The sequence below is a fragment of the Urtica dioica genome, chromosome 11, assembly GCF_054948205.1.
Source record: "Urtica dioica subsp. dioica isolate 48M chromosome 11, U.dioica_male_clone48M_v1_H2, whole genome shotgun sequence".
Taxonomy (NCBI): domain Eukaryota; kingdom Viridiplantae; phylum Streptophyta; class Magnoliopsida; order Rosales; family Urticaceae; genus Urtica; species Urtica dioica.
Window position 1 is genome coordinate 4,387,532 of NC_142766.1, and position 71,923 is coordinate 4,459,454.

The following is a 71,923-nucleotide window of genomic DNA, read 5'->3' on the forward strand; positions in this document are numbered from 1 at the left end:
GTCTCTTCACAGTTCTAGAGGCGGAGGCTTCTTGCTCAGTAGCATGTGCCTCTCCTTGATTCCTCTTTTTCTTAGTGAGACCTACAGCAGTGTGAAGTTCCTCCATAAGCTTGGTAACAGTGTACTCTAGCTTGTTTATGGAGTAGTTCATCTTGGAGGTATCAAGAGATCCGGGGAGAGTTTCTAAGATCATATCTATGATATTCTTCCCATCAATCTCAGATCCTAGGATTTCCATCTTATTTAGAAAACTAATGATCAGTATCATAGAGTCTCTAACAGGAGTCCTAGCCTTCATTCGACAGTTCATAAACTGTCGGACTGCTTGTAGCCTTGCTTGACGCCTTTGCCCTCCAAATATCTCAAGGAGATTGTAGAGCATTTCGGCGGCAGTCTCGATGTCACGATGTTGCTCTTTCAGCATATTGTTCATAGATGCCAAGATACAGCACCTCACAATCTCATCGGATCGAAGCCAGGCCGCTAAGGCGTCATTGTCCTCTTGAGTTGAATCATCATTCGACAGAGGAGGACACGGGGTGGTGAGTACCCATTTGTGCTTGTTAACGGAAGGTATTATGTCGAGGTTATGTTTCGAATCTACGTAGTTTTCGTTTTCGAGTTTGTTCGAGGAAAGAAAGATTGAGAGAGGGTTGAGAGACATATTGCCTATATAAGTTGAAACAAGTTTATGATTAGTCTTTGGTTTAGGATTTAAGTTTTATTAAGACTTTTATAAAATCCAAAGGTGTTATAAACTAAACGATAATTTACTCCCTCAAGAGAAGGCCGCAAAAAATCTCCATTTATAAGTAAATGACACATCATTAATGCTAAGCCAAGATGTCAATACATCTATTTTGACTAGCCACCTTTTAAATTGGTTTGATCACTCACATCCTTTCGCAGAGCCTCAAGGGAGGATACTAGGGATTGAGCCTAAGCGTGTAACCAATCACTTAGTCCAAAAGATCAGCTTTGAAAAACAATCCCCCAAGGGGAGGCCTTGCCATCATTGCATCACTCTCGGACGTAGCTCATTGAGCAATGATCGAAGCAATAACGCCTTGGAGTACTCACATTTAAGTGAGGGTCGCAAGAGCGGCTCTTAGTCCCACGTTATTGCATCTTTCACTAGTGTTGGGGATCGCGGGTTACAAACAACGAATATAACCCTCCCACTTAGTTTTTGGAGTTGGTTCATCGACTCTTATAAGTTCGGAAACAAATTTCCTAGTTAGAGAGCGACAGAGCGGACAACTAGAAGAGAATCCTAGATCGACATGTTCAGAGCAGTATTAGTGCATAAAGGCACAAGGGACATACTCGATCTTTTCCTATTTTCTATTTCGGGAAAGTGCGTGAGGGAAGTGTGAACTTCAACTCAATCGAACACTTGAAAGTTTGAGATTACACATCTTTTTATTTTTCGGTTTTGTCTACAAAGAGACCTCCCACTCAAAATTTCAAGAGCATATAGATTTTGAACATATGTGATATAGATATAGTTTTGAAAACATTTTGAAAACTTATTTGATTTGGATGACAAAATATTTTCAAGTTTGAAAGTGAAAACGGTTTTTCAAAATTCAAACTAGTTTTGTAAAAATTCAATTTCAATTAAACTTTCAAAAATCAAAACATTTTAATCTTATACATCATGTTTATAATCATATGAAAAACATTTTTGCTCAAGAAAGTTTTCTCATTAGAGTTCTATAACTCATGGTAGTGGGGTTTGAAAATCCGGATTTCTAAAAAACTGGAGTTTCAGACAGCCGCGCACCTCGGAGTAAAATCGCCATATCTGGTGGCTCCGATGTCCTTTTCAGCCGAAACCGGTGGCATTGGACAGAGGACAGACAGAGCTTTAATTTGATTCAAGAATCATTAAATTTCGATTTCTGAGCAGAGAGTTATGCCGCTTTTAATGCGGGTTTACATTCCAGCTCGAAGAAAAAGAAATAAATTAAAGCTTGGTCCTACTTAGGTGCGAAAAAGAATCGAGTGTAACGGAACGTTTTAAGATGTTGTTTAAAGCTTTTATATGTGTTTTATTAGCAGGGTAATAACATAGAATAAAAGAAATAACAACATGCATAAAACGATTCAAGTAAATAAACGAAACTAGCAAGAAAATAAAACTAGTCACAAAATTTACTCGAAAATTCTCAAACCTTTAAAACACGTTTTTCAATATAAAAAATTAAAAACTTTTAGAACTGATTCTAATGTGTTTTAACATCATCCCAAACTCATAGAAAATCAACATGGTTTTTAATTTAGAGACAAGAGCAATAAATTAAAAAAAATCTAAGATTACAATTCTAACTTGTCACAAAATTAGTAAACTTTCGAAAACGATTTTCAAGCTCATAATTTAAAAACATGCACATGCATTCCTTTGACCATAGCTATGATACCATTTGTTGGAATCGATCTAGGGTTTGAGAAAAAGTTTAACGCTTCGTTAAGCGGCGGAATTTTAAAAATTTTCTTTTAAGTAAAACTAGTTTTTACTAACCTAGACAAGAGCATATGCATGTAAATAAAAACTAATATGAGCTATTAAAGTTACTAACCTTTCTTGAAGCTTGAACCTTGTAGAAGCTTTTGGAAAGTTGCAACGCTCGTCTCCCCTCGCAGCACGTCTCTCTTCCTTTCCTCGGCACCTCGAGCAACCACGAAAGTTTCTATCACTAAATCACTCGAAAAGAAGGAATCAGTGAGTGGGCACTTTTAAACACTACGACTTAAGAACGAGTCTCAAAGTCGCAGAGCTAAAGACTAGGTCGAGTGAGGACCTAGGTGCCAAGACAAGAAAAATCGAAAATAGAAACTAGAAAGAGAGAGAAGAGGGGCGGCCAACAATGTCTAGAGAGAGAGTCTCTCAATCTCTAACTTATGTTGAATGAATAGAATGAGAGGAATGAGGGTCCTATTTATAGGAGAAGGGTTGGCCTTGGAAAGAAGTAGTTTCCTCTTATTTTCCAAGCCTTTATGAGGAAATCTTATTTCCCTTTTTTCCCTTGCTTTGCACGTCCAACATGTGCTTCAATAAGCCTTGGATTTGTTTCCTCATTTAGTTTGTCTCTCTCTTTCCCTTGTGTTGGCCGAACTTATGCTTTCCTCATAGAGGAAATTTGTTTCCTCTTTTTCTTTTGGCAAGTATCTTGATACATTTATGCACAAAATAATTTCTCTTTCCCTTGGGTATTTGGGCGCCCATTTCACATCTAGAAGGAGCTTCTAGAAGCTTCTTCATTTGTTCATGACAACATGTGAAAGGCCCATTAAGAATTTTCAATAAAATTCTTATGAAACGAAATTAATTCACAAGGCCCAATGATCAAGTCATGGCCGAGTGAAACATGTCACAAAATGACCTTGTCAAAAAATTTATTGACATTCATTTCATCCTTTGTCTCAAAAGACAAAAATACCCTTTTAACTATTTTCGTTCTTGTTTTGGCTTAGCTTCCAGTTTAACTATTCCTATCGATGTGATTCGTGACAGTGACCTCATGGACCCAAATGAACAAAGCTTTAGCTAAACACTTGGACTCAAAAGTTCACAAACCTTTTCCAAGTTTAGCTTAATGCCAACTGACTCCACTAAAGAGCTGACACTGAAAATCTCTCGGTTCAAATGAATTTATTTTCTACTCAAGAATTCGACCTAATTATGATGAACGGATCCACTGAATATTATCTATGTTTACCCTTCATGAATGTCATCAGCTAGTCGGGATTTACTAAATTACCATTTTACCCTTCTAGCTGTTATTTCCTCAACTCCTTTGTCGCTTGTGAATAAGTTAGAAACAATGTATTGACGAGGAGCTAACAAGTCACATTGTTTCATCCAAAAGAGTCAGGACTCAATTTGGACACTGGCCAGTTCATTTATTCACACTCCAAGGAACAAAGCATGAGGTGACATACATTGCATTTCAGCAATCTTGTACATGAATTCCATATCTATGAGAACTTCACAAAGTTACTCATGACAGACTCACAACTTAGTACCTCACCAATAGGCCTTGTTCGGAATCACATAGTGAGTCCGAAATTTGACTTTCTCAAATGAGAATACTAAGGTGTGAAATGGCATGTCTCAGTTCAGGATTAAGGTAAGCATGATGCAATTCATACATAGTGACTTCGAGACATAAGAGGTTAAATGGTTTGTTCTTATATTGTCTCTAGAAGTGCACTGGTCAATTCAGTACCTTCGGAAGATACCTAGAAGAACTATAGAGTCCCCAACTCTCAATGCCTCATAACCAGACATCATAGATTCTTCTAACAATCATACTGAGGTCAATAGTCCTTTGACCCTAAGATTGCGAATATATCGTTTTAAGCAAACTACGAAGAGTTTGTTCATGCAAATCTACATTTGTCTCTTCGTAAGTTGTTTAGTTTGTTTATGGACTAAAAGACTATGGTTTTATCATAAAGCTTCAGACAAGGAAGATTGAATGAACGTTTCAACTTTTTATTAATGAATAAGCAATTACAAGCAAGAGTCTTCGTAAGACTATATGACATCAAATGTACATAAATAGACACTACTACTCTTCTTGTGGGCACCATTGACAACACTTTGGATCGAGGAAAATCGAAAGTGGCCGAACGTTGGAGGAGAATCGTCGTTGCAAAGTTTGTGGATCCGACAACGGGGAAGAAGAAGTCAGTCTGTTAAGCTCCAAGGAGCGTCGATCGCCGCCACAGAATGAGTTTGGGGCCGGCGGAGATTCTCTCCGACAGTGGGATGTAACGGCTGAACAAGCTCGAGTTACTCCGATATAGGCGGCACATAACATGAGGAAGTCTTGCTTTTGGAAGCTCGAGGAGGTCGACAAATATAAGGCGACTTAGACGGTGGAGTTTCCCACGAGCTGGTCGTCAGAGGAATCACGCCTAAGGCGTGACTTCGGTGTAGAGAGAGAGCGAGGGTTTGGGCGCATGTTTTGGAGGAGAGAGAAACGACTATGGCCAAGGAAGAGAGAAACTAGTGTTTAGGGTCACTTTTGAATATCTGTTGTTACAGTAGATTAGGTGGGCATATCTTTTTAATAAAATAAATAAATTGGGGCTACTTTTTAAAATAAAGATGGACTAACTATTGAGCTACTGAGCTAATTGACCATAATTAATTATAATTAACGGATTTACGAAATAGTTGAGGATTATTTAAATTAGCGAAATAGTATAAATAATAGTCTTAATTATTAATAATAGTATAAAAAAATACATAATTTGTATTAGGCCAAAATAATAATACTAAAATATCATTTTCAAGCTATTTCCTTCTGTCAAAGTTTCGGAAACAACCCAAACATATAGACAATCTGTGAGTGCCATCAATTTACATATTAAAAAACAGATAAAAAGAAACAACAAAAATAGAGAAAAACGACAGAATAAATTAAAAGGAAAATACAAAAAAAAAAAAAAAAAACCCCAAAATCAGAAAACCAAAGCGGATTGAAATAAAATTGGATTCCAAAGCGGATTGAACTGAAGTTTCGTTTTTTGATGATTTATTCGACCGAGAGAGAAACGGAAATTGGATTGCTTGGAGAACTTGACCTAATCAGATAGGTTTCCTTTTTTTTATTTATTTGAAGTGAGAGAGAGAGAGAGAGAGAGAGGGGAATAAAAAAGGAAACTTGAGAGAAATAGAAACCAACGGGAAGAACAAGGGTTCAGAAGCTCCCCTTGTTAAGATAATATGCCTTCTCGGATTGAGTTAATCAAAGAACTTTCTGGAGGCAAGGATGAAAAGGGTTGGCCGGAGTCTGGTCTCTATCGAGCATCTCTTCTCAGTTCTAAATACTCTATCCTGCACAAGATTGGAGTGAAGAACTGGCTTCCCACTGCACACTCTACAAGTGTCTCCCTTGCTCTGGCTCAGTTTATTTATATGTTGGGAATATGTGGATCTATAGACTTTGGGAAATTCTTCTCCTCCCAAATTTTGAAGCATACTGGATCTTAAGCTATCAAGCTTCCCATTGCCTACCCATCTATGATTACTGGGATTCTTCTATGTCAGCATCCCGATCTACTCACTCCTGAAGAACTGAAGTCTTGTAGTTGTACCCCAGGTAAGATCTCCTTCAGTTACAAGCTTTTTCAGAAGCACCATGTAGCTGACATTAATAAGACTCCTCAGTCTAGTCTTCCTCATGCTAAGTTCTATTCTCATGATGCGCCCAATGTGCCTCCTATGGCTGTCGACATAAGGAAGTTGCTTGCTCTTTCCCTGATTGATGAGATCAAACACCTTGAGCTAGTTATTTCCATATCTACAGGGAGAAATAACGATCTTGATGTTGCTCTCTCCGAAATGTTTCCTGCAGGCTCATCTTCTGCTCCAGGCTCTTCCTCCTAATGATGTTCTAGTTTTTATCGGATTGTTGTTTTTTTTTCCTTCTCATTTCCATCCTCAAACTTATTTTGGGTTTGTAATATTTTCTAAGCTAATGTGTGTTTCTTCCTCTATTTTCCTTTGTTTGGCAAAAAAAGGGAGTCCATAACTAAAAACTGATACTAATACTGACTCTGGCTTTTGGTTATCTAGCTATAGCAGTAGTGTGCTTTGTGCATGTGCTCCTTTTGTTTCCTCTGCCAGTCACTGTGACATGAGTGACTGTACAGTACATAGCTTGAAGATCTTGTGTTTGGCTTGCGCTTGTGTACAGTGTACCTCTCTCAGTCACTGTGACATGAGTGATCTTGCAGTGTGTAGGTTGAGTGATGATGTGCTTTGCTTGGTTGTTCAGTTTATCAGGTTAAGATTTTTGCCTTCTCAAAGCCAAAGGGGGAGATCATTGTTACATGGAGTTTGGCGTTTTGGTTCAGGCAATCCTCTTGTCCCTCATGTTGTTCATTGCATCACACAGGACATTATTTATTTCTCTATGTCAGTATACAACGTGGCTTCATTGACAGCTTTTTAACTGGCATGTGTACGCCATCTGTCATTGTTTCAGATCAGAGGACATTCCCTTTGTTTGTCTCTTATAAAAGAGAATGTCTCACCCTTGAGTAGGGTTATACACTTATGTCACCGAAACCTTTTTGAAGAGAAATGTGTGTCTTTCGGACGAGAACAAACCTAGCCTTTTATAGTGGTTGTTGTTGGTTGATATACATTGATACACTGAGAGAGTGTTATGGTGAAAAGTGAGGGGAGCTCAAGTCTAGGGGCTGCCTAGATTAGTGACTACATAGAATAGTTTGGAGTTAGGAATATTGGAAGGTTATCATCCATTTGTATTCCGTCATTGTACTCATATTATCGTCTAGTGAAGTTACTATTTGCACATGGATTCATATCCCCCTAGAGTAGGCAGTTGAGGCCGAACTGGGTTATCATTCTTGGTGTCATTTACTTTTATTTGTTTATTTGCTGTTTGTTGCTTGTTGTCTTTGCAGTTGTTATTACACCTCTTAACAACACTTAACAAGTTAACTACTTTAGTATATCTGGACTTTCAGGTCTCAATCTCCAGAATGAACAAGCTCGATAAAGACCCTCAAAATCTCTGTCAGCAAGTTGACAAACGACTTATGGTACCCTCTTCAATCACGCATGTACGTGGGGCCTCTTGAGCCACCCATAAATGAATCTTATGACAATTCATCATATTATTTTTTTACTCCTCTAAAATATGAACATTAAGTTAAGTAAGAGCTATTCATAGGTTATGGAAATGAAGAAACCTTTCGCTTATGTGTTATTTGGGCGTGTATAAGCTCCAAAAAAAGAAAGGTTAGTGCAAGCTCAACCCATCATAAATATAAAAAATAGAAACTTGTATTAGGCCAAAATAATAATACAAAAATAGAAATTTCATTTTGTAGACCTCAAAATTTGAAAAATATCAAGATTAGCCCTCTTAATTGAAAAAATTCAAAATTCGACTTTTGACCCAAATTCGGACAAAATACTCTTTTAGCCAATTTAACTTATAATTTCTGATGATTTGGGCTACATTTACACACAATATATATATATATATATATATATATATATATATCTTTAAACGTCACTCTGTAATAAAGCAACGTTAAATCTTCGTAAAACATAGAATATAAGTTATAACTAACGTCACTTTTTTAAAGTGACTTCAAATAGTCAATTCTGAATAAAAATTCAATACAAACATCAACTATAAAATTTTATTTCTCCAAATAAAAAATCTTTAAATATCTACATTCATTGTTTAAAACATTTTTATATAAATATTATAATTTTTAAATTATTAATTTCATGAAAATAATAAAGTAGACACATTTTTATTATATATAATTAATGTCAAATATTATATGTTAATAATCCATATTATATAATATGGATTCAAGAGCAACATTATAACTCTTTGTCAATTTTGCTTAGTCAAAAAAATTATTTCACTAACATTACATTTATAATTTTTTGTCAATTTTGCTTAAAATTGACAAGGAGTTATAAATGTAATGTTAATAAAAAAAAATGTTAGTGAAATAATTTTTTGACTAAGCAAAATTGACAAAGAGTTATAATGTTGCTCTTGAATCCATATTATATAATATGGATTATTAACATATAATATTTGACATTAATTATAATTAATGGATTTACGAAATAGTTGAGGATTATTTAAATTAGCAAAATAGTATAAATAATAGTCTTAATTATTAATAATAGTATAAAAAAATACATAATTTGTATTAGGCCAAAGTAATAATACTAAAATATCATTTTCAAGCTATTTCCTTCTGTCAAAGTTTCGGAAACAACCCAAACATATAGACAATCTGTGAGTGCCATCAATTTACATATTAAAAAACAGATAAAATGAAACAACAAAAATAGAGAAAAACGACAGAATAAATTAAAAGGAAAATACAAAAAAAAAAAAAAAAAAAAAAAACCCCCAAAATCAGAAACCCAAAGCGGATTGAAATAAAATTGGATTCCAAAGCGGATTGAACTGAAGTTTCGTTTTTTGATGATTTATTCGGCCGAGAGAGAAACGGAAATTGGATTGCTTGGAGAACTTGACCTAATCAGATAGGTTTCCTTTTTTTTTTTTTTTTTTATTTGAAGTGAGAGAGAGAGAGAGAGAGAGGTGAATATAAAAGGAAACTTGAGAGAAATAGAAACCAACGGGAAGAACATCGTTACCGGTTCTTAAAACCTATCTGAAATGTATATATACTTGCATTCCCGGAACCCATCTCTACAAAATTACAAATGTCTGTGTCAATGGCGAACCTTTGGGGAAATCTGTGTCTACTGGCGGAAGTGGCGAGCTCATTGTCGGAGGAGACGAAGGAGAAGAAGAGGAAGGCGGAGATGATATTCCCTGAAATGATTCCGAAGAAGAGGAGGACGACGATGTCAAGAAATCCTCGCCGGAGAAGAAACGACAACAAGTACAAGAGAATGGAAATGCCGGCGAGTCTGAGGGAGAGAGTGGTTGGGGAGCTCGGTGGAGACGAGGTGAGACTGGCGATCGAGAAGGCGCTGAGGGAGACGGACGTGAGCCGAGGCCACGGGCGGCTCTCGATGCCGGGGCTGGTTCTGAGAGACGACGAGGCGTCGGTGGTCAGAGATCGCAAGGAAGGGCTCGAGGTTCTGGTCGTCGACGAGGACCTCAGAGAGTACACGCTCCGACTCAAGCAGTGGAAGATGGGAAACAACCGTATCTGCAACCTCACCAAGGCTTGGAACTCCGTCGTCCAACACAACACCCTCCACCCACACGACGTCGTTCAGCTCTGGTCCTTCCGACGCAATTCCCAACTCTGCTTCGCCCTCGTCAACCTCAACCGCCATTGCAATTCATCCCCACCTCCATCATCAACTCACACGTATATACATGTCTAACTTCTGTCCCGTCCACGCATGTCTTGTGCGTGCATATATATAAACTGTTCATTTTTTTTTTTGCTATTTTAAATTTATCTTGATAATTGATTTTCTTATTTCATTTTATTTTAGTTGTGTTATAGTATATACGTATTGAATCTATTTTAGTTGTTATATATTGTTATCAGTAAAAGTACACATCCTCTTTTGCGAATAATAAGACTATTATGCGAATATATAAAAAGAAATGATACACTCGTGCAATACACTATACAATTAACTAAGATTGTATAAAAAAAAAATAAAAAAAATAAAAAATAAAAAATAAAAAATCTTTATCCCGTGGCTGAGCAAAAAAAAAAGTCTTTGATCATATAAAGAAGAAAAACGAGAGGTCATTTCTTTGTTCCCCGCCGTTCCCTTCTCGATCAAAAGTGGATCTCTAGAACTCCGTCGCCTGAGAAAACATGGATCAAGTCACAAGGTGGAGGCCGATGGTAGTCAACTTGTCTCGCCTCTAAGAGTTAAGTCGTCCAAGAAAACAGAACAAGGGGCTTCATACATGCTTACTTAAATATGTCCATCTTATTTAAATTCATTTAATAAATTGTATAATATTAACCAATATACATGTAATTAAGAGAATAAAAAATTAATACCCATCTTCAATCTCCATACCCCAAAATAATTAATCAGTCTACAAAATGACGACTTCTTGGATCCTTGGGAACAATCTTCCAGTGTTCGTCAGTCAAGTTCCTCTCCATGGCAATCTTGCGCCACTTTCTTATCCTCCAATCCATCTTTTTTGTGAGCCCACAATGCCTTTGCAGCTTTAGGGGCATCGAATCGTAGACCTCCCACCATTTTTGGTGAGCAAAATCGCTCGCAAACAAGTGTCGATCCGCCATGTCCCAATTGCAATCGTAGTCCTTGTAACACATCCACGGCTTCAACCCAAGATAGTGCACGGCCACCACGTCGTCCCTAAGCCGGGGACGATCACTAGAAGCATACACTTTGAGGTGGTTGGTCTTCGTCGGAAGGCGGTGCCACCACACAAAGATCTCGTTGAGAAACCCCTGATCGCCGCCATTGTAGGACACGATCTCGAAGCTTTTGCGCATCATTTCTTCGAAGAGGCACGTCGAGGGTTCGAGGACCATTAGGCCGGAGTTGAAGAGCGACTTGTGGTTTGGGGCGGCAGAGAGGGACGGGTAGGACATTAGGTGGTCGAGGTTTTTGAGGATGATAAGGTCGGAGTCGATGAAGACGACTTTGTGGTATCGGGCAAGTTGGAAGACTCGGAGCTTGCTATAGTTCCACTCGTTGTAAGAGTCTCGGGCCGCAAATGGGCTTCGGATGCGTTGGACTGGGACGATCTTCCAGCCCGCGGAGCGCAGGGCCGAGAGGGACTTGGGGCCGATGAAAGAGGAGTCGGCGAGGAGGACGAGGTCGTGGGTTGAGTTTGTGCGGCGAATGCTTTGGGCCAGAGCCACCGCACCGCACACATACGATTCCGATGAGTGAAGGACTGTCGCGTACGCATACCGAGGTGGGCCCCACCTCCTACGGCCTTCCGTGTTCTCGTTGCTACCATTGCTGCTTCTCGTGTCTTTTTCTTCTGTTCGTGCTTCCTCTTTTCCTATCAACATATGTGTCCGTAAATCTAACATGATTAGATTTTATTTATATGTACAATTAAAGAATGTATGTTAAAATCTAACTACTTGATATTATTTTTTTACTATTACATTTTTACATGACAAATACTATACAAATAACTACATTAAACATTTAAGAGAAAATTATTTAATTTTTATATTAAAGTTTTTTTTTTAAAGTTCGTGGTCGAACCGTATACTCACACTAGAGGAAGAAATTTTAGTTGTATCGTCGTAATGTTTAAAATAAAGGCTTTGTCACAGTGGAATTTGGTTCTATATCACGGTGTACATGGTGTTTTTACCCTTAATTGAAACCAAGGTTCCTGATGCTCATCTCCCCAAATTTTTAATTTGAATGTTTTGTAAAAATATTTTCTTTGAATAAGGTATTAATGAAGAAATGTTCTCTCCATTATAATTGTCTATATGTATAAAATTGACCAACTAATTAATGGCTAAAATCATGTTCTAATTAATGTAAAAAATCTAGGAATTACTCACAATAGTGGGATTGTAATTTCTCTCATTGATGTTATGCGGCTATAAATATAAACGTTTTGGGGTCTCTAAACTCACTCACACTTTCAGAAAACCAACAACATCTCGGGGTGAGAGCAAGAGCTTAAAAGATCCTTGAAATAACTCGTCGGAGTCGGAGTCCGAGACTTACCGAAAAACACAACAATAGTCGGAGGTAACTCGATCCTTTTCGCTTCCGTTTTTTCATGTTCATGTTGTTAGAACACTTTGTAATAAATTCTTATTGATTTTTTTAGCCCTTAATTTTTGTTCATATGCTCAATGAAATTGAATTTTTGGAACACAACTAACTTTTACTGCATATTAATTTTAGCAGTAAACGGGTCAAAAATTAATTAAAAAAAAAATCTTTTATATTAAAATATCCTTAATAACTTAGAAAATATAACATTCAGCCGTAGCTTTTTTTTTTACGACCGTCCTTAATAACTAAGAAAATATAACATTCGGCCGTAGCTTTTTTTTTTTTTTTTTTCACCGACAAGGGATGAAACTAGGGGAAGAAGTTAGGGGGACTACTTGAAAAAATATTAGGGGGCACTTACTTATAAATTTTTCTATGTATATTAAAAAAATATAGTTAAATAATAATAAAAATTGATAATCCATTTTTGAGGAGGCCACAAAAAATGATAGTTTTTTAGTACGGTCATCTTAGGTATTTTATATTAAAAAAAGTCATGTTTTTTTTTAATATTTAACACTTGAGTGAAAACCCCAAGTTCATACTCTATGTATGTGTCTTTTGTGTGTCATAGTTTTCTCTAATTTTGAGAGCTTAGTTGAGATTTATTTTGTGAAATCTCTCTCTGTCTCTCTCTCATTAGTTGACACACTTGTCCCTATCTAATTACACTTATAATTGAAGTATTGAACTAGCAGGAAATGAACGAGTGTATATCAGTAGCTGAGTAAACACATGCAAACTCAGCTATTATATCAATCTTTAGTTCATCACAGATGATGTGTGAATATTATATGCAAGCAATCTTGTTGTATTAATAAATAATCTACTATAAATTAAGATTTTTCTAAGTATTCAATAATATAAGAGTTGAGTATATGACGTCAAAATCTGATTATAAGAAAATATACATACTTTCGAAACATAATGCTAACATAACACAAGGTAGAAAGATCATAACAAACTATCAAAGCATATCTGTCTTCACTTTGTATGTGTACGGAGACAGTAATCGAAGAAAGGGTTTAGTGGCTATGTAGCCAAATAAAACGTTAAAAAATTTTAAATAATCAACGTTTCGTTAATTTTTGATAAAGAGTCACGTAAATTTATCTATGCAGATTAAATTTTTAGTAAATATGTGTAAATAACGTGATTAAGTCATATTTTTGGTTATTTACGAAATATTTATAACTATTTATAAAAAATTTATAAAATATAGATTAAAATTTAAATGCTTATGTTTATGTGGCTTATATTTTGTTGTAGAAATATAGTTCATCATACGCACTTAACTTTTCGCAATAAAACTATTACCTCTTTCTTATTACGTCACCATTATTTTTACCAAAATCTTTATTTTTGAAAGTCAAACTCATCTAAAATTATATATCTTTATATCCTCTCTTCAAAATGTTATACAATACTATGGATATTAAAAACAAATATATGGAATCATTATTGTACATCATTCGAAAAATTAATCGTTATCCATCCTAAAATCAATTCCTAGCTTCATTGAAACTTAGCAGGGGGGCTAGCATCTAGCTTATCAATTTTCCTTAAGTAATAAGTTGATAAGTGACACACAATGGCTAATTGATAATCATAGAACTAAAATGGTGAGAGACTGAAAGAGCAAGAACATAAAAAGACTTGTTATAGTGACAGATCTAGAAAAACTAATCTGAAGATTAACACTTATATAGACATTTTAATGCTTTTGGTGTAAGTTTTTAAAAAAATGTAAGAGAATATTATTAAAGCTTAAAAATGTAAATATATATAATTATATATTAATTTCATGAGGTTAATAAATTATATATTTATTAAATTTTAATTATTTAAGTATGATATGAACAATAAAATTCTAGTTAATTATTTTTAAGTATAATAATAATAATAAAACATGCCATAAAATATTATGACTAATAATTATAAATATGAACTGTAATTAGTTAGTATCGAAAGGGAATTAAAAAGGAAATTATGACTATTAGTCTTAAACTATATACTTTACGAGTTAAAGAGATTAAGTAAGAATCAAATTAGTCTTATCTTTCATTAATTATAGTTTAATTTCTAATTGGAACTAAAAATATGTATTTAATTGCATTAACATTCTAATTAGAAATAAATAGGGATTGAATATCTAAAAGAATTCTAAAAGAAATCGCTGATGGAAATAAAATTGGTTTCAAAGAGATAAATTAGGATTGAATTCCAAAAGAAATGGATGATGGAAATAAAATTTGTTTCAAATTAAAAAAGAATTGTTAAAAGATTATGGAATTGAACTTGAGGAGTACAACTATTTCTGAACCCTGCATTTACCGCCAAGCTAAAATCTCAGTTGTTTTTAATTGGACAAAATTTGTACTACCACAATTACAGGTTTAAATATATTTAACTCATTTTATTTTAAATTTAAAACAAAGTTGAATATTTGAATGGGCACTTGTCCCCTCTAACCTCATAGTGTGCGAATGAGTGTAACCACAAATGTAGATAAGGTAAGGTTAATATGCAACAAAAAAATTATAAAAAAAATAAGGGAGACCATTTACTTTTCCGGTTAATTAATTTATTGTAAACATAGTAATAGTGATAGATCTGCGCGATCTGGCGCTCCAGTCTCGCAGCGAAAGCACGCAGACCTTTGTCCAACTTTGTATGCATCGTTGCCTTACCAAAAAACCGACTCCGGCTCGGAAAAGAGAATCTCAGCCCTGACATCTCTATCTCTATCTCCGACAACTACGCCAGAGAAACCGCTCCTTCCAACGCTGCGATTTTGAACGGTCCGCTATGCATCAAAGGCTTGGAGACGAGGATTTGGAGGAAGAAGAGAAAACGATCGACTCAGAGAGATAAAGGCAAACAAAAAGAGATCGGCTGACTTTCTACGAGGCTCGTGGAGCTCTGGATCGAGGAAAATCGAAAGTGGCCAGACGTCAGAGGAGAATCGTCGTCGCAAAGTTTGTGGACAACGGGGAAGAAGAAGTCAATCTGTTAGGCTCCAAGGAGCGTCGATCGCCCCCGCGAAATGAGTTTGGGGCCGGCGGAGATTCTCTCCGGCACTTGCATGTAACGGCTGAACAAGCTCGAGGTGACTCTGATATAAGCGGCATTGAACATGAGGAAGTCTTGCTTTTGGAAGTTCGAAGAAGTCGACAAATATAAGGCGACTAAGGCAGTGGAGTTTCCTATGAGTTGGTCGTCAGAGGAATCACGCCTGAGGCGACTTCAGTGTAGAGAGAGCGCAACTACTACAAATACAGTTTTTCGGTGCAGATGACTTTTGGGTGCGACTTTTTGTACCCAAAAGTCGCACCAAAAATTACTTTCGGGTGCGACTTTTCATACCCAAAAGTCACTGAAGAAACTAAAAAATTTCGCTGATTTTTTTTAAATTTGGGTGCGAAAAGTCACACCCAAAAGTTCATCATACCTTTGGGTGCAACAAAGTCGCACCCAAAAGTCCAAAACATTTGGTCTAAAAAATTAGCGGGATTTTGTTCCCTCTTATTTCACTTCTAAAATTTCACTTCTAAAAAATTATCTTCTTGCGAAAAGAAAAGAAAGAAAGAAAGGAAAGGAAAGAAAGAAAAGAAAGAAGAGATAAAGGGAAAGAGAGAGACCGAGAGAAGGAGAGAGAGAGCCGAGAGAAGGAGAGAGAGGAAGAGAGCGAGGGAGTGAGTGACGGGGGTGAGCTCACGGAGGAGGAGGAAGCTCGACCAACAGCAAGCCACCGAGACCCGAAACCATCTCGAGCGCGCGCGTCTCAGCCGAGAAGACGAGGACGCCGTGAGCCGCCGAGGACGCCGGACCGCGGAAAATGAGGCTGAGAGCACCAGAGGGTTGATTTCACAGCCATAAAGGTGAGAATTTGTTTCCCCCAAATTTGAATCCGAGATTAGGGTTCTTAGTTTGTTTTGGGATTTTTGAATTTCTTGGATGATTTCGGGAATTGATTGAGTTTTGATGATTGATTGAGCTTGATTGTGAGATCTGATGATTCTTGGATTGGGATTGTGTTACAATCTGTGTTGGTGATGGATTATTTTCGGATTTGTGGATGATTTGGTTTCGGTTTTGGATTTGGCCGTGTGTGTATTCTCTGGCCGTGTGGCTGCGGATAATTGTCGCCATTTTTTTATTTTTGGTGACTTTTTAGGTGCGACTTTAGGTGCGGAAAGTCGCACCTAAATGTCGCACCCGAAAGTCAAGACTTTTGGGTGCGACTTTTCGCACCCAAGACTTTTAGGTGCGGACTTTCGGGTGCGGAAAAGTCGCACCCAAAGTCGCACCTAAAAGTATCATTGGGTGCGACTTTTGACATTTAGGTGCAAAAAAAGTCGCACCCAATGCTATTTTTTGTACTAGTGAGCGAGAGTTTGGGCGAATGTTTCGGAGGAGAGATAAACGGCCATGGCCAATGGCCAAAGAAGAGAGAAACAAGTGTTTAGGGTCATTTTTGGATATATGTTGTTATAGTAGATTAAGTGGGCATATATTTTTAATAAAAATAATTATGGGCTACTTTTTAAAATAAAGATGGACTATCTATTGAGCTGTTGAACTAATTGACCATAATTAATTATAATTAATGGATTTACGAAATAGTTGAGGGTTATTTAAATTAGTGAAATAGTATAAATAATAGTCTTTTAATTATTAATTAGTCGAGGTTTTAATAATTGTTTTTATCATATTATTAAGCTTTTTTAAAAGTGATAATTTTGTGTATAAAATTGTCAAAAAGTTTAATAATAATAATAACTTGACATTATAATTTTGATAATTAAGCTAAAAATTTGAAAGTGTAATCGATTAGTTTCAAAGTTTCAAACGTACTATTTTGTATAATTATTCTTTTTCAATAGCTTATATAGTCTCTTAATTATTGTGTTGTTTTGGTCCTCCGATTAATAAGATAAATAAAATAATAGTCCTTAAACTATATTTAGTAGGACTTAAACAATTAAGAATAATAAAAAATAGTTAAGGAAAAGAGAAACGAACCTGAGAGTGAGCGTGGAATAGGACGAGCGAGTTGGCAAGAGCCAACAGGCGCGAGAAGCTGTTCTTGAAGCCCCGAAATGTGGGGCCTGTAAAGCCAAAACTCCATTTTTCTATGCATCAGCAAATCCTCGCACCTGAAGATCTCTCTCATGGGCCCACACTCCCCCACGAACGCCACGTGTACATCCGCGTTTCCCCTCGCCGCCAGACTCGCCGCGGCCAGGTTCACCTGAAGCGCCGCCACGTGTCTCCGCGTCCCGTTAGCCCCGTCACCGCACGGAACCCTAGCCACCACCACGTCGAGGCCGTCGTACGCCGTCTCCGACGCCGACGGAAGAGGAATCTCCGGACACTTCGGCGGGGCCCACTTCGCGTCCTCGTCGATCCACCCCGGGAATAGCTCTTCCCATTTTGCCCCCGTCGAACCGAACCTCACCTGAACGGTCTCCACGTGTGGTCCACGTAAGCGTTCCCTGTCCTCTGCTTCCGAGTTGACCAACCCAACCCTTATGATTCTATCATTCTCACCGGTTTTAATTATTTTTTCTTCGACGAGGGTTTCAAACCACGGGGGGTGTTTGGGTGCGGGGATGGTGACGTCATCTTCTTCTTCCTCGTCGTTGTCGTTTTCGTCATCGTCTTTGTGAAGTCTTCGAGTCGTCGATAGAGTGGCGACTGTGGTGTTGTTGTCGTATACGAAGTTGGAGGGTTTTGAGTAGCGTAGTGAGAGGATTGCGAGGACTAAGAGCGTTAGAGAGAGAGTGAGTAGAGAGATTATAGAGATTAAGAATGTTTTTCGATTGGAGTAACTGGAATAATTATGGGAATTCGTTTTGGAGACCATGACTTGTTTGTGGTGCTTATGCTGAGATTTTACGACTTAATGTTGAATTTTTTTTGTTTCGATCATATACGCATAGACATAGTAATCGTTGATAATTGCATGGATGCACGTTTGGCTTTTTATTTCCAGTCAATTACAAATGCTAGCGCGTATGTATCTTAATTTTCACGCGCGTCCTGAATTTATATTGTTTTGCACATGACTACTTCTTGAATAATAAAATTTGTTGTTATTGTGCTTAATTAATTCATTAAAATATAAACGAAAAGGAGTAGCTTGTTTGATTTAGCAATACAGAAAATAATTTAGGTGGTTAATAGTGGTTGTTTTATTCGGATGCGATGAAGATTTCAAACTACCAATAAAGCAAAAATTATCAATATTAACTCAATTGTCGTGGTATATAATATACGTGACATACGTCCAAAAAAAGGATATCTGTTTAGGACTTTAGGTACCCCTAAGAAATGGGGTTTTATGTGTTCCATGTTTTAAAAAGTTGAAATTTGTACAAATAATTTTTAGATGTGAAAATCGGTTGAAATTTTAAGATGTTTGCCTTCTATTGCAGAGTTTATGTTTCATTTACAAATTCTAGATGACCCACCAATATGATTTGGTCAAAAGTTCAAATGACATTGTAATTACATAAAATATTGATAGAAAATCCTTGATATAAATAATTAAAGAGATATGACATTATAAATGATCAACTTGACAAAAATGACTTAATATTAAAATAGTTAAACAGCGGAAACAATATGACATCGTGAAGAGCATACATTTGGACGTGAACATGACTTGTGCGATATAAATAGTGCGTTTTTTTTCCCTTAATTAACAGTTTTCCTTAATCATATATTGTACTCTAACCTAGCATATCTTTCTACGCTTATCTCAAAATTTTCATATTTGTTGTTGATCAATAAAATAAAGACCCTAGTATATCTTATATATTGTACGTTTAGCTCTCTCTCTCTCTCTCTCTCTCTCTCTCTCTCTCTCTCTCTCTCTCTCTCTCTCTCTCTCTCTCTCTCTCTCTCTCTCATAACAAAATATCGAACAAAATATGCCTACAAAAGTTCATAGACATAGTATTTGTTTGTAATTATATGTGTATATATAATGTTGACAGATAAAAATGTTACAACAATTATCTTACGAAGAGTATTAATTTGATTCCGACCACACAATCCTGAGAGCTCCAAGTTCCTAGGCTAGACTTTCTCCAAATACATACGAATTTAGTAAAAGAAAGAATGTAAATGAGGATGCTGAACAATAGATGAAGCTTTCTGGTCGAGTGCTTTTGTATCAAAAATGTAAATTGTCATTCTCTCGTAGCATCTCCCACTGTTTATAGTGCCTAGGCCTGAGTACGTGTGGTGATCAAGCCCACATCTCTAGAAATTATTGAATAACCGTTCTCAGAACGTCTGTAATGAGTGTTTATCTCGTCCGAGTGTTTTGAATAATCGTTAAAGCATGTGTTTTGTTTTAGTTTTTATTTATTTTCATGTGTTATATTTATTTGACTAGTCTTTGACCAATTAGCTTCTCTTCCCTTGTATGTCCTGCTCGGCAGAGTTCATTCTTGTCTTATGAACGGGCTGTATATTACCAGAAGCCTTTCTTTGGGAGTTTTCCCTGAACCGGATCCGGCGAATTGCTCCATGAACTTTCAAGTCAATTATTTCCATCATCCAACTGAGTTTGGTTTAAGCTTTCTGTACCATATTTTGGTAGAGCTTAACAGAGTCATGGAGAAAGCTTGGCACATTACTTCTTGACTTGCTCCTTACAGCAGCATCCAAGACTTGAATGTCACGAGGTGATCGCCTGTATCATTTTTCTCGTCATAGACTGGGATGTTCGACATTCTGAATCGTTCGGGCAATGGAAGTTCTAACACCTGAGCAGTGATTGGGGAGGCCATATCGCCAAATTTTGGAGTCGAATCTTTTAGTCCTAGGGCAACCTCCTCAATACGACGTTCCAACCGTTTGAATCCAGTTTCATTGGTGCTTGAATTGTCTCCAGTTTTCTCGGAGTCTTTCATGACCTAAGACTTGCTTTTTTCAACCGAAGGCTGGTACCGATCATAATTTTTTTATCGAGTTGCTTGATGTTTACCTTCTGTCTTTAAACTTACCTCATCCGTCTCGTACCGATCTCTGGCATGCTTTCGAGATTTCTTAATCCCGGGCTCCGAGTCGACCAGCTTTTTTCCCGGGCGGTGAGAGGGTTCTTTCTCGGGAATCACCAATGCGTTTTGCAGTGTTACCCTTTTGCTCTGAGCTTCTCCTCCAATTCCTTATTGCTGGCTTTCAGAGCTATTAGATGATCATGGATCTCCTTGACTTGCTCTGCTAGGCTCGGACACGGGATATACACTACCAGAAATATGGGATACAACTACAGTTTTTTTTTTAACTTCAGTTTAGCCTTTTAATGAAGTCTTTTAAGATAGACTACGGTCACCTTTTTTTTTTGCCTATATTAAACTCTAGTCGAATATAAAACTATAGTTAATGGTCTTTTTTTCTCTACAGTCAATATAAAGAAGTAGTGGTAATACCCAAAAAATTAAAAATTATCAAAATTTCACTACTTTAAAATGGAGGGAAGTTTCCCACTAAAATTTAACACCTTTCACTACAGCTAAATCTAAAGAAGTAGTGGTAGCACTAAAAAAATAAAAAAAATTCTAACATTTCACTATTTTGTAGGTGAGCTTTTGAAGACTTAGCTTACGAATCTGAATTAGATGTCTTATTATATCTGTTTTATCTTGAGGAAATTGTTGCACTGTCCGGTGCCCACACGCTTGGAAGGTCTAGACCCGATCGTAGTGGCTGGGGCAAGCCAGAGACTAAGTATACGGTATTGAAACATGCGTGCTCTTTCAGTTTCAGGAAAGAAAAAAAAAAGAGATGCTACAGTTACCTGAATTATACACCTTGTTATCGTGCTTCTATAAGATTCTGCGACTTTTTTTTTTCCATTCAATATGTATAGAACTCATTGGGTACAATTTGGAATTTGTTTTGGAAATCATTATTAGGTGTTTTTTTTGGATATTTATGTAAATGATATTTATTATTGATTTAATGAAATATGAGATTTTTGGATATTATTATTGTGTTTAATATAAATGTATTTTATTTTATATTTATTTAAATATATATTTTTTGGAAATAAGATGTAGTCTATATTGTTAAAATAGAATTTCATAGATATAAACTACAGTTAAAAAATATAGTCTTCAAGAGAAAAGATTGGAGTCATAGGCAAAGAGATAAGACTCCAGTGCAATAGATGCCACAAAAACGCCGTAGTCTGTCTAATTGAATCAATTTAGACTACTTGTTAAAACTGTAGTGTTTTTTTCTTATGTAATTTAGTTTTATATAACTACAACATAACGTTGTAGTATTTATAGATGAGACTAGTAAGACTTCATCTAAAAAATGTAGTTATATATTTTAACTACAGTCTTATAAAACATATACACTACGGCAAAAAACTGGAGTCATAATCAAAGAGATAAGACTCCAGTGCAATAGATGACAGTCAGTAAACTGTAGTCGACTTAAAATGACTACGGCGTTCGGCAGTAATTAGAGGCCAAATTTCTGGTAGTGATACTCAGAAAGTTCCTCTGGAATGAGTAGTATAGTGCGGTTGAGGTGCTTAATCTTTGGATCGGTACCGATGTGGTTGTTGTCTCCGACGAGAGTGGATGAACTAGCCATCAATCTTCAATGCTATCCCCTCCTTCTAGCATCAAATTATTGACAGATAAAAATGTTACAACAATTATCTTATAAAGAGTACTTGGTTTCGAGCATGCAGTCCTGAGGGCTCCAAGTTCCTAGGCAAGACTTTCTCTAAAGAAAGACGAATATAGTAAACGAGATAATGTAAATGAGGGTGCTGAACAATAGATGAAGTTTTTTGGTCGAGTGCTTTGTATCGAAAATGTAGGTTGTCCATCTCTCGTAGCATCTCCCTTATTTATAGTGCCTAGGCCTGAGTACGTGGGGCGATTAAGCCCACGTCTCTAGCGGCTGTTGAATAACCGTTCACACAAAGTGTGTGATGGGTAGTTATCTCATCCGAGTGTTCGAAATAACCGTTAAAGCGTGCATTTTGTTTTAGTTTTTTATTTATTTTAACGTGTTATGTTTATTTGACTAGTCGTTGACCTATTAATTAGCTTCTCTTCTTTTGGATGTTCAGCTCGATATGGTTCATTCTTGTCTTATGAATGAGTCGTTCCTCATCTTTATTGTATCTTGGTCCCATATGACTCGAACAAATATTAATGAATTCTTACCATCCTCGGGACTCCGAGCCATTAGCTCGGAGTATGTAAATTCTATGAGTAACATATACTAAGAAGCGTTTCCTTTTGTTTAAGATTATTTGTAATTGATTATGCGATAATGAAAAATGCATTCGTTTGGCGGAATCCGCGAACTTCGTGCTTGTATTTCAACAAATTATGAATTTGTGGAGAGAAGACAAGAAGAAAGTTGTGTCACACAATCTCAAGTTAAAAAATATTAGCAACGATAATATTATACATTCTATGTATCTAATTTTACTAAATAATCTGATGTATCTAAAAGTTTAGTTTAACTGCGCAACTTAAGCCTATATGCCACAAAAATAAAAATGTCACACTCAAGTTTGTAAAGTTACATAAACATTTAATTAGGGAGCTTCTAGTTCATGTTCAAAAGTTGTTTTGGAGTGTCTAGGTTGTTGTCCACTTCAAGAAACAAAGCAAAGCTTCAAAAGAAATGATTTAATCATGTTGTTGTTGTGTGATTTTGACATGGGAGTTTGCATCAGTTTTATAGAGGTGATTGTTGGTAGATATTTATTGGCTGAGTTAATGGGAAAACCAGTTGAGAAATATAGAACAAAAGGTGATAGGGCATCATGTGCCTATTGTGCTTTTTTGATGAAATTATTGTACAGAAATTGTCCCATACAATCTTGAGAAGATTTTGGCCAAAATAACTTCTAATCTGATTCGAAGTTTTAATGTGTGAAAAATACGATTCTAAGGAGTTTTTATGACCTTGAGCTACATAAGGCACCACACAATGGCCTTAAAAGTTCAATCAGTTAGATTTTGTTATTCGAATAACTTTTGCAGAGTTGTTGAGAGTAAATGACGATTTGTGTTGCTTACTTTCTTGAGTGTGTCTTATTTATCTATTACGATTTCTTCAACACGGGTGTTTGAGCGTATTAGAAGCAAATGCTAAATCTATTATTTTTTGTGAGAACGAGAAACACGTTTGTAGAAATATCAGGAGAGATAATCTGCGGAAGCAGGGGGAAATCTGGGACTTTGGGGATCCCGAGTTGCAATTATAAAGATAGATGTAGGTCGGTAGCTAGCGATAGAGTCATTAGTGTAAATCCATATTATATTGCGTTATCTTAGTAAATTACTTTTCCACCGGTCAAACGCCACCTAGACGTAGGCATCATTAGCTGAATTTGGTGAACAATTTATGTGTTCGTTAATTATTCCGCATCTACTACATTCTCACGATCTTCTCATTAATTTATGCGATTGTCGCATTAAATGCTTGAGATAGTTTTTGTAACCATTATCCAAATTACATAATCCGATGTGCAATAATATTGCATGTGGATGTCGCCGAAATCAACAATCACAATTATCACTATGTAAATAGTACTTTCTTTATGTTACGCAGGCTAAATTCTTGTCTCGAAATTCCGAATTTCGGATCAAAGGATGATGATAAAGAATATATGAAAAATACTCAAAATAATAAATGAGAACAAAGTGATTGTTTTATTGAATCGAGATATTGATACTAAAACATTATTCCGTCTTTAACTAATAACCAAATTCAGGAACTCAAAGAAAATCAATGTTGTCGGTCGTTTTCGGAAAACCCGAGACGCCAAGAAGGCACGTCGCTCAAAGGGCCGATGGTCAGGCCGGAGGTCCTGAAGAGCGGCAAGTCTTCAAACCCTCGCCCAAACTCTTGACTCCTTGAGTCGAGCCTAGCTCCTCGAGTTGAGACTTGAGTCGGCTCCCCGAGTTGAGCCTCACTCCTCGAGTTGAGACTTCATACAGTCTCCTCGAGTCGAGCTTCGCTCCTCGAGTTGAGCCTTGAGTCAATCTCCTCGAGTCGAGCTTCGCTCCTCGAGTCGAGCCTTGAGTCGAGCTTCGCTCCTCGAGTCGAGCCACTCTCGTCGAGTAGAGATCTCTATATTTTGCGTGGCAAGAATGGTATTCGAAGACCCCTAAAGGCCCACAAGAGTTCGGCAAGACGAGCCATTCCCCGCGCGCACAGCACGCTGCATCGGCCAGCCATGCAGCAAGCCGCGCGCCGCGCCAGGAAGGCAGCGCGCCGCGCCAGGCAGGCGCGCGCTGCGCCAAGACGCGCCCACGCCGCGCGCTCCATGCGCCGCGCATCCTGCGCCGCGTCCAGTGACCCGCGCGCCGCGCCTCCTGCGCCGCGCGCCGCGCGTTTTGCGCCGCGCTTTGTGCGCCGTGCGCCTCCAGTTGACGGCGCGCGCGTTCCTAGTCCCACATGGACGAAAAAGAAGCCTTCTAAGGCCCCCAAACACCTATAAATACCCCTCTCGTTGAGGGGAAAGCCATCCCATTATTTCTCAAGGAACTTGAGACTTCTCTCTGCTTCTCCGGATGCCATCCTTGGCCTGAAGAGGATTCTCCTCGATTTCTCGTTCTCAGAGATTCTGAAGCGCTTTCCGGGGACTCCCGAGTGCCGCCTCTCTTGATCGAACGATTAATCTTGAGCCCACGAGCGCTCTAACGGTTTTCGATTGAAAATCGCCTACGCGTCTAGCACCCTAGACGCGTCCACCATTTCTGACAAGAAATCACCTACGCGTCCGGCATTTCCAACTAGGAATCGCCCACGCGTCCGGAATCTCCGCCACAACAAGGAACTCTTGACTTAGAGCCTTCCACGTCTCCAAAAGAGAGAAAACACACATTCTCTCTCGCATACGCGATCTCCGAAGTTCTGAGACGTCGCCGAGGACTCCTCCGCGCCTCGTCTCCTTCGTCGAGCACGCCTCTCCACCAAGGCTCCGCGCCTCATACTGCGTCTCACACGCTTGAACTACGTTCTGACCTGATCCCACACACGGGTACGTAGGCAGCCGACACCCAAGGCACGGTCACTCCACCTCCTTACCCCCTACCTCTCCCGAGAGGCGGGTTGATCGGAGAAAACCCTAGCTCGAGACTATCGAGTTCACACTCTTGGCACGGGTGCGATCACTTGGTCCGGCCTTGGATCGAACCGCCCGAGGTTTTAAATAGTTGTTCATTTTCGTGCGACAACATTTTGGCGCTAGAAGGAGGGGACTTCCCGACCTATTCAGCCCGAAATCCCTTCTGTTCATCTTCTTCTTTTCTTCTGCAAACTCAACTTTCTCGAACTTGAGAAACGATGAGTAGCCAACCACCCGTACGTTCTGAGGGCGTAAACAACCCCGAAAACGTCACTGGGACCAAAAAGTACTTCTTGCGCTCACGAGCGCATGATGACGAAGAGTCGTTCCACGAAGAGAGCTCGACCCGCTCACCATCTCCATCTCCTGATAGCAGGGACAACCGCATCATGGAGCTAGATGAGAGTATCCGCCAACTAAATGCGAAGAACGCGTGGTACCATAGCCGACTGGCTGCGAAGCAACCCGCGCATGACACAATGACCCCCAACGGGGATCCTGAAAACCTCAACGAGGAAAGCCGCGACCGCGACCCTGATTACGAGGGTACTGGCGATTCGAAGGATATCGAGACTTCTCTCACGAAGGATGGGGAACACCCCGCCGTGTTTGAAGCCGGTCCTTCGAACCCCCTACCCCGGACAGGCGACGCGCCGGCTGCTTCTCAAGAGGGAAATTCCCGACGTTCGGCCGTCGACCGACTAGGTCAAAGGGAGAATGTTGCGGAGAGTCAGGGCACGCGGAGAACGCGCCGTCACAGACGAAGCCTGCGCCTCCGTACGACCAGCCCTGATCTTAGGGACCACCTCACCGCCCAACGCATTGAGCGTGGCGATGACCTAAGAGAGCGACTGAGCTCTCGGCCAAACACCCCCGTAGCAGCCCCAACTAACGGGAACCGCCGCACGGGTCAAGGGTCAAATGAAAGACGACAGGTGACTCCTCCCGAACAGGGAGTTACTCCGACTACCGGTCTCGATGTGATCACTATGATCCATAATCTTCGAAATGAAGTACGAGATCTCCGAGAACACGGAATAGGCGGAAGTGCCTATGGGGTCGTCGAGGAGAATTCATCGCCTTTCACGACTCAGATATTGGCCGAGGTGTGTACGGGAAATTTCAAACTCCCGAACCTCGCTCCATACGATGGAAAAGCGGATCCCGCTTACCATATCCAGCACTATGAAACCTGGATGACGATGCAGGGTGTCGCTCCCGGTGCCATGTGCCAAGCTTTTAGTCTTACCCTCGCCGGATCCGGCTTCGAGTGGTTCAAGAACTTAAGGCCAGGAAGCATCCACTCGTTCAAAGACCTGAAGGACATGTTCCTAGCACAGTTCGCTACATCTATGGTCCAAAAGAAGACCCAGATGTACTTGTGGTCAATCAGGCAAGAGAATGGCGAGTCTCTTAGACGATACCTCGCCCGATTCACTGAAGAATCGAATAAGGTCGACCGCTTTGACGACAAAGACGCAATCACTGCTATCACTGAAGGCTTGCGCACAAGTGACTTCCTTAAGTCCATCGTCGGCCGTGTCCCTTCTACCATGGCCGAGTTAATGACCCGAGCCAAGACCTTCATGGGAGTCGAAGATTACCTCGATGGCCGCAAGGGCAATAATCAAAGCCCTCACCGCCGAGACGAGCCTAGCAACGAGCAAGGCCACTCCCATAAAAGACGAAACAGAGGGGGTCAGACTTCCAATAGCCGACCTCCGATGCCCCAAAAGCCGCGACTTGCGGAAAACTTCAAAGGGTACTCGTCGTTCACGCCATTGAACACGCCGCCAGAGCGGATCCTGGCTTTGGCACGTGACAAGTTCACTCCCCCGGCTCCAATAAGCAAAGATCCCGCGACTCGTGATAGATCTAAATATTGTGAGTTCCATCAGGAATACAGTCACTTGACCTCCGAATGCTATAGTCTTAAAAGGCAGATCGAGGCATTGATCCAACGGGGTGAGCTAAAGGAGTTCGTGTTACGCATGATTAGCGCTGCGGGCCCCACCTCGAACAGACCACAATCTGGCAAGGGAGGAGGAACAGCCACTTCTGCCGACCGAACCACGGCTACTGCCAATGCCAATCCACAACTCCACGTTGTGACCACCATACTGGGCGGTCCACAAGATGGAGACTCAGCCCGACAGCGGAAGAAATTCCTGAGGGCCGCGTCCCACGGAGACGCTGCTATGCACGTCAACCTCACCTACGAGGAACCTCCGTCCATACCTCACGAGACGATGTACTTCACCAACGAAGAGGCCAAGCGAGTTGTGCATCCGCACAATGACGCGATTTTGCTCAAAGCCCAAGTGGCTAATAACTTGGTGAAAAGGGTTCTCATCGACAACGGCAGTGCTGCCGACATAATATTCAAGTCCACCTTAGAGCGCATGAAGCTCGGGGGGCTACGCCCAACTCCGACTCAAACACCTTTACTCGGGTTCACTGGGGAGAGAGTCATGACCGAAGGCATCATCGATCTACCGGTCACCTTCGGAACTCCCGGAGGCATTGAAGTCGTTCACATGGTCCCATTCCTAATGGTCGACCAAGAGTCCCCCTACAACGTAATCGTTGGGCGACCCACGCTGAACCGACTAAGGGCCATTACTTCAACATACCATCTACTGGTGAAGTTCCCCACCGAGGATGGAATCGGCACCATGGCTGGAGATCAATCCCAAGCCAGAATATGCTACATCCAAGGAATCGATGGAAAAACTGCTAGAAAGACGGTTAACACAATCTCCCAGCTCAGAGATAGCGTTGAGTCGACCAAGGTCCTCCGCGAAGTCCATGAAGACACATGCATGACACCCAAGTGCAAGGTAACGACGTCCTCATTAGGGACCCCACAGAGTCTACCAGGTCATACATAGACGAGACACCGATCTATCGCCTGTGGAATGCGGAACACTTGAAGAGAGTACTACCACTAGCCAGCGCTCCCCCCATTTTATTTCTTTGCTTTCTAAACATTCAATAAGGCCTACGAGCCAACGTTTTAGGATTTCAAATTTTTTGCAATATTAATAAAGTTCGATGTTTTTCTTTCAAAATCCGCTTTATCAAAGATTTTCAATCATCAAAGATTACACTTGTAAACCCAAAACTCGGGGGGCTAGTGCCATAGGCAATGGTAAGTACGCTCAAAATCCTCAAGAAAGTACGCTCCACAAAAAGAAAGCACGCCCCATCCAAACAAAACACCCGAACATAAAACGGGAACAAGGGTGCACGTAAGACGCCTCTGTGGCGCGCCGTAAGACATCCCCGAGATGCGGGCTAAAGACGCCTCCGCGGCGCGCCGTAAGCCATCCCCGAGATGCAGGCTAAAGACGCCTCCGCGGCGCGCCGTAAGCCATCCCCGAGATGCAGGCTAAAGACGCCTCCGCGGCTTGCCGTAAGCCATCCCCGAGATGCAGGCTAAAGACGCCTCCGCGGCGCGCCGTAAGCCATCCCCGAGATGCAGGCTAAAGACGCCTCCGCGGCGCGCCGTAAGCCATCCCCGAGATGCAGGCTAAAGACGCCTTCGCGGCGCGCCGTAAGCCATCCCCGAGATGCAGGCTAAGACGCCTCCGCGGCGCGCCATAAGCCATCCCAGAGATGCAGGCTAAGACGCCTCCGCGGCGCGCCATAAGCCATCCCAGAGATGCCGGCTAAGACGCCTCCGCGGCGCGCCACAAGCCATCCCAGAGATGCAGGCTAAGACGCCTCCGCGGCGCACCACAAGCCATCCCAGAGATGTAGGCTAAGACGCCTCCGCGGCGCGCCACAAGCCATCCCAGAGATGCAGGCTAAGACGCCTCCGCGGCGCGCCATAAGCCATCCCAGAGATGCAGGCTAAGACGCCTACATGGCGCACTTAAGACGCCTACATGGCGCACCCAAGTCGTCCCTCGCGATGCACCTAAGACGCCTACATGGCGCACTTAAGACGCCTACATGGCGCACGTAAGACTCCTACATGGCGCAACCTAAGACGCCCACATGGCGCACGTAAGACGCGTAAAGGCGCAACCTATAAGACGCCTACATGGCGCAACCTAAGACGCCTACATGGCGCACTTAAGACGCCTACATGGCGCACGTAAGACGCCTACATGGCGCAACCAAGTCGTCACTCGCGACGCACCTAAGACGCCTACATGGCGCACTTAAGACGCCCACATGGCGCAACCATGTCGTCCCTCGCGACGCACCTAAGACGCCTACATGGCGCGCTTAAGAAGCCTACATGGCATATCTAGGCCATCCCTCGCGACTTGCCTAGACGGCTAAACGACGCACTCCGAGTCGCCACAAGGTGTTGCATGTGATGACTAAATCGCAATGCACTTGAAGCCGCCACAAAGCGCACCTAAACCTCCTCGAGTCGAGCTTCGCTTCTCGAGTCGAGTCATCCTCCTCGAGTCGAGCCTTGCTCTTCGAGTCGAGTCGTACTCCTCAAGTCGAGCTTCGCTCCTCGAGTCCAATCATTATCCTCGAGTCGAGCCTTGCTCCTCGAGATGAGTCATTCTCCTCGAGTCGAGCTTCACTCCTTGAGTCGAGTCATTCTCCTCAAGTCGAGCTTCGCTCCTCGAGTCGAGCTTCGCTCCTTGAGTCGAGTCATTCTCCTCGAGTCGAGCTTCGCTCCTTGAGTCAAGTCGTTCTCCTCGAGTCGAGCTCCGCTCCTCGAGTCGAGTCATCATCCTCAAGTCGAGCTTCGCTCCTCGAGTCAAATCACTGTCCTCGAGTCGAGCCTTGCTCCCCGAGTCAAATCATTCTCCTTGAGTCGAGCCCCGCTCCTCGAGTCGAGTCATTCTCCTCGAGTCGAGCTTCGCTCCTTGAGTCGAGTCATTCTCCTCGAAGTCGAGCTTCGCTCCTTGAGTCGAGTCATTCTCCTTAAAGTCGAGCTTTGCTCCTCGAGTCGAGTCATTCTCCTCAAGTCGAGCCTTGCTCCCCGAGTCAAATCATTCTCCTCGAGTCGAGCCCCGCTCCTCGAGTCGAGTCATTCTCCTCAAGTCGAGCCTTGCTCCCCGAGTCAAATCATTATCCTCGAGTCGAGCCCCGCTCCTTGAGTCGAGTCATTCTCCTCGAAGTCGAGCTTTGCTCCTTGAGTCGAGTCATTCTCCTTAAAGTCGAGCTTCGCTCCTTGTGTCGAGTCATTCTCCTCGAAGTCGAGCCTCGCTCCCCGAGTCGAGTCATTTTCCTCAAGTCGAGCCCCGCTCCTCGAGTCGAGTCATCCTCCTCGAGTCGAGCTTCGCTCCTTGAGTCGAGTCATTGTCCTCGAAGTCGAGCTTCGCTCCTTGAGTCGAGTCATTCTCCTTGAAGTCAAGCTTCGCTCCTCGAGTGGAGGCACACTCTCCTTAAGTCAAGCCTTGCTGCTTGAGTCAAGTCATTATCCTCGAGCTGAGCCTTGCTCCTCGAGTTGAGTCACTCTCACCGAGTCAGTCTCCTCAAGTCGAGCATCGCCCCTCTAATCGAGTCATACTCCTCGAGTCGAGCATCGCCCCTCGAGTAGAGTCATATTCCTTAAAGTCCAGCCAAGCTCCCCGAGTCGAGCCTAGCCCTCGAGTTGAGACTTGAGTCGGCTCCCCGAGTTGAGCTTCGCTCCTCGAGTTGAGACTTGATTCAGTCTCCTCGAGTCGAGCTTCGCTCCTTGAGTCAGTCTCTTCGAGTCGAGCTTCGCTCCTCGAACCGAGCCTTGAGTCAGTCTCCTCGAGTCGAGTCCCGCTCCTCGAACAAACACCTGGAGCGATCTGAAGAACAGGTCAGCCAAAGTAGAGACCCGCGCTCGCGCCTGGGGAATAAGGGCCGATCTCCCGAACGCAGACGAAGAAGCGTCACCAGGGCGGGAATGGCGGATGCCCCGTGAGACCGACTTATGCTTGGTGCGCGGTCAAACTTTTAGTGTTGACCCCCGAGCAGTCGAAGCCCTCCGGTGCGGCAGAGCCTTCCGCCAGGTACCACTCCGTCTTCTCAGAGCATCGGCCCACACCATCAGCCTCCGTCTCCGGGACCTCGGAACGAGCACGCCTTTGCGAAATGCAAAAGTGCAGTCGCCTTCCAAGCTGGCCGAGATGGGCGCCATGATCTTCCCCTGATTGGTCACGATTACACGATCGTCGCCCTGCTATTCACCATCGAGTCCCACGGACTCTGCTTGAAAATATCCTTAAACAAAACGTGACTTCACCAAAAGACCAACTGACCGCGACACGCCGGTACGCCTCTACACAAATGCACGCCCTACTTGCGTGTGCATATCCCCTTTGCTCCGGGGCTAGAGCGACGGACGCAAGCGCGTTCGCCTCGCCCACTTACAATTGTGAGAGTATTCTTTATAATCACAAAGGCTTCGCAACAGTGAAGCTCTGGGAAGTCTATTTCCCTCAAACACCCGGCGGAAACAACTAAAAGTTCACCGCCTGGGGCCTCCCGAGCAATGAACTTGGGGGGCTAATGTTGTCGGTCGTTTTCGGAAAACCCGAGACGCCAATAAGGCACGTCGCTCAAAGGGCCGATGGTCAGGCCGGAGGTCCTGAAGAGTGGCAAGTCTTCAAGCCCTCGCCCAAACTCTTGACTCCTTGAGTCGAGCCTAGCCCCTCGAGTTGAGACTTGAGTCGGCTCCCCGAGTTGAGCCTCGCTCCTCGAGTTGAGACTTCATACAGTCTCCTCGAGTCGAGCTTCGCTCCTCGAGTTGAGCTTGAGTCAGTCTCCTCGAGTCGAGCTTCGCTCCTCGAGTCGAGCCTTGAGTCAGTCTCCTCGAGTCGAGCTTCGCTCCTCGAGTCGAGCCTTGAGTCAGTCTCCTCGAGTCGAGCTTCGCTCCTCGAGTCGAGCCACTCTCGTCGAGTAGAGATCTCTATATTTTGCGTGGCAAGAATGGTATTCGAAGACCCCTAAAGGCCCACAAGAGTCCGGCAAGACGAGCCATTCACCGCGCGCACAGCACGCTGCATCGGCCAGCCATGCAGCAAGCCGCGCGCCTCGCCAGGAAGGCAGCGCGCCGCGCCAGGCAGGCGCGCGCTGCGCCAAGACGCGCCCACGCCGCGAGCTCCATGCGCCGCGCATCCTGCGCCGCGTCCAGTGACCCGCGCGCCGCGCACCGCGCGTTTTGCGCCGCGCGCGCCGTGCGCCTCCAGTTGATGGCTCGCGCGTTCCTAGTCCCACATGGACGAAAAAGAAGCCTTCTAAGGCCCCCAAACACCTATAAATACCCCTTTCATTGAGGGGAAAGCCATCCCATTATTTCTCAAGGAACTTGAGACTTCTCTCTGCTTCTCTGGATGCCATCCTTGGCCTGAAGCGGATTCTCCTCGATTTCTCGTTCTCAGAGATTCTGAAGCGCTTTCCGGGGACTCCCGAGTGCCGCCTCTCTTGATCGAATGATTAATCTTGAGCCCACAAGCGTTCTAACGGTTTTCGATTGAAAATCGCCTACGCGTCTAGCACCCTAGACGCGTCCACCATTTCTGACAAGAAATCGCCTACGCGTCCGGCATTTCCAACTAGGAATCGCCCACGCGTCCGGAATCTCCGCCACAACAAAGAACTCTTGACTTAGAGCCTTCCACGTCTCCAAAAGAGAGAAAACACACATTCTCTCTCGCATACGCGATCTCCGAAGTTCTGAGACGTCGCCGAGGACTCCTCCGCGCCTCGTCTCCTTCGTCGAGCACGCCTCTCCACCAAGGCTCCGCGCCTCATACTGCGTCTCACACGCTTGAACTACGTTCTGACCTGATCCCACACACGGGTACGTAGGCAGCCGACACCCAAGGCACGGTCACTCCTCCTCCTTACCCCCTACCTCTCCCGAGAGGCGGGTTGATCGGAGAAAACCCTAGCTCGAGACTATCGAGTTCACACTCTTGGCCCGGGTGCGATCACTTGGTCCGGCCTTAGATCGAACCGCCCGAGGTTTTAAATAGTTGTTCATTTTCGTGCGACAACAATCAACATCACAAACTCAAAACTCAAGGAAATATGAAACCCTAAATTCCAAAATAGTTCATAACTATCATATATAACAAAATGGGAAATCAAGAGCAATAACTCTAGACTAGGAACCCTAAAAATCTGAAAAGCCCCAATATGAGATTGCAATTTCAAAACAACAATCAAGACCACTAAAGGCACAGAAACATAAGACAGAGAAATTTTCACTAGTTCAAACCCTTACAGTTTCAGTTTTAGAAGAGCCCCAATCTTAAAAGCATAGAAATCGTTAGGATTTAGAAGAACTAGAAACATAAACGGTTATTTTTTTTCTTCTTCTTCTTCTTCTACAGTTGTTGCTGCTGCTGTTGGAATTTGGAGGTGCTTGACGGTAATGGAAGAAATTGTGGACGGTGACAAGTTAGAACCCTTGAACGACAATCAAGACAACTCCAAGGTTGAGAATCGTCGGCCCAGCTCGCCCTATTCTTCTCCTTGTCCCTTCTCCGATACCAGTGTCTCTCTCTCTCTCTCTCTCTCTCTCTCTCTCTCTCTCTATCTATCTATCTCTCTCTCTTTCTCTCTCTATATCGAGCTTTCTCTCTCTAGCTCTCTCTTTCTTGCTCTTCCTCTCTGTTCTCGTCCGTCTCTTTATCTTTCTTTTTGTTTCCTAACAAACTTTGAGAGAAATCTATTGTATACTTGATTAGTATAAAATATATTCTACCGCCCAAATGAAGTACAAGTGGGAAATTTCCCTCCTTTTCAAAACTAAGTGAAAATTTAGTGACTTTAGTTTACACTACTTTTTTATGTTGACGGTAGTAAATATAAAACTAATCACTACAATTTTAAGTTTGAATGGAATCTAATAAACCTCTTAAACTTGATGACCATAGTTTATTTTAACAGACTCCATTTTTGGACCAAAATATAGTCTCCCTGAAAAAGAAAAATTGTAGTTGATAAACAGTTTTGTGGTGGTGCATACAATTGATACCTAATATTTATAAACTTCGGTTCAGAAATTGGTTAACCGATTTTGACTTTTTCCAAAACCGATAACCGAACTAATTTGAAATTTTCTTTCGATTAACTGAACCGAATTTTTGGTTGCTCATGTGGCACCAAAAATTTGGTTCGGTTGAATTGGTTCGGTTCGGTTGTCCAATTATTCGGCTTTGTTGTACATCCCTAGACTAAATAGCTCAAAGCAGGGAATGCTCTATCCCGGCAGAATATTCCATTAAACATTGGTGAAAGTCGCACAAATATCCCTTCAACATATCAGGGATTGGTAGAAGCGTATCAAGTAAAGCAAATAAAAAAAACAAAAAAAAAAGCTATTAGGATTTGAAATTGCAGTCATGCTCTAGTCTATTATTTCTATCACCATTTTACTCATTCTGAAACTTATGGTTTTATAATACAACATAATTTTTTTTTTATTATTAAGTTTTTTTTAATTTACCAGCAAAACTTATGCTACGATAAACATTAACTCACTAGACCGTGCTATTTTGATAATAATTAAAATTACATCAATGCCCCTTCAACTATGTCACTCGTAACGTTTCACCCCCTCTAATCTGAAATAGTGCACCAGAGACCCTGAAATTCTACAGCGTAACTAACAACTCCTTCTGTCAAATTCTACCTGACGGTGTGAAATCATTAAGGGCAAAAAAGTATTTTTGTTCTTCATTATTTTTTAGTTTCTTATTATTCTATTTAAAATAAAAATCAAATATTTTATTAAATTTATTACTCTCTTGTATTTATATCAAGGATCGAAATACCGTTACCGTTACCGTTCCGAGCTTCAGAATTTACTGGTAACCCCTGGTACCGTAAAGGAATACCGGGGAAAGCAGGAAAAAAAAACCCGTACCGTTGAACTTACCGTTACCGTAGAGGAATACCGTCAAATACCGTATTTACCGAGGGGAATCCATAAAAGAAATATACAAAAAAACATACAAAGTACGTAGGATAAAATTCATAAAATTAAAAATAGTGTACAATGTTTCAACACATCACCAAATTACAAACTCAACAAAAACTAAGTTCAATAGTACAAACCAAAATGATAAAGTTCAACACAATCCACCAAATACTATAGTTCAACAAATTCAACATAAAAGGAATATAAATGACTACTCATAGCGACCGTATGCAACGGTCATACAGTAATCATACCAACTCATGTAATGAGCACATGCACGAAAGTACCTATCAAAGTGATAGAAGCAACAGACATAGAGTGGAGGGGATAACCTGGAACTGGTCGCACCTTCTCGGGAGCTTGACATGATGAATAGTAGTTCTAGAACTGGTTGTAACTGGAAGACCCGTCATTATAAGAGGACTCCGTGCCTTGAGGACCAATTGAAAACAAGCCATAACAATTTCGTCATAAATCAATAAACAAGTTCAACATAACCATAATCATCACTAACTAATCAAAAAATTACAAAATAATTATAAACATGAACACAAACTCTAAAATTAAAAACAAGTCATAACAATTTCGTCATAAATCAATAAACAAATTCAACATAACCTTAATCATCACTAAGTAATAAAAAAAATTACAAAATAATTCGGATTAATTACAATAAAATTATAAACATGAACACAAACTCTAAAATTAAAAACAATTCATAACAATTTCGTCATAAATCAATAAACAAGTTCAACGTAACATTAATCATCACTAACTAATCAAAAAATTACAACATAATTCGGATTAATTACAAAAAAATTAGAAACATGAACACAAACTCTAAATAAACATTACATTCATGTTCACAACTATCAATTTATACTTAATCTTCAAGAATTATCAAGAAATTTCAAAAATTAAACTCAAAATCATCAAAAAAATATAAAGAGGTCGGGAAGCTCACCGGGAAAGGAGTAAATCGGCGGGATCTGGGAAGAATTCACCTTCGTCGCGTCGGGAAGCTGGCGGCACGGCGGGAACCGGGCGGGATCTGGGAAAATTCTCACTTAGTCGCGCCGGAATTTTGAAGATCTAATACCGACGCAAATGAAGTTTTTTTGGGGGAAACCGGGTATTTATACCCGGTTTTTTGGTTTTTTTTAAATGAACCGGACCGGGAAGTGGGAACCGGGTTCCTCACAGGTTCCCGGTCCGGTTCCCTCGGAATCACCGGAAAATTCCGGTTTTTAAGGTTCCGGTGCCGGGGAGTTCAAAAAAGGGGGAACCGGTGCGGTTCCCGTCCGGTTCCCCAATCCTTGATTTATATCATTCTTTCCCTAATATCATACATGTATTATCTCGAAAGCATCCCATCGAAGGTCATTTCCCTTGTGGGGCTTCGACGGCATGAAGCTCGGAAACTTTCCGCCGATTCATTTCCGTCAAAGCTGTTGGAATTGCTTGACGTGCTCTTCTCGCTCGTGTTCTTATTGCTGTTCTCTGCTGCGAGGCTGCTGCAAAGGTTGAGGCTCACGCTCGCCACATAAGCGCCATTGTGGGAATCACTGCTTTTCGATGGTTTCTCATCCATGGAGTAATGAATTTGTTCTTTTGCTTGGAATTGGTGACTATGTAGTTGAGAATCATAATATATGCTTAGCTTCTTCACTTCAAGCAATAGGACTCGTAAGTTTAAACAAAACAAGCTACTCCGTAATAATCTAAATCAATATACATGTAAAACAAAAAATTTAATGTAAAAAAAAAAAAAAAAAAAAAAAAAACTATCAGTCTACAAAATGGCGTCTCCTGGGATCCTTGGGAACAATCTTCCAATGTCCGTCGGTCAAGTTCTTGTCCATGGCGATCTTCCGCCACTTTCTGATCCTCCAATCCATCTTCTTGGTGAGCCCGCAGTGCCTCTGAAGCTTGACCGGCATGGAATCGTAAACCTCCCACCATTTTCGGTGAGCGTAGTCGCTGGCAAACAAATGGCGGTCGGCCATGTCCCAGTTGCAGTCGTAGTCCCTGTAGCACGTCCAGGGCTTGAGGCCGAGGTAGTGCAGCGCCGCCACGTGGTCCCTCCGGCGGCTCCGGTCGCCGGAGGCGTAGACTTTGAGGTGGTTGGTGCCGGCGGGGAGGCGGTGCCACCAGACGAAGATCTCGTTGAGAAACCCCTGATCGCCGCCGTTGTAGGAGACGATGTCGAAGCTTCTGCGCATCATTTCCTCGAAGAGGCACCTGGAGGGCTCGAGGAGCATGAGGCCGGAGTTGAAGAGGGAGTTGTCGTTGGGGGCGGCGGAGAGGGAGGGGTAGGACATGAGGTGGTCGAGGTTTTTGAGGACGATGAGGTCGGAGTCGATGAACACGATCTTTGCGTAGCGGGTCAGCTGGAAGACGCGCAGCTTGCTGTAGTTCCACTCGTTGTACGAGTTGGGGGCGGCCAAGGGGCTGCGGATGCGTTGCACCGGGACGATCTTCCAGCCGGCGGAGCGCAGGGCCGACAGGGACCTGGGCCCCACGGAGGACGAGTCGGCCAGGAGGACCAGGTCGTGGCTCGTGTTGCTGCGTCGCAGGCTGTGGGCCAGAGCCACCGCTCCGCACACGTACGACTCCGATGAGTGAAGGATCGTCACGTACGCGTACATTTTCCTTTTCCCTTTCCCTTTCCCTTTCACGCTTCTCTCCTCTCTTATCGCCTCTGCTTTTCCTTCATTCATAATTTCATACACACGCGTCGTCAGTTTCTACGAAGGTAACAAACGGCAGTCCACTTAAGGAGAAAGACAATGAACTCGAGGATATTAAGAAACCGCACTACGTTTACGCTAATAGTTTACTTTTGTATTTGGAAATCTAATTTAAACTCAATGTACTTCTTCTAATTTGTCCAAAAAAAAAAAAAAAAAAAAAAACTTCTTTCATCGCATTTCGATTAGACCTTATTGTTAATGTATTTTAATAATATTAATAATTATTCCAGTGAATACTTTTTAAATTTAAAAAAAAAAAAAAAGTAAAACTTTCTTTGAATCTGTCATCTTGGAGAAAAATTAGTATATCGAAAATTAGTATAATGATATATATAAATTATTCTCTTGAGCTTGTTCATAAAATAAAGTTAGTCCATAGTTTCGTGTTGTGGCATTAAGAGTCACAGAAAGCGTGTTGGAGCAGCACACATGTTAGGATTAATATTGTAAACAAAGAGTTGTTAATACGTTTGAATTTTAGAAATAGTTGTTGAGATTTATTTTGTGAAATCTCTCTCTCTCTCTCTCTCTCATTAGTTGTCCCTCTCTAATGACACTTTGACATTCGACTTCATATATATATATATATATATATATATATATATATATATATATATATTTTGAGGTATATTAGACTTTATAATTGGACTAGCAGGAAATGAACAAGAATATAAAAGAGTCCGGTACCAGTGTTTCATCCGTAGATACCAGCAAATATTATTCGTTTCTATGAATATTTATAAGTTATCGTTCATTAACATAGTATATATTATTGAATATTCTACAAAACACAGATACATGTATTTATTATTAACGATATTTTGAACTAGGGATTTTCAGATTTTTATTATACCAATTTTGAATATGTGCACATATGATTTATATTTATGAATACTAAATATAAATAATCTATTATTTTCTGATTACCAATACACATACACAGGTCTGCACATACAGATGATAAAAAATTAAATATTTAAAAATTATTTATTATATAAGGGTTATGTATATACGTAAAGGTCAGAATCTGATTACAGCAAAATACGTCTTTATTAAACATATCATATCAAATTCAAAATTAAACAGCACATTGAGTTGATATAATCTTTCCAAGATATGTAAAGATAACACAACGAAGAATATAGCATATGTAACTCTTAAAAGCATTTTTCTTAAGTTTGTGTGTACGGAATTTATTTGTAAAAATAGGGTGTATATGTCTTTAAATATAGTTATGTTATAATTCTACAATAACATTTGTTCACAAGATTTATCATGTGCGGGTTTTTCCTGACTGAAGTTATCAAAAAGATTTCTCTTTTCTCAAGCAAAGTCAAAGTATCACCTCTTCGTTACGTTTTTAATCGAAAGGATAAGAATCATATGTATATATGTATATATTTCAGTTTAACATATATATATAACAACTTATAGTAGAGGGTCAAATGTTTACGTAATGAGTGGATAAATGAAACTAAAGGACTACAATTTGGGAATAAAATATTGTAAAAAAGAAAATGTCGAGCGAGTAAGAGCAGCATGTGCTAGACAAAAAAAAAATACTTCGCTCAATTAGTCTCTTAAAATATCATGTTATTTTAGGTAACACTTTAAAACATATTTTTCACCTCTCAAAAAAAAAAGAAAAAAAAAACCCCTTATTTGTCACCCTAAAAATGGTTTTATAAAAGAAATTAATTAAAAGTTGGGTACAGAGGCTATATAGCCCAATAAAACTTGAGCTTTTGCAAAATAATCATAGTTTGCCAACTATAAGCAAATTAGTCCGAGTAAGATTAATCTAGGCTGGGTTAAATTTAATCCCAACGAACTATAAAGACAGAATGTAAGCTGTATGAAGGCTGGATTAAAATTATCGAGACATGATTAAATTTAATGAAAACATATACTCTCAATTGTCTATTTTGTTATACCTAATGAAACTATGGCTATTTTGTAAAAGTCATAATTTCAATTGGTTACTTCATACCATTTTTTCATAAAAGTTATATATTTTGAATTTTGAGGGTAAATATTTTACAGAATGCTATTTTTTTTAAGTTATAAACCGTTATTACGTTCGTAAGTATGTTTTAAGGGGTAAAGTTTCATCCAAAGGTTACACGTCATTATGAAAATGATTAATAGACCATTTTTTTTGCTTGAGTAATAGTTTTAGGCTAAAAAAATAAAATAATAGTCACCAGAGATATACACTGTAAATTTCACAAAATATGCACATTGCCAGATAGAGAAGTGAGAATAAAAGTCTAACAGTAATGACGATAATAATAAAATAAGAGTAATATCAAACAGAAGTGATCTTCAAAGTTTAGGAATTCAATTTTTATTTCTTTTTTATAGTCCCTACAACTACAAGGATACATAGAACGCAAACCGTTCAATATAATAAATATCACGATTTGGTCTTTAAAAGCCATAAAAGTAATGCTAAGCCATGTTGACATTCTTGCCAAACATGAACGCATTGATGACACAATCATCTAAGTCTTACCCATTTTATCGATTTATATTCTTTTGAGCATTAATTTTGAATATCCAAATTAAAATCACTAACGTGTATTTACAAGAATAAATGATATCTTTAAAAGTAGAAACATAGCCTATAACCATACCTATATAGTATATTATATATACAGCCCCTTTTGCATGATATGCGATAATTAGTTGGCCAAGTATTAGAGGATTTTTATTACAAAAAAATAGCACGGTAAATTTCCTAAAACACGCCTTCACAAACGACGTCTTACCGATAAGCCACCAAACAAAGATATGAAGAAAAAAGATCCCATGTTTTATAATAAACTCATTAAATTCTAATATAATATCTATGATGTCATTCAAGCGTGTTTAGCCACCTCAAGAGCGTTGAGAAATGTTCATGTAAAAAAAAAAAAAAGTAGGATGATTTCATGTCGAATGAGAAGAAATTAGAAGTATACGTGGCCCCACAAAATAGACTAAGAACTTTTCCATGCCTTGTGAGAACTGAGAAGGTTTTGGTTGAATCAGCAAGAGCAAAATACTAAACAATGGGATTTTATCAAGGGAACTAATTAGTATTACTATTTAGTTTCCCCTTAAATTTCCTTTATTAATACTTTTTCATATACTCTACCAACTCATCCATTTCTTGATTTTACTTTCTTATTTTAATCGTTACTATTTGTATATACTTAATAATCATTATTATTATTTTAATGAAGAATAGCTGTCATAGTATCATTTTCTTATTATTGTTTGCGTCCAAAATTAGAACTTGTATAGTTGATCAATGACACATTTCCCTGGTCTACAAAGGAAAAAAAAAACATGGTAAATTCGAAACACGCTGATTAAATTCATGATACGAAAATTTTAAACCTTTAACTCCAAGAATCACGTGTTAATCAAATTAATTTCAAGAACACTGCTCATTCACAATATTCCATCGACATTGTGAGTTAGACATTGTATTAGAGCCTCAGTTTCAAAGCTCCTTTGTGGGAGTATATTCTTCGGGACTATTTGGTGGCGAGTAAGTTGTCTGAATTTTAATAAAAAATAGTTTGTTTTTAAAATTTCAGAAGTTAGTCCTATATTTGGAATTTCTATGGTTAAAATAGGTATTTCGACTTTGTTATTTTCCTTCAAAAAAAAAAAAAAAAAGTAAGGGAAAAGAGAAAGGAACCTGAGAGTGAGCGTGGAATAGGACGAGCGAGTTGGCAAGAGCCAACAGGCGCGAGAAGCTGTTCTTGAAGCCTCGAAATGTGGGGCCTGTAAAGCCAAAACTCCATTTTTCTATGCATCAGCAAATCCTCGCACCTGAAGATCTCTCTCATGGGCCCACACTCCCCCACGAACGCCACGTGTACATCCCCGTTTCCCCTCGCCGCCAGACTCGCCGCGGCCAGGTTCACCTGAAGCGCCGCCACGTGTCTCCGCGTCCCGTTAGCCCCGTCACCGCACGGAACCCTAGCCACCACCACGTCGAGGCCGTCGTACGCCGTCTCCGACGCCGACGGAAGAGGAATCTCCGGACACTTGGGCGGGGCCCACTTCGCGTCCTCGTCGATCCACTCCGGGAATAGCTCTTCCCATTTCGCCCCCGTCGAACCGAACCTCACCTGAACGGTCTCCACGTGTGGTCCACGTAAGCGTTCCCTGTCGTCTGCTTCCGAGTTGACCAACCCAACCCTGATGATTCGGTTGTCAACAGTTTTGAGTTTTTTTTCGATCAGGACTTGGAGCCACGGGGGGTGTTTGGCTGCGGGGACAGTGACGTCATCGTCTTCCTCGTCGTCGTCGTCGTCCTTGTGAAGTCTTCGAGTGGTCGATAAAGTGGCGACTGGGCTGTCGTCGTCTAATACGACGTTGGTGGGTTTTGAGTCGCGTAGTGAGAGAGCTGCGAGGACTAAGAAGGTTAGAGAGAGAGAGAGTAGACATATTATGAAAGTCTTTCGATTGGAGAAACTGGAATTGTTATGGGAATTGGCCGCTTTCGAGACCATGATTTGTTTGTGGTGCTTATGTTGAGATTTACGATTTAATTTTGAAATATTTGTTATGATCATCATCATCATATATATGTACTTTCTAGTCGGGGATATTATTGATATACGTTTATATATGGTTGAAAAATATTCGGTTGTTCTATAAGGTTAATTCTCTTTATTTTTGGCTTGGAATATAAGGAAGCTTATAATTTCGATACGTGCTTAATATTCTCATCTAAACTTTATTATTTAATTTCTACACATATAATAATAATCGTTGATAATTGCATGGATGCACGTTGGCTTTTATTTTCTGTCAATTATAAGTGGCAGCGCGTGCGATTTCTTAATTTCACACGCGCTTCCTGAATTTGTATCATTTTTGCAGCTAGCTACTTCTTGGATAATAATAACTGTTGTTTGATACATTAAAGAAAGAAGAACGAAAAAGAGTGCCTTGTTTGAGGGCTAGCAATGCAAAGAATAATTTAGGTGGTTATATTTGTTGCGTATATATAGTTTTATTAGTATTTGATGAAGATTTTCAAACTACCAATAAAGCAAATATTATATATACGGCATACGTCCAAAAAAAAAAAGATATTTGTTTAGGTACCCCTCGAGAATTGGGGTTTTATGTCTTCCATGTTAAAAAAAAAAAGTTGATATTCGTACATATATTTTTTAAAGCGAAAGATCCATAGAAATGTGGAGATATTTGCTTTCTTTTGCAAAGTGTATGTAATTACGGGTTCTAGATGATCCACCAATATGATTAGGTCAAAACTTCAAATTTTGACACTAATAATCAACGTGACGAAAAATATCGATAGAAAATCCTAAAATAGACTCATAGAGATATAGAAACAGCGGAAACGTTACATCGTGAAGAGCATACATTTGGACGTGAGCATGACTTGCGTGAATAAAACCCCTAATAGGCAAATGCCATGGGTGGGTTAGATTGTTTTATAAACATAAGAAATGTTCGAAGTATGATAGTCAATAATGTAACTTTGAATTTCTCTTTTGGATAGATCTTTAATTATAAAGTATAACATGATAATCAACAAAATATATGCCTCCAAAAAATTTATAGATACCGAATTGTTTGTAGTATTTATATATGCTAAGAAGAAGCTTACTGTGTAATTGGGAAAAATAATTAAGACTGTTTCGAGGAGAATCAAACTTATTTTAGCTTTTAAGGGGTTACATGTAGACTCATTTATAAACTAGGGAATTGACACGGATAAAGGTGTCAAAAGGACCGGGCCGGACAGGCCTGATCTTTTTTTTTTAAAGCCCAAAAGAAGTTCGGGCCCATGCTCGAACCAAAACTTTTTATTGGAGGGTCGGGCCGTGCCTAAGGAATAGAACCTTAGGTCCAACCCAGAACCAAGTCCTCGACCATTGGGGTCGAGGGACGAACCAGAATCCGGGGTTGCAAAGGGTCTAAACTGGACCTCAAAAAGCTCAAACAATTTAATAAAAAAACAAAATTTTAGTCAAAACATTTGTATCATTAACCATAAATTTAATTTATACGTGAAAAGTACTTTTCATACATAAAAACATAAAATTTAAACAAAACAATATAGAGAAATTGCCCCATTTGCCACATATTTGATAACAATTTCCCACTTTTCACCAAAATCCTAATTTCGCCCAAAATACCACCATTACATGTGTAAAATGTCAAGTTTGTCCTTACTATCTATTTTCTTAACAAATTTACCTTCACTCCCGAAATTAATACATAAATAATTGTTTCCTCTTTTTTCTCATCTCAAACTCAAATGTTCCCTCTCTCTCACGTCAAAACCGCTCTCAAAATCGTCGGACTTCTCTCTCTCTCTGTAACTACATGTAACCACCGTGAAACCGTCGACTCAAACCCACCGATTTCATCTCTACAATAACTTCTCAATCTCATTTCTCAACGCACTAAACTCAAACCCATCACTTCTCACCCGAACCCTAACATCGATCGAAGAAAAATGGCGGACTCAAAACCATCACCCCCACGTCGGACACCCCACGTCGGAGTCCTCGGACGATCATAAATAAAGTCCGGCAGGAGCCGGGAAGTCCAAAGCTGGCTCGGAAAAGGAAAACAACAACTTCGCCCAAACATAGGACGAAAATCGCGGCGAAGAAGCCGCCAAAGAGGAAGAACAACACCACTGGTTCGTCGGACATGGAAGAGGAAGAATTTGTTCCCAAAATCGTCAAAAAAAAATCTCGTACAAAAATGGGAACTACAAAGGTGGTTAGTCTTCGATCCAAAATCCCTATTTTATTTCGATTTTATTGATTAATTTTGGGTTAGTGTTGTTGATGAAATTTTCTTGATTTTTTGGAATATTAGTCTCTGAACATGGGAATCGGTTTGTCTTTGAATATTTGTTGGTGATTTTGTCTCTGAATACTTTTTAGAATATTTTTCTCTGAACATGAGAATCGATCTGTATTGTTGTTGTATTTGTCTCTGAATAGATATCAACAATGTTGACATCGATGTCAACATTGTTGACATCTGTATCAACAGTTGACCTCTATGTCAACAATGTTGACCTCTATGTCAACATTGTTGACATCATCTGCAATGTTGACATAAATGTCAACAATTTATTGTTTTTTTAGATGTCAACAATTTATTTTATTTTTTTCTGATTCTCATATCATTTCCTTACCTATTAATCTTTATTTTCAGGGTTGGTCGAGATTTTTTCTCGAAGGGAACATTGTAGACTATAATTTCAGTTTCTTTAGATCACTCGAGAAATTCGAGGACGCTGCGGATATGACCGAAGAATAGAGGTCCTTATTTAGCAATTTCTGCTTTGGCCAGTTTCTTCGACTGCCGAATATCAACTGATCTTCGAAGATTATCAATCACTTGTTGATGAGGGTTGGTAGGTATGATGGCCAAGAGGAGTGCGAAGATGCACTGTTTATTGAGGTTGCCGGACAACCACGTGTTTTCACGATAAAGCACTTTGCGGAAATCACTGGTCTCCGCGTCATCGACAACTTTGAGGCTCCCGACTACAATGAAGTTGTTGATGGTGGTTTGTACTCGGACATTTTTCAGAATGGCACGCTGAAGTCATGGGCAGTGTTGACTTCTAAACTGAAGGAGAGCAAAGGGTGGGACAATCCCGAGAGGCGGGTGAAGTTCTTAATCCTTCACTTCATGTGCAACGTTCTCCTCGGTGCACCCAGCCACACCAACATTCCCGATTTGTCGTACGTTAAGCTTGTTGAGGACTTAAACCAATTTAACAAATATCCGTAGGGTAACGTGGTTTAGAAATTCTTTCACGAAAGCGCCCTCAAGTACGTGAAGAACGTTGGCGGGAAGTCCGGCTCAAAAGGAAAGATCAACCTTCCCTCATTTCTGTATCCACTACAGATTTGGGCATTCGAGACGATGCATGTGTTCATGTCACTCGCGTTGTGTGACAAAGTGTTGGAATCAGCTATTCCACTGATGCAACGCTGGAAATCGGTGACTCGTGTCTTGGAAAACACATTCCAAAACATCATTTTTTAATCAGAGGAGTTAGCGTTCAACGCCATCAGTGAGGATCACAATTTTAAGTCAGTTTTGAAGAAGAAGAATAAGAAGAAAAACCATAAAGGCAAAGTTGAGGTAATTATTTTCTTCATTGAGTTTTGTTGAAAGAGATGTTGACATCAGATGTCAACATTGTTGTCATAGATGTCAATATTGTTGACCTAAGATGTCAACAAATAATAGATATATTGTTGACATTATTGATAAATTATTGACATTTATTGTTGATATTACAGGCTCGGATTAAATCTGCTGGAGACACGTCCCTCCCATCCAAAACTGCTCATGCAGTTCCAAGCACCGACTCCGAGGTATTTAACATGGACAGATCTTTAACATGTAGAGAACATAACATGACTTATCAATTACACGTTGTCACATCTTTAATTTTTCACAGGCTCGGTTGAAGAGTGTCGGAGACACGGTCAACCACCTAAAAGGAGAGTAGAGCTTGTTTAAGATAGACATGAAACATGAATTCAATTCATTCAAGATAAGTATGAATGAACATTTTATGGAACTGTCCCGCAAGATTGTCGATCCGGTCCCTCGACAAGTTGAAGAAGAGTCGGTGCCTCGACAAGAAGACGAAGATGAAGAAGAGGAAGAAGACGATGAAGAGAAGAAAGATGAAGAGAAAAATATGATGATGAGAAGGGAGATGATGAAAAGGGAGATGAAGAGAAGCAAATGAAGAGAAGAGAGACAAAGACGATTCTATTCAGATGGAAGGGGACGGGAAGACACAAACCGATGAAGGTAAGTCGAACATGTTTGATCACTTCTCTTTTTTTATGTAAACATTGTTGACCATAGATGTCAACATTATTTGTTGAAATATGTTTAACGTAATGTCTGTTCTCTTGTTTATAGGCCATGTTCAAGAGTCCCAAGGAGGTGACGGAAATGCCGTTGAAGAGAGCCAAATAGAAGACAGTCAAGAAGAATTGATTGAATCAGAGTCTAAAGTCCGCATGTTACAATTGGATGCTGAACAGTATGAAGAGGAGATGTATGATGACAGTCAACTAATATGGGTTGGCTCGGTTCCTGAGGGCAAAACAGTATGAGTGAAAGGCAAACTTGACTTTTTACACATGTATTATAACGTTGTCTTTCTATTGAAAAAATGACACTTTCATACAAAATGACAGGCCCAAAACCCAGATAACTAAGCGTCACCATGTGGGTCCGACCGTTTAACTTTGTTACAAATCGCCCACATGTTAAAAGTTATAGCTTCAAAAAATGGCAATTGAACACCAAATTTCACCTCCCATACAAATTTAAAAAAAAAAGGCTAAAACCACCTGTAACAAAATATTAAGATTGATCTTCCATAACTTAATAACCAATACTAAAAAAAATATTTAATGGAGCTATGTAAAATTTTATTTGATCGGATATTTTTTTGCAAAATATTTTGGATATTTATAACTCCTTATTTAAATACCTCTATGAGTTCCAAAAATATTGTCCTTCCATAGTCGTTTAAAGGCTCACATGGCTCCGAAAATAACCCCTCAACTCATATATTCAATTCCTTTAACAAAAAAACACACTTTTGCTTTTTTTTTTTTATAGATTATCTTATTGTGTTTGAGAGAGATAGATTTTTGAAGAGTCGTTCGCCCTCGTCTATGCAACAATGACAGTTTTTATTCTCTTATCTTATTCACGTTAACTCCCGTTTTTCTTCATGATAATTATTATGACTTTATTTTCATTGAATTCTAGTTTCTCTTCTTCTTCTTCTTTGTTTCTCCGCTACGCCATGAACTAATCCCCTTAAGGGTGATAGTGTAGCTAGTCTAGAACATGGTTATTGATTCAAATTCACTTTAATTGAAATATTTATTTATTCATTCTATATTGCTTTGCTTAATTCAAGTCTACTCTTAATGCTTGAATGTGATTAGCTACCTTGTTCATGATATTTAATTCAACTTAGTGCTTGAGAAAGATTAGGTTATTAATTTACGTGAATTGAATTAATGTGATTAGAGATAGCTAAGTTGTTACGGAGTCGTTTATACGTTCTTGTGTTCAATGTTTGTCTTGTTCTTAGGAGTTTAGATAGAGATATAAAATCCCGGCATAGGTTTAGGTTACTAGATGCTCGAGAGAGATTTAATGATAAGATTGTGAACGTGAGTAGCAAAGAATGAGTGTTTAAATTTGTGAAATTTTGGAGAATCCAAACCATTAAATAGACTAGTGAAGTCATGGTCCTTAACTTCTCATTGTCAAAATTTTGTGACAACCTTCTTCCTCCAATCTTTTGAGTTCAATTCGTTGTAGTTGATTTAATTATTAATTAAACTTAGTCCTCATGGGATTCGATACTCGTACTTTTAGTACACTATATTACTTGGGCGACACGTATGCTTGTGTGTGTGTATTTTCGCAACATCAACTAAAGACCAACAAGTCTTTTATCTTAAAGACGTGCATAATAATTCACAATGGCCGAATTCATTGAGAAAAGTCATCATCGTCATGTGTGAGATGTTCCCGATATTGAAAATGTTTATCATTCCACGTCTCAATTATTGGTATAACCATCAGATTTAGAGCATTTAGATATCTTTCATGACACATGTTGCGATATTTTTATAACTAGCACGCAAGCGGACGTATCGAACAAGTAATAGTGTTACGTAAGTAACGGATATCGATCCCACAGAGACTACTTACTATAGCGACGTTAAACAACCTAGAGCGAATTGATTCCCAAGATTTGTTGATGGATGTGATTATAAAACTAACAAATGAATTAACGTAAAAAAACGAGAAATAAACACGAGATAACAAAAATAAGAACTACGGGGTTACGATGTCGCCGAGTAACACAGCATCGGGGTTTCGGGAACGAACAATTACAACTATTCCTATGTAAGCTAATCTCATTCTCTCAATAATATTCCCTAGCCTCTCTCGAGTGATCTAGCGAACCTATGCAATTGTCGGATTACTTATCATCTCGGCCTCTAATCCTATTAAAGCAACCACATGCACTAAACACGAGAATTCTAACGATTACACAATTGTCTAAGCCGTCAAGCAACCTAAAAACAATATGACGAATGGAATAGGGCACGAGTATTTACTCTCTCTCAAGCAGCTAAATACTCCAATAAAACAATTCTAAAGGTGATCAAGCTAAAGAATGCGTTAAGAACACTTCCACACAAGCAAACATATTCATGAAACAATTAATAATTAATCAAACCCTAACGAAACCCCTAATCTACATCTAATCCCGACTACATCGCAACCCCGTTAAAGACTTAGCCTCTAACGGTGTTCATGACCATGATCAAAACAAGGAGAATAATTAAAAGCAATAAAACTATGATAGAATGAAGAAGAGAACTCATGATTATAACGTAAATAGGAATTCAAAAACACATTCAGAAATTAAGAGCAGAAAATAGATAGAAGGAAGAAGAAAAACTATTAATGGAGTTTCGACTGATCGGATTTTGTCAATTCCGTTGATAAGCTTTCTCTCCTTGGCAAAAGCTGTCCAAAACAATAAAGAAAAATAAAGCGTAACCTAAAAAATAGAGGCTGAATTATGTTTAATAGTGGTTTAGGGAAGTACAATTTTGGACTAATATGGGCCTTAAAAAACAATCCAACGGTTAAGATTAAGTCAAAATCCGACTTTATTTTCGTCAGGATTCGTCGTCTCGCGGCGCGCCCTCCATCATCGCAACGCGCCCTCCATCATCGCGGCGCGCGGTTTCCTTATACGGTTCGTCGCAACGCGAGATCACCGTGAGGCTCACCGTGAGAAGCTCCTTGAACTTTTTGTGTTCGTGACAATGCGGGGGTCGCGGCGCGAGATCTGATGGTCGCGGCGCGAGATTTGATGATCGATGTGGTCACGCCGCGAGGTCTTGCGCACAAGCCTCCAAATCTTCGTTTTCTTCATTTTGACTCCAAATTCATCGCTTTTACTTCCGTTTCATCGATATGTGACCCGACAGCCTCTTTTCATCCATGTTGACATGAAATTCACTACAACCACACTAAAACCATCAAAAACACTTGAGAACGCGCTAAATCCAAGTCAAATGAGAGCGGATTCGTACATAAATACGCACTCATCAACACATCTTTGCAATAGCCTGTGATCGATGGTGTTATCATTTATGAAGACAACAATTTTGTAGATGACGAAGAATTTGAATATGATGTTGCCGTTGTTGAGGATGTTGACCGTGATGATGATGTTGATGATTATTTAGACTTGGAAGAAGTAGATTGTGTATCCGATGACGATGAATGAGTAATTATGTTTTCTAAATTTTATATTCTTAATTAAATTGTTGTAACTTTTATTGTTTCTAACCTTTTGTTTTGCTTTTAAATGTACTGATATCTCGATGGCTATGGGAGCGAGAGGTAGCGGCATAGATGATCCATTTCGTCGCCGCGACGATAGTGGCCATGACGACAGGACACCATTGACGAAGAAGTACGGAATCACGATCGACGTAACCTCTGGGAGGGTCAAGAGGGGTAGGCCCAAAGAATTGGTATACTTCGACCCGAAGTACAACACGTTCGTCCAATCATAAATGGATGAAGATACCCACTTTAAATTATTCACGAACGTCTTAGGAGGATTGGTTCACAATGTCATTCATGCGTACATGATTTATTGGAATGAGATGTTGCCAGAGCAACAAAGGCGGCTATTGGAGTTGATGCACGAGCATTATGACATCAGACGCATAGATCTTGAGACAAAAGTCCTTGGACGAGCAGGCGAAGGAAGAGAAAAATTTGATCATGCTATCATCGCCAAAGCAAAGAAATGCATACAGGGTTTGAAGACAAAATGCGGAATTCACTTCAGGAAAAAATGTGGAAAAGATCGGACGTACGTTATGAAGAACCCTCCTTCGAACGTCAACGTCGTTGCTTGGATAAAAGTGTTGGATCTTTTTTAAAATGCATAGTACAAAGTTAGTTTTCTAACTTATATAAATTCTTAACGATGTTTTATTTTTATTTAGTATAATTGTTTGTGTTTATGTAGCCAAAGAGTGCTCGTAACTCTTCGTATCGAGCGAAGAAGAAAAGTGTTAGTCGGCAAGGGACGGTGACTTCAATGCTCTTCGCCATAAGATGAGTTGTTTTGCTTTACTTTAAAGATCTTTTTTAATATTTCATTAGTTTCTTTGTAAATTTTCAAAAAGGCGAGCACGGCAACCTGGATACCTTGCTTGAAATCTATAAGAAGGTCTACACCAAGAAGGTTGCGTGGACCTCGGCAGAGAGCGAGAGATTATATGTAAGTTTTAAAATAACTTCTTTACTTAGTAAAATTTATTTAACTAATTTATATTTATATTTTTAACGTATCCATGGTAGGATGCAAGCCGTTGTCGACGAGCAAAGGTGGCAGGCCATTAACCAAGGTCTACCAGAAGACTTTGAGGCGTGGGAGAAGTATGACATGAGGGAGGTTATCGGGGCCAGGCATGATCATCTTCCGGGGATTGACTCGTTCTTCCTGAGAGAATCGCTTATAAATGCGCAGCGAATCGACGATAGTGAGGCTTCTTCTTCTTTAGCTTCACTAGGACCGCCAGGAGCATTGGTCTAGATGTCGACTTTCTCAGATGAGCTCCTCGGGAACCTTCACGGTAGCAAACACTCTTGGTATGCGGATTCCAGTCCTGCCTCCCGACGTAATGCAGATGGTATCACAGTTCTCAACCTCGACTTATCCACGGACAAGCATTGCCTCACAGCAAACTCCTAGGCATGCGAGGATGTCCTCACCGTAGACATCTTCTCAGCGCATACGACTTATGAACCACCATCAACGACACGTCCAACTCAGACAGGAAAAGGTAAAGCAACAACAAATAGGAGAGGATCGAAGGGCAAATGATCAGGAGCACGGAAACGAGGACCGATACTAGGAGGAGAGCGAACATCGCGATCATGAGACGCAGATGAGCATCTTGATACGTGATTTCATGATATTTTGTATGAGTTTGTTATGTATATATTAGATTATCGTATGACATATGTATAACGTTTATATTAGTTTATATGCAATATATACGACTTTTATATTACCATATTTCTTTTAATTATATCTATTCATGTGTATCACATTCAACTCTAATCCGTGAACGAACAGTCACATACCTAAAAGTTTTATTATCTATCAGTAGTTCAAAAAAGTGGCTAGGTATTTCTTCATATTGTGAACTGCACAAATTCTTCATTGCTCAAACCCCAATAATAGCATATCTTGATTCTATAGACTCTACTTTGCAATTCTGAAAGAGAGGAAGTGTAATAGTTGTTGGCCCGTGCAAGAATGATGTGTTTCTTAACTTCTAACCTGAAACTTCCTCCACTGACTTCACACGAAAGAAAAGAACAAGTTAAAATATGCTAAAGTTAAATGGGATCATCATCAAACCAAGACCATACAGGTCTAATTTAAGTATTTAAAAGCATTAGCCATATTCAGTGTACACACACACACAATACTATAATTGTTTATATAATATATAATCACAGCATTGTGTTTCAAGCTTCAATTACAAGTACCCATGGAATCAACATTTGAAGGCAATACATGCTTTTCGGAGATTTGCTCGGTACTGGGGTTGGGCGAATCAGACCAAAAGATTTCTTCGGGAACTCCAAAAGTTTTGTTGATTCTAGCTTCTCTCCTTGACACCTCTATTCAGAAGAATGAGATGTTATCAAGAGCAGAAGACCACAATGTCACAAAATTTAATAGCTCAAAAGCCCCGGTTTTGAGCGTTATGCAGTACATCGAGCGGATTTCCAAGTACACTAATTGCAGTACGTCTTGCTTTGTCGTCGCTTACATATATATACAGAGATACATGAAAAACCACTCCGGCGTTTGTCTTACTTCGCTGAACGTTCACCGGCTTCTGATCACGAGCACCATGATCGCTGCGAAGTTCCTAGACGACGAGTAAGTAAAACAAAGAAACAAACAAAAAGAAAGAAACTTCTGTTTTCACATGGGCTTTTATAGTCATTTTTGGAATGAGCATGTTGTTGCAGGTGTGAAAGCAATGCACATTATGCCCTAGTCGGAGGAGTAAGCACCAGGGAAATGAACGAGTTAGAAATCGAGCTCTTATTCGGTCTGGAGTTCAGACTTCAGGTGACCACGGAGGTCTTTGCTCAGTATTGCCAATACATTCAACACAGAGGAAGCCATCGAGGGAGGAGAGAGTGCCAAGTGGACCCCCCGAGGAGGAGCCAAGGCAAGATTGTGATCAGCCGTGCTGCAAACTACAAAACCACGCAAGTCTGTATTGTTCAATAGACAAAGGTTGTAGATCTTCCTAATACACCGACGCTATTTTTTCATGCTGAACAGTAGTAAAAGCTTATAAAAACAATGTGTGGACAATTAAAAACAGCTGAATTTATTACTTACTATTAATAAATATCTTGTGTTTGAAATATGTGCTGCTTTCTTTCATGGCATAATCAAAGTTGCAGCAAATAATCTCACTGCATTTCCACGAGCACGAACCAAAATTCCGAATCTGAATATAAGCTAATCTATGAATCTAAATTATCCAGTCAACCGCAACGCGGCATTGACAAACGATTTATGTTAAAGCAACTCTCAAAAAATCCCTAGCAAAGCCATACATTGGATACAAGAATTACAGGGGAGAGATAGAATTCAAGGCTGAAATCCAGTCCAGAAACTCAAGAGAGGGAGTTTTCAGATATGTTGAATCACCATTATTGAATTAACCAGAGGTGCTCTTTCTTGCCGCGTAGACACGGTACGCTGCCAGTCCGACAATTGTGACCGCCGCTCCCACTTGCAGAACGAACAAACAACAAACATAAGATCTCATCGCCAACAAATAAAAAGTAAATGAAAATAAAACCACCATCACTTTTGTTTTGTACCTGAAACGACCATAAGAGAGCGGTTGATGAGTCGGTGGTATTGCTTGCGGGTTTTACCAGCTTCGGTCTCAGGGATGCTCAAATGAGGGTGCTCAGCAGCGCTTATGATCTTGCGGAACACGTTGTTGAAATCCCCGAGCTTTGTGCTAATTGGCACCGGAGCTTCAACTCCCATATCCTGACTGATCTGCAAAAGTCCAAGATTATGATAGAAGCGGGGTCAGAGGAAACCACGTCAAGATCTCCAATATAGGGTTTTTTTTTATATATTAATGTTAATAGTTCAGGTGATGATGCTAAAGTAATGGTGCTAAAGTACATGGCATACCCTTGTAGAATTTTGTATGGCCATCGGGAATGCATCGAGGTCATCTTTAGCTGCAACAATGAGGCAAGGCACCTCATATCCAGTATCCTCACTATGACCGGCAACTTCAACCAACAGTTCAGTAGCCCTCTTCCATGATGACTCGTCAGAACTGGCAATGCATAGATATACAAACGCACAAAAGTTAACCTCATAAACAAGCAACCAGCAAAATAGAACGACACTGTATTTCACCACTAGTTACCTGTCATGAACAAACAGGGCAACATCACAAGCAGCTAAAGATTCTTTACTTGACAGCAAAGTTTCAACTGCATCTTCGGGGATTTCTCTCAGCACAATAGTTTTCTTTGGTCCCTGCTGATATATTTGTAAAATGTAGAGATCAAACACAAGTACTGGCTCGTAAAGAACGACGTCTCAGTTAAAGAAATCAACGTCTACGAATGATAATAAAGCATATATATGTTTACTTATACAAAGTCACAGAATTTCTCAAGTTATTCATGAAGAAAATCAATCTAGACCAGATTTCCATCAGGCACAAACAAGGACTCTTAGACACGAAACATTAATGTAAAGAGCACGTACCCCAGGTAAATCAACAATGTTCACTGCATAACGTTCTTCTGTGGTAGGATTGTAAGTATCAGAGAACGGCCTGATTATAAGAAACCACCAAAAAAGTTGGTCATATCTGATTTTAAAAAAAATATTGGAGTGGGTGGTCCGAATCAAAATCACAGCCCGGAAGCTGACCTTCCAATGAAAGAATCGAGCAATGCAGATTTTCCAGATTTCTTAGGGCCAAAAACAAAGCACTGGTAAACATTCCTTTCTGACTGTTGTTTCTTTCTGTCTAGACGCCTCCTCCGAGTCACACGGATGGAAGATGAAAGATCGCCAGAATAACCAATGTATATTAGATTCTCCATGGCCAAAGCTGGGTCTAGAAGAGTCATGAGTGCCCACTGCAAACCAAATATTTTCCACACAAAAGTTCAGTCACTGATTATCCAGGAAAAGTGACAACTAAAGTTGCAAAATGTTCTTCCAGATTCACTACAGTTAAAAACTTGAAATAAAAACAGATTAGAACAATTGGATCTCCAATACCCGTCAAGCAGGCTTTTTATTCCTAGAAAGGACATTACTACACCTAAAAGAGAAGACACAAATAAAAGACATGAAAAATGTAATGTATAAATACTAGACCTGTGATAAGAACCCATCAAGTGATATTCCCCCGAAAGCATTTCTCTCTGCAACATCCTTATAAGGAGCCTCACTAAAAGGGCTGGACATTTAAGACATACAAGGTCAGTTAAACAGAAACAGGAGAGCTACAACAGGTCCATCATTACCAGTAACTCAACTAGTAAAAATCCAAAGATGTTACATCTCAATGCATGAAAGCTGAGCAAAGTGAAAATTAACGCAAGACACCAAAAATAATTTAGATGATTATAGATACTACCTTTCTGGGGCCGTAGAAAACAGATCATCAATTTCACGAGGTCGCAGCGCACCATCCTAGCAAAATTAGACGATAAAATCAGGATTGAAAAGAACTCACTCAACTAATAAAAGGAAATGAAACTTAATATGTACTACACAGACCTAGTTGAATCAGATATGCAAAAATGACTAAATGAATCTAGAAAAACTGTGATTAGACAAGACTTACACCATCACTGTCGAACATGTCAAAGATTCCTTTGAGAAACTCTATGGCTTCATTTGTCAGCTCCACACTCTATACATAGGGTAACTACTGGTAAGTAACACTTCACAAATCTTACATAGGCAATTCAATTTCTAAATGAAAAAACGCACAAACAAACAATAAAAAAGAAACAATGACATATCACCAAAGGCGAACTGTAAAAACAAATTACAATTGAGTTCAAAAATAACATCTGAAATATGTCCGAAACTCAACCATAAGCTTTGTTTGTAAGCCGGTAGGTCATACAAAATAAGACATATTAACGCATGTTGTATGCAAGATATACTATATTAATAAAGAACATAGCAGAAACTAGATCATCAATATTCCATAAACTACTAGCTCTGGCATTTCACAACACCAAAAAAAAAATGACAAGCTAGATATCTAGTCTAGGGAAATTTAGTTCCTCAAGCTTTTCTAATATATTTGACATTCCTTCAGCAATCATTTGAGCTAAGAAATTTGTCAATTAACACGATGAGAAATTATTACCTGGTCGGGTGCCCGCCTCACTGGAGATGGAATGAGTTCATCAGAAAGTTTTATATCATTGTTGTATCCGTATTTTCTGAGGACCGTCCATGTTGTCTCTAAACGTCCCTTTTCTATAAACAGTGCATGGAGGAAGAGAAACCCTGTCAAAGTAAGTCCACGCTCATTCACTCCTTCAGGCAACTTTTCTTGCACAACCCTCTTAACGCCAACAATTTCCGTAGACTGTAGTGGAGCATTAAAACATTTAACCTGTTAATGGTAAAAATCAGATTCTCCATAATCATAGGAAGCATCTCTATAGTCATCAGCCAAAAATTGTGTCAATGGCACATTACATCCCGTGGGGTTTTTCAGATCTATAAATACAATATCCACCATATACTAAACTGAACAGTAACCTGAAAATCATTCAACTCTGGATCGCTGAGAGCACCATCCCTGTCATGATCACAAAGAATAAATATTCGCTTCAAGGCTCGCACACATCGTGGCTTCAGAGTTTGTGATTCTTGGTCAAATAAAGGGCCTGTTGGATGAAGCACAGCTTTTTGAGCATAGTAGAAAACCTCGGGAATCTGCAAAGAGAAATATGATTGCATATAAATTACACATGCAATGTAAATGACACAATTTATTTTCTTAGAAGAAACAAAAGCTCTTATTAATAATTTAATACCCTGAAAATCTGGCAGAAGCCAGCATAACTTGGAAAGGAACCAGGAGAAAAAACAAAAGAAAGCGGTCTGGATAACCCCCCAGACCACACAATGCAAATGACAATTAAAATCAACTTCCAATAGAACTGGAGCACTCAAACCAGGCTGTACTATATTATGAATCAGATGCTACTGCTATATAGCTACAGAGATTTTAATTACTGATTCCGAAACAGACTTTAGCAGGACTAACACAGTGAACGTGAAACACCAAGTCACTATCTTACAAAGAGTACAACCAAATATGATTGATATTTCAAATTCAGCGCAGATACTAAAGGATCAGGGTATTGAAGCACAAATGTACTTTCAATCAGAAAGCTTAGAACCTGAATTTGTCTCATCGATGAACATTCAATGCAAGTTTCAATTTCCCTAAACTGCTGCATTATTGGTGACATGACTTGCTCCAAGCTCACTGGCTGATTCTCATCTCTCAAATCAAGTTTGCAACCCACAACTATAACTGGAACCCTCACCTGCATAAAAGATCTTAATTGTCACACTTTTTTCTCTCTTATCATTTCAACAAGCTTTGTAGATCATAATACATTGTGAGTGCGTTGGCAAGATGACATTAAAAGATAACAAACCTCTAGCTGTCGAAGCTTAGGAAGCCAAAAGTTACTTAATCGATCAAGCGTTTGTGGCTGATCACAAGCATAGGTTAGAACAATTGCATCAGCACACTTCAGCTCTTCAGCAACTTTACCATTATCCTCGGGACTGGATGAAAAAAAAAAGTCTCAACATATTAATGAATAGCCTTTCTTTGATTTTAATAAAACTTACAACCTTCATATATATAAAGGCCTAGTTAGCCAGGAAACACGAGAATACAAAGAGGCATGAATTAAAATCTAGAGAGACATAACCACACGCCAACCATCACACCATCCCAGAACCAAAGGAAAAACCTAACACAGGGAACTACGAAAAATCCCCTTCTTAAAAGAAAAATCAAACACTTGAATGCACTTTCACATGTGCTCGAAACATTCAAAGTCATTGTAAGAACTCAAAGTTTTCCTGCTGTGTGCCACTTTCTATTTTTCCCGAGGATGGATTTGATTCCCCCTGGACGCAACACTGGGGTAGTCTCCCGGTCGATAGTACCATGGCCTATGGAATTTATTCGGATTAAACCCGAACACCACGGTTATAAACAAAAATCTTTTTGAGCGCTAACATCCAACTAAAAATCTGAGCCTTTTTGGGTGCCCCAGATTTCCAAATAGTCCAAAGAAAAAGGAACGGATGCCCAGCAGAGCTAGAAACATCAATTAGGCAAAGAAGGTCTTCCGGTCACCAAGCAAAAACTGGCTTGAGTAAGCCGAGGAGATTAGTGATTTTATTGAGCTCTCGAGCAGTAATGTTTGGAGGGAATTCGAAGTTCCAATCAATTAGCCCCGAATTAACATATGAGGGGGAGCTAAAATAATTAGTGGGAACACTCTGGGGGCTTAATCTAGCGAGTGTCGGAACCCCAATCAGTCCCTCCAGTTGATTCAAATTTAAAGTCTTAATTATTTTAAAAACTGGCCATGTAAAAAACCAAGCTTGTTCCAAAATAAAGTATAATTCTTTAGTTTCACCCAATCTGATTTAAGTTTAACAACAGTCACGAGAGAGATCTCACCCCAACAACACACGCACGCAGACACAAAAAAAAATAAATAAATAAATAAATAATACAAACTAGCAAACAAATAAACTATACTTCAGAAACATACATTATAATTTATATTATACTTATACGATAATGAAATTCCTAAAATTTACAAAAAAAAAAAAATTGAACTAAGGCTAACCAATATGGTCAGGGCATAATTTTCTTTTCTCTAGCTGGATGATATACAAAAAGGGGCTGCTAATGTGGAACCAAAAGTTGATACACACTTATAATTCATACAAATGTTTGAACAAACAAAATAATGGATTTCATACCGAGAGGAAGTATCAATGATTGTGATTGGCACTTTGTCGGGATAGAAATCCTCGGTCAAACTCGTTGGTGGCAACAACGGAGCAACATTGGCGGGGAAGGAATCATATGCAGCTGTGGCAATCAAGCTCGATTTTCCAGTGCCGCGGTCTCCGGCCACAACAATCCGGACACCACTTCGGCTCACAGGATTCGCTGTCCCTGTTTGTGCCCTCGCCATCAATACTGCAACAACACCTTGATTCATCATTCATTTTGTTACAGAAACTATAAGAATTTAACGCCGATAAATGAGGTCAATATCAACCAAACCAATTCAAAAGTTCGGATTAAAATATATTTTTTCCTTTTATAGACTGAAAACTATAATTTGAAAAACAAAATGGCTAAGCATGCCATTTCATTCCATTGTGGAACAGTAACACATCCGATTTCAGAAAAGTAAGATTGCAGAAATCGTCCACTTGAAGCCAAAATTTATGACTAGATCAATATAAAATCGTGACAAACTACATGGCAGAGAGAGATATATAGTATAGAAAGAGATTGTATCAAACCTGGATTCGAAAAATCTAAAGCCTAGATTGCTCTTCGCTACAAGATAACGAACCGTATAGAGAACTTGGAGAACAACTAAGAAGAAGAAAACCACCAAAACCCTAAATCAGGGTTGTGGAGGCTGAGTTTTTTTTTTCTTCTGTTTTTGGGTGAAGAGAAAACAAAGACGAAGTTTCTACAGAGGAAATGGAAACTGGGGCTTATATATTTTCTTTAGACAGACTTTCCTGTTTTACATTTCTCTTTAATTGCGCTTTAACCCTTCGACTATGTTTTACTTTCCCTACCGCTACCGGTTAGTTTGATTATTTAGTTTACAAAAATTATATGTTTTCTTGCCGTGCAAGGTCAGGTCCAAAATCGATCAAAAATCAGACCACATCGGTCTAAATGATTCTAAAAAATTAAACCTCATCATACTAAATAAGAGAAAAAATTGGATCGGACCAAACTAGTTACAATAATTTTGGTCCAATTTAAATCATTTCAGACCATTTATATCATTATAGACTAGACCATTTTATATTGTTTTAGACCGTTACAAAAATTATATGTTTTTAAGGGATGTGCAAGGTCCGATCATGTCCAAAATCGGTAAAAAAAAATTAAAAAAATGATAATAAATAAAAAAAAAGACCGAACCTGTCTAAACGATATATATATATATATATATATATATATATATATATCGGATCAAATAAAAGAAAAATCAAACCCACAGTCAAACTAGTTAAAACGGTCCAATCTGATTTAAATTATTTTAAATCATTTAGACTATAGACCAGATCGTTTTATATTATTTTAGACCAAATTAAACTGAATCGTGTAAGACTAGACTGTATTTTTACCTGCTTTGATATATAAGAGCATTTCAATCCAAAACTCCAAAATGCAATTTCTATCACACCAAATATTGTTCAATCTCCAACTCAATTCTTCATATTTTTCAAACAAAAAAATCCTACTACTTCATTTTAAACACAAAAAAACAAAACATATTATTCATTTATCTATTATTTAATAATTTTAATTCATTACATTATAATATATATATATATATATATATATATATATATCTATTTAACTTATATATTCTGTAACTACGTTAAATTTTTAAATAAAAAATAAATACATATTACATATGAGTTTATGAAATATGTATACATTTTGTACAAATTTTATAAAATAACATCATGCAAAAATACGACTTAACTTTTTTATTTATAAGTGCATGTCATATTATTTATTATATAGCGTTTGCAATGAAGTGTAGTATTTTTAAGAAATTTGTAACTTACTAGGTCATTCAAAGTATCACGTTTGGAGTTATGAAAACTTATTAAAAATAGTTAAACAGATGAGGTGGCGCTTGAATAAACCATTTTAATTTTTTATTTTGTCATTTGTTTAAAAAAAAACAAAGCAATTTTTTTCTTCAAAAATTCGTCACCCTTTCTCTCTCATACATTTTTTTTCTCATCAAAACTTAAAAATTCATGTTTTTTTTCATATGAACTCGAAATTGAGTGATTCCAAATCCTACGGATTCGTGGCGATGAGAGCTTCAAAAATAGACCCATTGTGTTGGATGAAAATTCATGTCTATTACTGTATAATTCCGCCGAAGCTCACCATTAGTACATTAATTGTCGATTTTTTAAATTATTTACATTTTTTGTTAATTATAATATGTTTAATATGAGGATATTTAAGTCAAATATAATTGTCATTGCCTATTTTCCTAAAAGTTTGCAAACATTGACTACATCCCAATTTTATAATTTAGTTTTGGCTACAAATATACAATGCCCTATTTTTAATGAATTTATTAGTGTAATTAATCTCTATCGTATATCAAAATTAAATTATGGGCTCTCTAAATATATAGTTGTAAGGATTAAAATATCGTGAAATATTAGGTTATATATCGTTGATATATCGCTACCGAGCACTACTCGATAAAAAAAACGATAATAAATCGTTTCGTTTTATAAAAATAAAAAATTTAAAAAAAATTTATAAGATCGAATAATTTCGACGAAATGTCAAAATATCGCGATATTTTGATAGTTGAATTCGCCAAAATATCGACTATATTTGAAAAAAAAAAAAAAAAATTGTCTGAATTGGACTGTTTTTTGTCATTAATATTTTACTGCGTTTTTCCTTTTAACAAGGTCCAGCGCAATCCCAATTACTCTTTAATCATACTACTTATATTTCTTATTTATTGCTAATAGTCTCCCGAAAACTGCTCTTTTATTATCGACGGGGGACTTTTGTTTTAGCCTAAATTTCAATTTTGGTTCAAATGAAGCGTTTTATGCTAAACACTGCAGTGCACACTCATTCCTAAAAGGTGCACGCGTAAAACACCAAACTCTTTCTTGCTTTTTCTTTTTATTTTTTGCCTTACTCTTATTAATTATATTTATATAATATATATATATATATATACAAACTTCGTATATAAACTTTTTTAAGTAACGTAACTAAAAAATATAGTTCGAAAGTAATGATATATATTATTAATTGATTATATTTAAATAGTATAATACACACTAGTATAAATGTGTATACATATATATTATATTATATAGATTTGATTTGACTTTATATTTTTTATTTTTTGTTATAGAATTGTTGTCGATACATCCGTCGATAGTCCGATGATAGGTAGTCGGTACTCTAAATGTTATAGTATCAGTATCGATACATCAATCAGTAGTCAATATATCTGTAAAATCAAAAGTTCGGTATTGGTAATTGTAGTATTGCATATGACATATGTATATATTTTGTACAAATTTTATAAACTAACATCATACAAAACTATGACTTAATTTTATTTATATATGCATGTCATATTATTTATTATCTAGTGTGTTTGCAATGAAGTTTAGTATTTTTAAGAAATTCGTAACTTACTAGGTCATTTCAAACATCACGTTTGAGACATAACTAACGTTTTAAAATTTATTAAAAAATAATCAAACAGATGAGGTCACTACATCTCAATTTTATAGGTTAGTTTTGGCTACAAATCTACAACATCTTATTTTTAATGAATTTATTAGTGTAATTAATCTCTATCACACATCAAAATTAAATTATGGGCTCTCTAGATATATAACTATACGAAAACGCAAGTTTTGTCATATAGTCAACCTAATGTGATCCAAGGAAAGAAGAAACAAAGACATTTCAAGGAGCCCATTGCATTTCAAGAGGAGGATTATGATGATGTAAATCAAGCGAAGCTGAAATGGAGGCAAATGACAACAATGATGCAAGTGGCTTTTTGAAGACTCAAGGACATATTTCAAATGATCAACCAAGCTTTCTAAGTGGCCTTCTTACAAGGTTTAGATCCAACCGATTCAAGAAGTCTCCAAATGAGCTGATTTAACAAAGTTTACACATTATGGCCCAAAGTCAATAGTAATTAGATTGAAGACAACTTAATCACTATAATTAGGATCTAGAAGAAACAAACAAGATGCATGCACGTTCATATGCATTGAGGGAGTCAAATGGTTATTTAATGTGGTTGTTCACTTGCTTCGTAGCTGTCTAATTATCACTCAGAAGTGGATGGACGAATTTTGTGTGGCTATGAGTATTTAGTATGTTAATTAGTGTGTTTATAGTTAGACAATTTGTATGTCTAACATGAAGGGTTGTTTCATGCCTATGAATAGTCTTTCAGATTAATAAAAACATATACAATAGAAAATAAGAGTGTGTCTCTTTTAGGTTCTTCAAGAACCGTCTCAAACTTGTAAGAGTTTTCCGTGGCGATCATCAACGACTTATCAAACGGGCTTCTACTACCATTTGTGGTCTCTTCCTTATACCAAGGTTCTTGCTTCTTTATAAGCTATGAGTCGTGGTTTCCCCCCCTCAAGACTCTGATTCTAGAAAGGATCTTGGAGACTATGTGAACCACAAGTTTCGTCGCACTATCGGCGTGGTTTGTATCAAAATGATGTGATACTCGTCGCGAGGAACATGGTTTTAGTAAAGCAAATCGTTTTTTCACAAGGTTGGTGACTCCGCAACCCAACGCATAGAGAGACGTTAACTTTGGAATAATGATGACACCGCAAACGATGGTGAAAACTCGTTTGATAAGTCGGGAATTGAATGACGTCACGATTGGATGTGGAAGACCGATTAATAAGTCAGTTTGAACGCCACAAGACTCGTCTTGATAAAAGTTCATATAGAACTCAAGAGAAGACTCTCATTTTTCGATCAAAATCTGGATTCCCTTTTCATTAAATAAATAAATAAGTTTTTATATCCATGAAACAACTCTTCGTGTTAGAAATACAAAAAGCTGCATTTATAACCCACTAATAAAATTAAACACAATCAGAATAAAAATCATTAAACACACTTAAATACTTAAAACACACAATAAGAGGGTTCTTTCAGTTTCAACCCATTGAAAGCGCCATTAAATGGTGCTGAAACTAATATGGAAAACAAAGAGTCATGCCCATTTATATCAAATCTTCTTCTTCACATTTTGTAGCTTCATAGTAGCATTTTAATTGATATTATGACTCTAAACACCTCAATATCATGTGTGTAAAATCAGCCAAAACTAACCCATTATACTTTATCCATTCATCTCCCACTAACTCGTGAAATTCCTCATTAAAATCTTGAGCTCTTGAATTCGGAATTGGCTCATTCACATGTCTTGGTTTTGACGTTGCTCTTATCATATCACAACGTTTAGTAAATTTTAAGTAAATAACCACGAGATTTTATTAATAAAATAAAAATACATTAATATTTGTAAATGTTCGTTAATAATTGTAAGAAGAAAAATATATTAATGCCCCCGAAATATAACGGTGACTAAAATATAACCCTCGTGCTTTAAAATCTAGATGTTTTCCCCCTAATCATTAGTTTTTTTTTTCAATGTAGTCCTTCTGTCTATTCTTTTGACATGACGTCAGTTAAGTTTGTACGTTTTTTTCATGTGATAAGTAAAATAAATGGTATTTTTTTTTGTAAACATACAATTTTCATCTTAATACAAATAAAATAAAAATTGAAAAAATTCTTACTGTCGTATCGCCTTTGTATGCCTATCATTCTAACTTTGTCAAAGGTCGTCGAAGATACAAAAAATGCCCAGTGATCCTCTTGCGAATCTCAGGCAGGGCCGGCTCAAGGGGAGAGCAAATGGGGTCATTGCCCAAGGCCCCTCCCCCCAATAAGGCCAATATTTTTTAATAAATATATTTATACATATAAAATTATTATATAACTTCACTCATAGTTAATTTTTAGTTACAATATTATTTAATTGTTATAATCTGTAGTATTAATTTACAGTTATAATTACAAGTACAATTAAATAAACTTAACATTTTGTATTTATTAATAATTTATATGATAATTAATAAAACTATTTAAAAAAATGGGCCGGCTAAAGAACTAGCCAAAATGACACCCCTATTTTAAAATTATAGCCCAACTATTAACATATAGGAAAATAGCCAATTTATCATGACAACATTCAAATATTCCAATTATACCCTTAGGTTAATATTATTAACTATCATAGTAAATAATATCATCCATAACAAAAAAAAATTAGTAAATCTAATTAACAATAACAAAAACTACAATAAATCTTATTTGTCGTAACAAGAATAACAGTAAATCTTATTTGCCGTAATAAGAACAATAGTAAATCTTATTTATCGTAACAAGAAAACAATAAATCTTATTTACCGTAATAAGAACAATAATAAATCTTATTTATCGTAACAAGAACAAAAGTAAATTTTATTTACCGTAACATTTTATAGCTAATCTAACAGTAAATACGATTTACTAATTATTTCATATTAATGGTAAATCGTATTAATCATTGAGTAAATCATTCGTTTTTACACGCCATAAAAACCCCCAAAACTCAAAAAAATCCAGAACACAATAAAAACAAGGATAGATAAAATAAACACAGTACTGACTTTTCAATTTTACATTAAACCGCGTGCCATCATCGATCTTCATCTACCTTGGTACGCCCCAGCCGGCTGGCTTCAACCTCGGGGCGCGTTAGCCCACCCGGCGTCGCTTCTGGTAACCTCTGTTAACTCTTCCTCTTCACTCTTGTCTGTTTTCCCCTTCATCATCTCTCTCCGTCGCCGATTCCGATCCCCTCCTCGCGTCGCCACCGCCGCAGACGGCCGACGGATCGTACCTCGACCCTCCGTCGTACGTCGACGTAGTCTTCTCCCCCTTTGATTCCTCCTCCACCGCAGATCTCAACGGCTCCGAAAGCCCCGGCCAAGTCTCTTCCGGGAGATCGATCACCTCGACGGAGAGCTTCTCGAGATCCGAGTCTCTTGCGGAGGCCTCCATCGCCGGATCCGCCGCCGATCGACGTCGTCTTTTTCCCGCCGGAGCTCGATGAAAGCGAGAAGGTCTTCGCCGCGGAGGATTCGAAGCTGGTCTCCTCCCGGGAATCGGCGACGATCGCGGTCGGCGTTGCGGCGGCGGCGAAGGCTGGGCTGTGACAAAATATTGAAGAAGTAATCCGTTCCAAAAGGGCAAAATAGGAACAAGATATATTTATTGGCTATTTCCTTAATAGAATCGATAGTTTGGCCAAAATTTTAACTTTCCTCTTGTGAAATGACTAATTCGTTACAATTCTCTAAAAAAATTGGGGGCCCTTAAATGAATTTTTGCCCTAGACCCCTTAAATCGTTGAGCCGGCTCTGATCTCATGAACGAATTCTTCAGGCCGACCCAACTCGCAACTCTCATTCACCGCGATCCACAAATTTCACCTTCGCCGCACCATCGTCGAGATTGTGAGCGCCTACACGAGGAACGATCTTCACGAAGACGCTGTTAAAGTGTTCTTCAAGTTTTAGTTGGGAACAGAGTTTCGACCCCATTATTTCACTATCACATTCACTTCCATAGTCAAGGCGTGTTTGAAGTAAAAAAAAAAGAGTGGCGGTCGCCAGGAGGAGTTTTCTTCTTCATATGTGTTGATAATGGCATCTCCAAAGAACAGAAACCGTAAAATTACAAATACATACAAATATACCCGAGACAAAATTCTAAAGGAAATCCACCCACTTTTTCATGGTCAATTTTCTTAAACAATTTAGTTTAAAAAAAATATAAATCTGAAACAAGAGGGCATCGGGATCGGGCCGGAGTGATTGTTGTCTTTGAGCCTGGGAAGCGTGCAAAGCTCGAAGGGAATTTGGCTAGAGAGGCGGTTCCTGAAGAGAACGAGGATGTTGATGTAGATGCAGCGAGAGAGCTCCTTGGGGATGATTCCGTAGAAGGCGTTGCCAGAGAGGTCGAGCTCGATGACAAAGAGGATCCAGCTGTGGATCTAGAGGGATATGCCGGGGCGATCGAGCTTCTGGAGGTTTCCGAAATACTCAAGGGGCTATGCCGGAGAGCTTCATCAGAGGCACTTAACGCTGTCCTCCGCCATGCCGGAGCACAATCGCACTAAACATGGACTAAAGAAAGCAATTTGGAGGGTGGTGGTGGTTCACGTTGGTGGGCGAGCAGAGAGAGTGAGAAGGTTATGAAGAAAGAAGGAGAGAGAAATAAGCTTCATAGATTCGAAGGAGATGGAGACATAAATTGTTTTTGTTTTTTTAATTTATTCTCATAAATAAATTCTATCTCCATTTAATTTTGAATTTATTTTATAGAAGTTAAGGGCATTTACGAAAATTCCTTTATTTTAAAGTGCAAAGTGGTCGATTTTTTTAGTACAAAAATGTATTCTTGTCACTGTCATATTTAATGGGCCAAATATGTGTTTTCTTAATTTTAAATAATTATTAGACTCCAAGAGTATAAATAGAATGCTAAAAAGTTCAAACAATGTCAATGACAATGTACTTAAAATTAACTAAAGATTGGTTATTTAGCAAATCTCCACATTTTAGTGACTTAGTTACTCAATTAATTGATTAATTATTGTATAAAATTATAATAAAGTAAAATAATTGCATAAGTTATTATAGTGATAAATTTAGACAACTATACATAAAATATATAAATAAAATAAGTACTATAGTTGATTTGCAAATAAATAAATAAAGTTTATATTATTAAAATCTAACTAAAAAAATAGTGTGAAATGTGTAATTAACTTCGTATTTGGAGTTTTTACTATTCATTATAAACACGAGTTTAAATCAAAGAAAAAATTGAGGCTATGACTTCACCACGAACCGAATATGTTGACTATCCTATATTATCTATTGCTGTCTCGTTTCTATGTTACCAATCTCACTCTTTTTAACATATTCACTAGCATCTCTCTAGTGCTCTAGTAAACCTATGCAATTGACATATTATAATCCTCTCAGCTTCTAATCATATTAAAACAATTACACGCATTAAGAATAAGAATTCAAACGATTCCTCTCTCGCTTAGAGTTTTCTACTAACCTAGGTCAATCATGAAGATGATAGCAAATGTATGATAAATTTACTCTTTCTCAAGTAGCAAACAAATCCTATAGAATAATTCAAAGGTAAGTAATCAATGAATTAATAACAAGCATGTCTAATAATCAAGCAAACAATATTGGAACGAGTAATAAAATAACATAAACAAAGCCCCATAAAATAACATAAAAAAAGCCCCATCGTCAACACATTGAGTATTAGTTCGGGCTACATCACAGCCCCATAAACATTTGAATCAAAAGCTGGGTTCAACAAAGCTAATTAAGCAAAAGAACAAACAATAATAAAAAAAACGGACTCATATTGAATCAAAAGCAAGGTTCAACAATAATCTAAAGTAATAAAATAAATAAAAGAAAGGAAGAAAGAAGAACGAATGAATTTGAGTTCAAGAGACTCGTCGGAGGCGTCAATTTCAGCGAAGAACACTTTTTCCTATCTTCAAAAGATCCCCAAAGTAGCCAAATGATCAAATAAAAACTAAAACAAAGGAAAATATGTGTTTTTAGGTTACAAAGACCCTTTAAATAAGTTTAGGGGTATTTTTCAGAGCAATATGAACCTTTGGATTGTATCCAAAAGCTGAAAGATGTCAAAAATCAGGTAACAAAAATTTCTAATTTTTCCACTGGCGTAGCGCGCCTCTTTTATAGTGTGGTGCGCTTTGCATTTTTTACAAAGCGTAGTCCACTACTTGAATGGCGCAGCATGTCATGGCAAAAAAATTCGGAAAATTGCTCTTCGCGGCGCGCTCCTGACTTGATTTAAGCACGACCTATTTCTAGACATTAGCGCGGCGCACCGGAAGATTGACCACGTCCAAAAAGAGTTGACTTTGCTCAAAACTTTACGTTTGACCCGTTTTGACTCCCGTTTTCTTCTAAGTGATTCTCGAAGCTCAATTTAGCACAACCTGAAATTTACTATAAAACACCAAATAACCTTGAAATACATCTGAGAACTCGCTAGAATCACGCTCTGAAAAGATAGATTAGTACATATAAAACGTAGTTACCAAATACCCGCAAACTTGAACCTTTGCTTATTTTCAAGAAACGCACAAAATTAGACAATAAAAAAAACATGCTAAAGAAGTTACACTAAAAACAAATGATGATCACAAAATTTAGTAACGGTATCAAGTGTATGTTACATGCCTCAACCTATCAAAAAATTTCGAAGACGAGTCAATTCACGTATGAAACAAAAAAAGTCAGATTGACTAAATCGCCTTTTGCAATATGTTCCCGATCAAGATCCCTCGTGTGTGAAAATATGTCCCGAAAGAGAGAGCAGTCAACTCAATAAGTTCGTTCATACGCATTTTAATGTCAAATGCTCAAATAATAACGAGATGAATGTGAATCAAACACCATAATGCTTTTCGCCACTCACTTTCTAATAGTGCAAGACACTTACCGAGGAAATCAATAGGTCTTTATTGGCTTGTAACATTAGGCTAGGGTCAACAGTAAAATAAGAAAAAATAATGGCTTGAATGTCAACCTAGCGACTCAATTTCACCAATACTCACCAACTTTAACATGATATTTTTTTTCTCAACCCTCTCCCACGTTCATGGCATAGAATTTCGCCTTTCAATGACGTTTCCTTTCCTAAGTCTTTTTCCCACATTCAAGATACCGAAGAAATCAATAGGACTTTGTTGGCGTGTAACAGTAGGATAAAGAAAAATAATGGTTTAAACGTCAAACTAGCGACTCAATTTCACAATAACTCACCAATTCTAACAGGATATATATATATATATATATATATATATATATATATATATATATATATATATTTCTCAACCCTCTCCCACATTCGTGGCATAAAATTTTGCATTTCGAGGACGTTTTCTTTCCTAAATCTATTTCCCAATGCATAAGTATCGAGAAAGCATAAATCGTTCGGTTTTTTGTGAAAGGGTGCTTAAGTATAAATGTAAGGATCGGCTTTTTGGCTTTGATCGGTCCAAATGAAGGCCTAAATCATTTTCCCTAAGCTCATGTCAGGTCATTTTGCCTCGAAGAAGGCTAGAGTGATTCTTAGTGTTCGTGAGCTAAAAAGCATTTAAAAACATGATCGAACCTCTGAGGACTACTCAAACTTTGGGACGGGCGTGTGTGTATGTTCATAAATGGTAAAAACATCACAAGATCATGTCACGCAAATCATAGTTAATCTCGATAAAACACATAATTTTTTTCAAAATTGACTTAAATCCGACATTTTCTAGGGACCCATGGTATCATTGGCACATAACGAACATAAACACATAAACACCACTACTAACATGTGATCACCAAACAAAAGTAAGAAAAATAAAATAAAAACAACTTGATCTACAGAAATCCCGTACGAAGCAGTTCATCCCCCCAAACTTGATGTCTACATTGCCCTCAAGGTAGATCCATAAAAACATGGGAAAGAGAAAACTTACCTGGCGGGGGTGGGTGAACGCCCCTAATCGTCGCTGCCTCGCTCAGGCAGCGATGGATCTTCTTTTGCGCGACGCATTTTTTCTTCCAGACCTCTTTGAACGGTTTGGCCAATATCCTCACCATGACTTGAATGGAGACTTTGAAGTCATCCCCTTTTGTAGCGCATTTCGTGGTTTTGTCGGGAGGAGCACGTGTCGGTGGTGGGGGTTGCGGAGGCACAACTTCGTCTGACTCGAGGGCGTAGACTTCTTTCTAGAATTCAAACGATTGCAAACTCGCTTAGATTTTTCTACTAACCTAGGTCGATCATGAAGATTTTAGCAAAAACATGATAAATTTACTCTTTCTCTCGAGTAGCAAACAAATCTTATAGAATAATTCAAAGGTAGCTAATCAATGAACTAACAACAAGCATGGCTAATAATCAAGCAAACAATATTGGAACGAGCAATATACATAATTAGAGCATCATCAACACTAGAGTATCGGTTCAGGCTGCATCACATCCCCATAAAAATCTAACTGGTAAAGGAATCCGTAAACAAAGCTAAGCATAAAATAATACTCAAAAGCAAAAGAACAAAAAATAAAACCAAAAACGAACTCATATTAAATCAAAAGCAGGGTTCAACAATAATCTAAAGCAATAAAATAAATAAAAGAAATGAATAAAGAAGAACGAATGACTTTGAATTCAAGAGACTCGATGGATGCGTCAATTCCAATGAAGAACACTTTTTTCTCTCTTCAAAAACTCTATAAAGTAGCCAAACAATAAAATAAAAATTAAAATAAAGGAAAGATGTGTTTTTAGATTACAAAGACCTTTTAAATAGGTTTAGGGGTGTTTTCGGAGAAATATGGACCTTTGGATTAGATCCAAAGGCTCAAAGACCTCAAAAATCGGATAACAAATATTGCTGATTTTTGCACTAACGCGGTGAGCCTCTTTTATAGCGCGGGGCGCTTTGCAGTTTTTTACAAAGCGCAGTCCGCCACTTGAATGGCGCAGCGCGTCATGGCAAATAATTTCAAAAAATTGCTCTTCATGGCGCGCTGCTGGCCTGATTAAAGCGCGGTCTGTTTCTGGACTTCAGCGCGACGCGCCGGAATGTTGACCACCTCCAAGAAGAGTTGACTTTTCTCAAAAGTTGAC

At 38.8% G+C, this 71,923-nt stretch overlaps 5 protein-coding genes across 7 annotated transcripts; 2 read left to right on the forward strand and 3 right to left on the reverse strand.

Annotated features, from left to right (window-relative positions):
• Nucleotides 1-9,173: 9,173 nt before the first annotated feature.
• Nucleotides 9,174-9,890, forward strand: LOC149380762 (B3 domain-containing protein At2g32645-like). The gene has a single exon (XM_089601879.1). The coding sequence runs from the start codon at nt 9,254-9,256 to the stop codon at nt 9,887-9,889; it is 636 nt and encodes a 211-aa protein (XP_089458005.1). The 5' UTR covers nt 9,174-9,253; the 3' UTR covers nt 9,890.
• A 659-nt stretch (nt 9,891-10,549) lies between these two features.
• LOC149380763 (putative UDP-glucuronate:xylan alpha-glucuronosyltransferase 4) lies at nt 10,550-20,190 on the reverse strand. Its single transcript, XM_089601198.1, has 4 exons — nt 19,934-20,190; nt 19,753-19,838; nt 17,288-18,028; nt 10,550-11,516 (listed from the first exon to the last, which is right to left on the reverse strand). The coding sequence occupies exons 1-4, from the start codon at nt 20,188-20,190 to the stop codon at nt 10,564-10,566; spliced, it is 2,037 nt and encodes a 678-aa protein (XP_089457324.1). The 3' UTR covers nt 10,550-10,563.
• Nucleotides 20,191-36,907: 16,717 nt separating this feature from the next.
• On the reverse strand, nt 36,908-42,613 carry LOC149380764 (putative UDP-glucuronate:xylan alpha-glucuronosyltransferase 4). The gene is made up of 2 exons (XM_089601047.1): nt 41,716-42,613; nt 36,908-37,981 (listed from the first exon to the last, which is right to left on the reverse strand). The coding sequence occupies exons 1-2, from the start codon at nt 42,605-42,607 to the stop codon at nt 37,059-37,061; spliced, it is 1,815 nt and encodes a 604-aa protein (XP_089457173.1). The 5' UTR covers nt 42,608-42,613; the 3' UTR covers nt 36,908-37,058.
• A 9,936-nt stretch (nt 42,614-52,549) lies between these two features.
• LOC149380765 (cyclin-U4-1-like) lies at nt 52,550-53,532 on the forward strand. Its single transcript, XM_089630520.1, has 2 exons — nt 52,550-53,091; nt 53,184-53,532. Exons 1-2 carry the CDS (start codon nt 52,694-52,696, stop codon nt 53,449-53,451), a joined length of 666 nt encoding a protein of 221 aa, XP_089486646.1. The 5' UTR covers nt 52,550-52,693; the 3' UTR covers nt 53,452-53,532.
• MIRO1 (MIRO-related GTP-ase 1) lies at nt 53,532-60,021 on the reverse strand. 3 transcript variants are annotated; one of them, XM_089630519.1, is made up of 15 exons: nt 59,830-60,021; nt 59,275-59,497; nt 57,921-58,053; nt 57,657-57,806; nt 57,010-57,186; nt 56,609-56,833; nt 56,072-56,140; nt 55,862-55,917; nt 55,600-55,681; nt 55,144-55,355; nt 54,976-55,045; nt 54,629-54,744; nt 54,385-54,535; nt 54,057-54,243; nt 53,532-53,964 (listed from the first exon to the last, which is right to left on the reverse strand). In XM_089630519.1, exons 2-15 carry the CDS (start codon nt 59,490-59,492, stop codon nt 53,891-53,893), a joined length of 1,920 nt encoding a protein of 639 aa, XP_089486645.1. In that variant the 5' UTR covers nt 59,493-59,497; nt 59,830-60,021; the 3' UTR covers nt 53,532-53,890. The 3 variants fall into 3 exon arrangements, with proteins under 3 accessions (XP_089486645.1, XP_089486643.1, XP_089486644.1); XM_089630517.1 differs by having other exon boundaries at nt 56,609-56,860; XM_089630518.1 differs by having other exon boundaries at nt 54,629-54,741; nt 56,609-56,860; nt 59,830-60,020.
• Nucleotides 60,022-71,923: the final 11,902 nt, after the last annotated feature.

Coding starts and splice junctions, on each gene's coding strand:
- LOC149380764 (XM_089601047.1), bottom strand. CDS start 42,607: ATGATGATGATGATCATAACAAATATTTCAAAATTAAATCGTAAATCT. Junction 37,982..41,715: donor TATTCCACGCTCACTCTCAG/GTTCCTTTCTCT, acceptor TTATGAATGAAG/GAAAAGCAGAGGCGATAAGA.
- LOC149380763 (XM_089601198.1), bottom strand. CDS start 20,190: ATGAAAGACTCCGAGAAAACTGGAGACAATTCAAGCACCAATGAAACT. Junction 19,839..19,933: donor TTCAAGTCTTGGATGCTGCT/GTAAGGAGCAAG, acceptor AACCAAACTCAG/TTGGATGATGGAAATAATTG. Junction 18,029..19,752: donor CTCCCAAAGAAAGGCTTCTG/GTAATATACAGC, acceptor TAACGCTCTTAG/TCCTCGCAATCCTCTCACTA.
- MIRO1 (XM_089630517.1), bottom strand. CDS start 59,492: ATGGCGAGGGCACAAACAGGGACAGCGAATCCTGTGAGCCGAAGTGGT. Junction 56,141..56,608: donor TGAGGCGGGCACCCGACCAG/GTAATAATTTCT, acceptor CCCTATGTATAG/AGTGTGGAGCTGACAAATGA. Junction 54,244..54,384: donor CCATACAAAATTCTACAAGG/GTATGCCATGTA, acceptor GGACTTTTGCAG/ATCAGTCAGGATATGGGAGT.
- LOC149380762 (XM_089601879.1), top strand. CDS start 9,254: ATGTCTGTGTCAATGGCGAACCTTTGGGGAAATCTGTGTCTACTGGCG.
- LOC149380765 (XM_089630520.1), top strand. CDS start 52,694: ATGGAATCAACATTTGAAGGCAATACATGCTTTTCGGAGATTTGCTCG. Junction 53,092..53,183: donor GCGAAGTTCCTAGACGACGA/GTAAGTAAAACA, acceptor ATGTTGTTGCAG/GTGTGAAAGCAATGCACATT.